At 37.8% G+C, this 72,089-nt stretch overlaps 4 protein-coding genes across 10 annotated transcripts in view; 2 read left to right on the top strand and 2 right to left on the bottom strand.

Moving 5' to 3' along the window:
- Positions 1-20,965: 20,965 nt before the first annotated feature.
- On the bottom strand, positions 20,966-36,033 carry tspan11 (tetraspanin 11). 3 transcript variants are annotated; one of them, XM_081363988.1, is made up of 9 exons: positions 35,955-36,033; positions 33,987-34,078; positions 31,035-31,226; positions 29,258-29,332; positions 28,951-29,055; positions 28,083-28,238; positions 27,360-27,446; positions 24,906-24,981; positions 20,966-22,329 (listed from the first exon to the last, which is right to left on the bottom strand). In XM_081363988.1, exons 2-8 carry the CDS (start codon positions 34,071-34,073, stop codon positions 24,925-24,927), a joined length of 759 nt encoding a protein of 252 aa, XP_081220114.1. In that variant the 5' UTR covers positions 34,074-34,078; positions 35,955-36,033; the 3' UTR covers positions 20,966-22,329; positions 24,906-24,924. The 3 variants fall into 3 exon arrangements, with proteins under 3 accessions (XP_081220114.1, XP_081220112.1, XP_081220113.1); XM_081363986.1 differs by having other exon boundaries at positions 24,906-25,030; positions 35,955-36,031; XM_081363987.1 differs by lacking the exon at positions 24,906-24,981 and having other exon boundaries at positions 35,955-36,032.
- Positions 36,034-40,291: 4,258 nt separating this feature from the next.
- prmt8b (protein arginine methyltransferase 8b) lies at positions 40,292-50,272 on the top strand (the record flags this gene model as incomplete). 5 transcript variants are annotated; one of them, XM_081363981.1, is made up of 10 exons in its annotated part: positions 40,292-40,897; positions 42,002-42,250; positions 43,320-43,475; positions 44,229-44,292; positions 45,251-45,393; positions 46,198-46,285; positions 46,690-46,805; positions 47,904-48,054; positions 48,138-48,259; positions 49,238-50,260. In XM_081363981.1, the coding sequence occupies 10 exons, from the start codon at positions 40,829-40,831 to the stop codon at positions 49,319-49,321; spliced, it is 1,242 nt and encodes a 413-aa protein (XP_081220107.1). In that variant the 3' UTR covers positions 49,322-50,260. The 5 variants fall into 5 exon arrangements, with proteins under 5 accessions (XP_081220107.1, XP_081220109.1, XP_081220106.1 ...); XM_081363983.1 differs by having other exon boundaries at positions 42,011-42,250; positions 49,238-50,249; XM_081363980.1 differs by having other exon boundaries at positions 40,301-40,897; positions 47,880-48,054.
- Positions 49,563-58,177, bottom strand: LOC308689891 (EF-hand calcium-binding domain-containing protein 4B-like; the record flags this gene model as incomplete). Its single annotated transcript, XM_081363984.1, has 16 exons — positions 49,563-50,730; positions 51,294-51,370; positions 51,488-51,704; positions 51,948-52,029; positions 52,948-53,086; positions 53,311-53,794; positions 53,887-53,978; positions 55,001-55,046; positions 55,118-55,189; positions 55,278-55,465; positions 55,570-55,665; positions 56,009-56,099; positions 56,596-56,742; positions 56,829-56,970; positions 57,096-57,207; positions 57,974-58,177. The coding sequence occupies 16 exons, from the start codon at positions 58,175-58,177 to the stop codon at positions 50,643-50,645; spliced, it is 2,277 nt and encodes a 758-aa protein (XP_081220110.1). The 3' UTR covers positions 49,563-50,642.
- A 3,201-nt stretch (positions 58,178-61,378) lies between these two features.
- The window catches only part of LOC308689068 (scavenger receptor cysteine-rich type 1 protein M130-like), a gene marked incomplete at its 3' end in the record, with an annotated part of 15,343 nt that continues 4,632 nt past the window's right edge, over positions 61,379-72,089 (top strand). The window contains exons 1-11 of the mRNA XM_081362620.1: positions 61,379-61,498; positions 61,884-62,192; positions 62,311-62,622; positions 62,722-63,036; positions 63,135-63,220; positions 64,031-64,268; positions 64,345-64,631; positions 65,140-65,170; positions 65,550-65,852; positions 66,085-66,162; positions 66,360-66,644. Coding sequence (XP_081218746.1) covers positions 61,441-61,498; positions 61,884-62,192; positions 62,311-62,622; positions 62,722-63,036; positions 63,135-63,220; positions 64,031-64,268; positions 64,345-64,631; positions 65,140-65,170; positions 65,550-65,852; positions 66,085-66,162; positions 66,360-66,644 — 2,302 coding nt within the window. The 5' untranslated portion in view covers positions 61,379-61,440. The remainder of the gene's footprint in view (positions 61,499-61,883; positions 62,193-62,310; positions 62,623-62,721; positions 63,037-63,134; positions 63,221-64,030; positions 64,269-64,344; positions 64,632-65,139; positions 65,171-65,549; positions 65,853-66,084; positions 66,163-66,359; positions 66,645-72,089) is intronic.

Raw genomic sequence — 72,089 nt, 5'->3', positions numbered from 1 at the left:
ACGGGGCCAGTTAAGTGTGAAGCCCAAATTAAGTGAAATCACATACGGTGTAACCAGAGTAGACCAATTCTATATCAAAGAAATCTATAGTGAGGTTTTTTAGTGATTCAAAAACATTTAACATACAAATTGTGAAATCAAACATATAATGTACAATCAGTGTAGTAGTCCGATTCCCAAACAAATTAGTCTAATCGATAGTCTAATTGAGTAAACATTTTTTTAAAGTAAATCAGACAGCATGACCAGTAAAGAATGACCATAAATCGTGACCAGTGTAGACCGATTCTCATCAAAAACATTTAAAAACCAACATAAAATTTAATTCTTTCTAAGTGAATTAAACATTTACAGCACAATCACAGTAGGAGTCAATTCGTTTTAAATGAATCCAAAACACACAGTATGACCAGTGTAGCCCGATTCTGGATTAAATGAATGTTTTAACTTCTTTTTAGTGATTAAAGTACTTAAAATGGAACCGCTAAGGAACAAGCATTATAAGAGGAATCAACAAGAACCACACCACAGAAATCAAGAGTAGAACAAGCTTAATTCTGTCAGCAGTATGCTAGTGAGTATGTCTGTTCAAATAAGGCAACTGAAGCTCTCCTTTAACAAGATACAATGTGAGACTATGTGCTGGAAATAGCAATCCTAGGCTAGAATGCTCTTTGGACTGTCCTTAGCTTGTCCTTAACTCATATGACCGTGATTTGTCGCCTGCCATTCTAACACAATAAAAGTTAAATGAGGCCACAGGGGCAGAAGTCGAGTCTTTTGGCATTGCATTTGCAGCGTTGACTCATGGCTTTGGATAAAACTGAGCCCTGAAGTGACCGCAAGGGGGCACGGCACAAGGGGTTTATCGTAACTCCATCCTCTGTCAAAATCAGACATCACGTCACAAAGAATAACATCCTTAATAGCACTTAAAATGACTGATCTACATCTCAGTAAGTGTTTTATCTGCCTGTCTAGATGAAAGCAGATTTAAGAGAAGTGGAGAAGAGAGCATCTTGGGGGTGGGGGTGGATCCGGGTGCACAAAGACAGGCCGAATTACAGCCTGTCACAAGAAAAACACAACTGTCTGAAATATGACAGATATTAATGAATGCTAATGAGAGGGAGAGAGACAGAGATAAGGCACAAGGAGAGATAAAGAAGAGATGAGGAATAGGATGAAGCCGTACAAGCGTTTGAGGCTTGGACACGCATACCTCCAAACCAGGTTCCCAAGGGAACTACCAGAAAAGAGATCTAAATATGGAGCTTGGGACTTAGGCGAGGTTAAAGTTCACAGGGTCATGGGGCCTACCGTCAGTCCACACGGTGACCTCACTCTCTACTAACGTCTTCATCAGATGTCCGGTTACATTATACCTTTTACAAGAACAGCTAGAGGCCCCGCTGTCCACAAACACTAATAACTGCACAAACAGAGCTTGATAAGAAGCCAGCTCTGACAGATGGACAGAGGTGCATAGACAGTGTTGGACCCCATTTAGGGTGATTCAGCACCCTTCTTTCACCTCAGAACCCTTAAAACTGTATTAATACATGTATAAAAACAATCTAATATTCAATACAAATATAAAATTAATTCCTAAAACTATATGTAAAGATTCAAAATGATTCATTTTTATACATTTTAAACACAAATAAAATAAAATACCCAATCCCAAAACTTAAAAGGAGGCCCTGTTAACTAATCATAAAATAAAATAAAAAATAAAATAAAGTAAAATTAAATTAAATCTTAGATCCCTTAAGAATATCTGTTTTTGAAATTATGTTGTCTCTTTTCATAAAATCAGAGGTATCAATTTATCGGTATCGGTCGATGCTGGATATTTAAATATGCATGCTCATTTTTAAATTGCCTTAGCTTATTACCTTATTTAAAAAATAATTGTATTCTAAAATTGGTCATTTAAAAGTTATCGGCCATAACATGAAAATATATCAGTTTATTTGTATAATAACTGTACATGAATTATTTTAAAAAGTTGTCTATCAAGCTAAATTCGAACTCATGACCTCTTACACTTACTTATTTTCTGTGAGCTACATCTACTCATGCTCACGTTGGGCTGAGAGTGAGACCCCCTAAGACTGAAATCATAGAACGTCCCCTGCTGAGGTGTCATTCACACACCCTATTCAGTGTCACAGCCCTAATGATTTTATATAGCCGGGTGCTGATGTGAGAGTAATGATTTATTAATAGAGCGAGATGTAAGTATAGTTGTCTGATTACTCTAGCAGAGGCTCAGTTTATGTGCGCTGAGATTTTCTCAACTCTTTCTGGGTGACGCGTGGAGACAGTCCGTAGACGGGGGTCCCCTTTCAAGCTTGCTTCGGATTCTTTCCCTGTTCATGTGACTCGACCCTTGGCCTTTGTCTCGCTGATTGCACACATCACAGTACATCACCATGGCGGCCCTCGAGGTCGCGACCCAGAGCGGAACACGGGGTGCACACGAGAATCATCCAGAGCACTGACATATACACCTGTACGGAGAAGTTCATCTGTCCTTCTCATGCGCTCTTACTTTGTTTATCCACTCACTTGATGCGTCCTTTAGCTTCACAATGCCATAGCATTTATAACATTATATATACAGTGAGAAACAAAGGTCTGAGACTGTTAATTAAAATCCTTCTTTTTTCTTTCTTTTTTTTTATTACAAATAATATTATTATAAAATAAATTCTTAAAATTGTAGGATTATTTTCAGGTTTAAATTTGATTTTAAAACCGGTCTCAGACTTTTGGACCCTACTGTACATGTACATTTAGACACACGCAAAAAAGAATAATAAAATAAAATTTCATGTTTGTCAACCTGCCCCGGTTGTCCTTTTGTTGTGGCAGAACTTCTCATTCCTTTCTGGGGTTTCACCTAGCAGGTGAGTTTGTCCTGTGATTTCACTTTCTCCCCCTCTCTCTCTTTCTCTCACTTCTGCCTCAAAGCGAGATCCCTTTATTACAGGAATCACACATTGCATTAGAACAGTCTGTAATTAAACATGTCCAGTGGCGGTCATTACCAAATACCAGCTCTAATTGCCCCTTATCTGGGGTAATTACTGCCTAGTAGGAGAAAATGACTCCATATCATGTGGAGAGAGGCTGATGTGGCACTGGTGTGTGTATGTGTGTGTGAAGTGGTGGATAATTGTGTTAAATTTATGTTGAGATGGAACGAGAGCTGTACGAGTCGGGGGAGGTGAGAACGGACTGTAATACAGAGGTGACGGCTTAGCAGGTGCATTAATGCTAAAAATACACACACACACACACACACACACACACACACACACACACACACAGAGAGGCATGTGAAATCTAAAGAAGGGATCAGTAAAGTTAATATGATAATATTATTATTGTAAATACTTTATAAATACTATTATTACCAATAATGAAAATGCTAAAAGTTATTTATTTAATATAATAATAACTTTGGTAACACTTTATTTTAGGGTTCAATTCTCGCTATTAATCAGTTGCTAATTATGCATTACAAGCATATTGGCTGTTTATTAGTACTTATAAAGCATTAAGTTAGGGGGTTTTGAGGCAAAATTCATAGTTAATAGTGAATATGTGTTGCCCATACTTAAGTGTTACCATCATTTTTAACATTTTATTATAATAAAATAATTTCTTCTTATATATTATAATAATTTAATAATATAACTTTTAGGCAGAGGCTAATTGCAAATAGCATTATATTTGCACTAAATGAAAATGGCAGTATAGTACTATAGTATATAAGTGTAAATAGTTGGTAGCTGCTATTTTTACCTCAGTGTATTGTAGTACATAATAAAACAGTAAGCAATAACAACATATTCAGTTTATATTATTGTTAAAATCATAAATGGATGCCGCTTTGTTGAGACATTGTCTCGTTCATGTCCGTAAAGCCCTCCCCTACACCTAAACCTCTGCCCTATACCAAAAAACACTTTATTCCCACTATTAAATACCTGTTTATTTCCACTTTTTTAATATTTTGTTCATTTTATTTAAAATAAATGCCTCAAACTGATATGCAATGGGAAAAGGGAGAATAATGAGTTAGGAAAAAGGCATATTCATACTCAAATGCTAGCGCCACCTGCCTTACTGCCACACCACTGCTCCAGTTATCAGATTGGTTTCTTTTGTTATTTTGTCTGGCTCAATCATACAATGGTGGGCGGAGTTAGTGTAAACAGCCTCTGCCAACAAGGCAGTCTATTTGCACTTGGTGTAAATAGACACTCTGTAACTTTTGGGACCGGGACATTAATTGACCCAGATTGTTGCTAGGTCCCACTGCTTATATTGGACAGTGAAGATTTAACAAAGAAGTGGGACAGAGAGAGGAATGGATCCAGAACATCAATTGACCCAAACTGGACCCAAGTCCCACTGCTACAGTTAGCTAAAAAAAATAATAGGTACTTTTCTCTGTACAATTTTACAGTGGTTGTGAGACACAAGCACAGTTAAAATCACAAAATGTGTCTACCTGACCTCCTCAGGGAAACCCGGTCCCATCCTAATAGGGCTTTCTTGTCACTGTGGCCGCCCTAGCAGCACTGCAGGTTTTGTGCGGGGCGTTGGCAGGCTGGAGACATGCTTCATTCCCTGCAGCGTGAAGCAATGTTTTATCCATACATGAGTGTGCACTCTCACTGTCTCAGCGATTTTGAGTCCTCTGCAGCTCTCAGCACATACCCCCAACCTCCGAGTATGTGTGTGTGTGTGTGTGTGTGTACTGAGGATCAGGGGTGTCACTACTGGATCGATGGCTCACTATGTCTGACACGACTGTGTCGATTCAGCACACTCTGTGAACAAAGACAAATCAGCACACACACATACAACTAAAAATTCTTGAATTCCATCACAAGGTCACTGCATTCAGCCGAGGGTCCCGAGGGACATGTGTTGAGCGCCCTGTCCTGGTCTAACAGCGCTGTCTAAATCTGAAGAGCATTGAGGTTACTCTACAGGAGAGGGTCCTACAAAGCAAATCTCAACGTGCCAACAATCTACACAATTTTTCCTAATTTGCCACTTACAAATTAGAAATCAATTTATTAATGAAAAAATAAATAGATGAATCACTTTAAAAAAACGAAGAAAAATAAATTAAACTAAATAAGTATATATATAAATAAATAAAATGTCTAAAAATAGATATAAAATGTATAATTAAGCCACATCTACTAAAACTCACATTGGGCTGAGACCACCTAATACTGAAATCATAGAATGTATCATAGAAAATAATAATTTTATCATTATTATTTATAATTAGACTTTATAAATAATGGGAATTCACTATAGGCCTATTTATTTAAAATTAAATGATAAAAAATAAAGCATATAATTGAATATGCCAAATAAATAAATAAATAATAATAATAATAAAAAAAATTCCTTTGGTAAGATAAAGTATTTATCCATTTTAATTTGCCATTTAAATAAACAAAAATAAAAAGTAATCAATTTATTCATTTAAAAATGAAAGCATTAAGACCTTTAAAAATAACAGAAAAGAGTTGTTTTATAAAATGTTTAATTATAAACATGATTTCATCATAATCATTTATAATTTGACAAATTTCATAATTAGTTTATTATTATTTTATTATTTATTTATTTTAAGCATTACTTAAATATGCATTTTTATATAATTTTATTACAATTTATAATGATAGAATTATTTATTTGTTATATAGTATATGGTTAGATATTCAAGTAAATGAATAATTTAAAATACAAGAAAATGGATAAATAATTTATTTATCATTCAATTGTATAATACCGTTTATTGTCTATTAATTTGTCAAATTTGCCAAATCATTCATTATATTTTATATCTTTCTTCATTTGATTAGCTTATAATTTATCTTTTCAGAATTGTTGGGTGCTTTTTTTTCTTTTGTATTTCTTTCTTACAGTTAGTAATTCAGTACGAGACTGCTAAATGAACAAACGTAATATATAAAATTAGGTCTGATATGCTAAATTTGAATTAGATGTGCAGAGAAAACAGCAACACTTAGAGCACATATCACATCTGTCATAAACAGCTCATATAATGGACTTCCATTGCAGAAGAGTGATTAAATAACAGTCTATGCAGCATATTTCCTGTCTGTGCACTACTAAGATTAAGTATACAGCAAAGAGTACAGTGCTTCAGGTACACAGTAACGTATACAGTTGCATCTTTGAAAGAACGTGTGTGTGTGTTAATGATTAAACTGTGTTGGCTCTCTGTTCATCTCTGATTGATAACTCGTATCCCTGTCTCCCCACGGGCCCATTAAGAATCTCTTGTCTGTGTTCCTGTCACAGCTCGTGCTTCAAAAGAGCACATCACACTTCCTCCCCGGCAAATGTCGAAATGGGATTAAACGATCGCCTGTCCCCGGTGAGCGCAAGTGAAACCAGAGAGCTGATCCGCTCCGGTGTGGTAAAAATCGCTCCACCTCAGCAAAACACTTGGCATTTCTCAGTATCAGCTTTCGTTTTCAGCATAACTTTTGGTTTCCAGACAACTGTGATCCATAAATCCTTTTCAGTGAAGGTTTTTCATAATGCTCATGCCATGCAACTGCATGCGATGCGCATCGAGAGATCTCACACAGAGGAAGTGGAGATGACGAGATGTTTCTCAGTCTCTTAAAAGATTTCAAGGTGATTTACAGCTAATCCTTTGTCCGTGAACTTCAAAAATCAAGGATTTATTAAACATGAAGATCATGGGAAAAAGGACACATGTTGGTGTGAAGAATTATAAGTGTAATTCTAAATGGTGCCACTGTAAAATTAATATGCCTCTAAGGGTATTTTCACGCCTGAGCTTTTGGAGCAGAAATGATTCAGTCTGACTTTAGAGTTCAGTTCATTTAGTTGGTGTGAAAATCAGAGAGAAAAAAAGTGTTCAAAAGATCGCTCTAAGCATAACTTAATACAATAATATATGAATTATCCATTTGTGAGGAGATTTAGAGGATATGACTAGTGAACCCAAGCCCTCTACTCATAAAATATAGATTCACAAAAACTGCTGAGCCAAAACCAAATCTCATCCTTGATCCATTAAAAATATCCAACATTCGATACCATGGATGGCTGACAGGAGTTCAGTCTTCTATCTAAAATTCATGGATTTTCTATGGAAAAGAGCCGGTCATACTCTCTAATTAAATTATAGCATGTAAAAATGAATCTCTTCATAGTGCCAAAGACAAAAGCCTCACTACAGTTACTACCAAACAGAATAACATTTGACCCAATCATCACTGCAAATTGCCAACTCGAACTCAGAAAAAAAAATCAATTGTAAAACATATCTATCCCAGCATTAAAAAAAACTATAACCTAGATGTAGATTGATCCCCTTGGTGCTCCGTTTGTTTGGACATCTTGACCAGGCCAGTAAAGCAACAATGGCTCAACCAATAGCATGAGTTTAGGGCAGGAAGGAACATCTGTTTGTTCAACCAATGAGAATGAGAGGAGTGTTCAGGAGACCTGTTTGGAACAGCTATTATTTTTTGCAATAGTGGTGTAAAAATGAAAAATCCAATAAAGTTAACTTCAGGATGACACTAGATAAGAAATTATCGAAAATGAACGAAATGCGATAAAAGTGTACGAAACTTCCTTTCGACTCCATGTGTCTCCATTTAGAACATGCACTCGTGTAAACAGCTGCATCAGTAATGACGATGAATAGCATCTCTCAGCGCTGTCTAGGGACATTGATCATGGACATTAAGGCCCGGAGGTCTGCGGTCTGGAAGAAAGCTGTTCACATGCTTAAATCTGTGACAAATCCATTCTAATTTGGCTCCTTCTCCTGATAACCTCCAATACTGGGCGCTTTGTAGAAACAAATGGCCTTTAACACTGTACGCCAACATCTATCTTCCAGAAAATGTGTCTTATAGAAAATGAGATTCATTTATATGCATTTTAATCATCTTTATTAAAGTGATAGTTACCCAAAAATGAAAATTCAGTCATAATTTACCTCATTTCGTTCAAAACCTGTTTGAATTTCTTTCTTCAGTGTAACACAAATGAAAAAGTCAAAGTATATGGGTCCAATGTTATTTAAACTCTGCAGCGTTCTTCAAAACTACTTCTTTTGGGTTTCACAGAAGAAATTCATACGTAAGCCATAAGTTTGTAAATGAGGGTAAATATAAGTGATGACTGGATTTTTATTTTTGGATGAACTATTCTTTTAAGTGAAAAAAACCTCCAATTGTTTCTGTCCAACAACAGAGAAGATAGTGGTTAAAGGAATAGTTCACCCAAAAATGAAAATTTTGCCATCATTTACTCACCCTCAAGATGATGAACACAAAAGAAGATGGAGTGAAGAATGTGGGTAACCAAACAGTTGATGGTATAGACTTCCATAGTAGGAATAAAAATACTAATAAGTCAATATCGTCAACTGTCTGATTACCAACATTCTTCAAAATATCTTCTTTTGTGTTCAACAGAAGAAAGAAACTCATGCAGCTTTGGAGCAACATGAGGGTGAGTAAATGACAGAATTTTCATTTTTGGGTGAACTATCCCTTTAAGTGTTTAGATTTGAAAGATAAATTGCTCAGTTAAGTTGCATTAACAGCTGGTTGGTCTTCAAGTTCCACAACGATGGTATTGATCAGATCCAATGGAAGAAAATCAAAGTGAATAGAAATCCAATGCAATTTTGAGTGCTTTCATCTTCCTCATCAAGTACGGATGAACCGTGTTGTTTCTCATAAATGTCAACTTACCCATTAAAGACATTAATCTCTATGAGGCCTCACTCAGTGACTTGATCTCGCGGAGTCTTCTGGCTTACGCCCCACCGGACCAGGGTTGGCAGGGTTTGAGGTAGTGTGTGTGCGGCCGTTTTTATTTGACCCGACTGCAGCAGCAGCAGGGGTACGAGTGGGAAAACAGGAAAGGGTTTTATGGTCGGATCTATAGCTGCCACTGGAATCAAAGACACACAGACAGAGGAAACATGGACACATGGATACAAAGGGCAGACGCGCATTGCTAGCTGAGAAAGCCCGATCAAGCAAATCTAGTCTCAGAGAGAGAGCGTTCGCGCATGGTAGCACACCAGTGTGATATAAATGGCAACCTACTGAGCCATTTGTGCTCCTACATTTGATATCTAATAAACAAGAACAAATGAGACTGTCCTTCACACTCGAGGAACGAAATCTGACATCAGCGCACAAACAGCCCATTGACAACTGGGCTCGACTGCAGCACAGAAGCACGCTAGGAACTGTGTGAAAAGGTTGATCTGATATCGAGGTCGAGATCATATCGGTTACGCACTAATGGGTTCTTGTTGTATTTTCCATTTCTTGAAGTTGGCCAACTATGCAAGAATTATCATTGCATATAGTTCCATCCTTGAGTTTGAGGTTTGAGTGACAAGGTTGACGACCAGTGACTTGTGCTTTGCTTGTGTCAAAATCTGATTGGCTGAAAGCACCAAGGGGACGAGTGTGACCCTTGGCCGAGAAACCATCAGATGCCAAGGTAATTTCCATTGCTGCTAAGTTTAAGTTTTAACTGGTTTACAGGTCTTTATTTTGAGCACACAGCTGAAGTAACAAAAGGCAACAGTGCTGGCGAACATAACAAGGTTTGTGATGCCATGAAAAAGAAATAGCCTAAAATGTATGCCTAGACACAGTGTGAGCCTAAAAAGGGCTCTCTACACATGAAACCCACCTCTGTATTCATGTTATATACACAGATCTATTCATAATGATAATTCAATTGGCAGCTAGATGAATCTGTACCTCTAGCACATCAATAAAGCTCTTAAAATTGCCATCACTTTTAAAGAAGGCAAATACAATGGGCAAATCATTCAGAAGCACTGTGTCCATAGCAACGGCAGAACCATCTAGCCTTCTAAACGAAACATTGACCCCGTACTTTCATTTTCTGTCACCAGAGGCAGTGAATGCTGGAGAATACAGTAAAAAAGCAAATCTCACAAAAACCTGTCAAGAACATTTCCATGTCATATTTTAACCCATGAAGAGAATTAATATGTTCAAGGTCATTAAGGTTTAATTTATATATATAGAGTGTGTGTGTGTGTGTGTGTGTGTGTGTTTCATTATTTTCATGACAACTATAAGCACTCCATTATATACAATTTATAAATACATTTTTATTTTGACAGTGACTGGAATTATTACACTGTTTCATTGAGTTGGTTGATTACAGCCACTCCCACTTGTTAACCATTTTCTACTGGTTGCAAATAGTTAAAATAATGCTTTTGTGGACAATGGATGTGTATCCTGAGGAAGGCTGTGTTAAGTCGAAACGCATTGATCAACAACTATGCTCAAATATTGTGAAATATCATTATAATTTAAAATACCTATTTAGTTTTTTAAAAGAACAGCATTTATTTAAAATAGAAATTCTGTGTAACATAATATTGCATCCTTGCTGAACAAAAGTAATATTTTTTAAATTGTACTGATGCCAAAGTTTTGAATGGTATATACTGCATATATATATATATATATATATATATATATACACTCACCTAAAGGATTATTAGGAACACCTGTTCAATTTCTCATTAATGCAATTATCTAAATCAACCAATCACATGGCAGTTGCTTCAATGCATTTAGGGGTGTGGTCCTGGTCAAGACAATCTCCTGAACTCCAAACTGAATGTCAGAATGGGAAAGAAAGGTGATTTAAGCCATTTTGAGCGTGGCATGGTTGTTGGTGCCAGACGGGCCGGTCTGAGTATTTCACAATCTGCTCAGTTACTGGGATTTTCACGCACAACCATTTCTACGGTTTACAAAGAATGGTGTGAAAAGGGAAAAACATCCAGTATGCGGCAGTCCTGTGGGCGAAAATGCCTTGTTGATGCTAGAGGTCAGAGGAGAATGGGCCGACTGATTCAAGCTGATAGAAGAGCAACTTTGACTGAAATAACCACTCGTTACAACCGAGGTATGCAGCAAAGCATTTGTGAAGCCACAACACGCACAACCTTGAGGCGGATGTGCTACAACAGCAGAAGACCCCACCGGGTACCACTCATCTCCACTACAAATAGGAAAAAGAGGCTACAATTTGCACAAGCTCACCAAAATTGGACAGTTGAAGACTGGAAAAATGTTGCCTGGTCTGATGAGTCTCAATTTCTGTTGAGACATTCAGATGGTAGAGTCAGAATTTGGCGCAAACAGAATGAGAACATGGATCCATCATGCCTTGTTACCACTGTGCAGGCTGGTGGTGGTGGTGTAATGGTGTGGGGGATGTTTTCTTGGCACACTTTAGGCCCCTTAGTGCCAACTGGGCATCGTTTAAATGTCACAGCCTACCTGAGCATTGTTTCTGACCATGTCCATCTCTTTATGACCACCATGTACCCATCCTCTGATGGCTACTTCCAGCAGCATAATGCACCATGTCACAAAGCTCGAATCATTTCAAAGTGGTTTCTTGAACATGACAATGAGTTCACTGTACTAAAATGGCCCCCACAGTCACCAGATCTCAACCCAATAGAGCATCTTTGGGATGTGGTGTAACGGGAGCTTCGTGCCCTGGATGTGCATCCCACAAATCTCCATCAACTGCAAGATGCTATCCTATCAATATGGGCCAACATTTCTAAAGAATGCTTTCAGCACCTTGTTGAATCAATGCCACGTAGAATTAAGGCAGTTCTGAAGGCGAAAGGGGGTCAAACACAGTATTAGTATGGTGTTCCTAATAATCCTTTAGGTGAGTGTGTGTATATATATATATATATATATATATATATATATATATATATATATATATATATATATATATATATATATATATATATATAAAACTTTTTTTTTTTTTTCAGTTATACTGATTACTGAAGACAATTGAAAAATGACAAAATGACAAAAAAATGACCACGAACTATGCAGGATGTACGAAACTGGCCACACTGTCATGAAATCAATGTCACAATGCCACAAAAAAAAAAAATGCTTCATAGTGATCGATTTTCATACAAATAGAAACTCTCATTTCATCATTTGCAGCTGATGAAATGCAGCCAGGACTGTTTTTGGAGCTTCACTCAGGACTGCTGGCGAGATTTGAATGGGAGGAATGGTGGGGTTTGAAACAAGAGAGGATATCAGCTCAGTGGATGTAATCTCTATGCTGACTTATCAGAAACACATTTGCTGAAATAAATCGGTAAAGCGCCTGCAACACAGAATGGGGCAAAGGACCAAAAAGCCCCTCTCAGACTGGATGAAGCATGTGATGTCAGCCTCTCTGGGTCTCCTTTCAACCTGGGACCCCCATCTCATTTTTATTCGCTTTTTCTTCACCTGTCCTTCTCAGCGTCTCTCTGTAGCCTCACAGAAAATAATAAGGCTTCCTCCCGCGTCCCTGAGGGCTGTGCTTGCGAGAGGGGTCAGAGCGGACCCCGCGCGCACAAAATGCAGCCTCTCTCTCCTTAGCGGGCTGTCAAGAATTTAAAAAATGGAGACAGGCTGAGAGAGGCTGAGGCAATTACTCATTTACAGTCTGTATAGACGTTACTGAAAGCTGCCTTCCCTCGGCTACGGAGCAGCAAATGTGTTTCCAATTAAAACTTATGTTTACATATTCTGCATTTTCTATTGTGTAATTGCAAGATTTATTGCAGGCCTCTTGTATTTCCTCTGGGGCGGCAAATATGGTCGTGAGGCGTTAATGTCACATGATTGGTGCCAAGCACAGAACTCTCTTAAAATTCGATCAGCGAGGCCGTGGAAGCAGGACGGAGCCGTCCGCATTGGGCCATATGGGATTTCTAGTCATAAGATATAAATGAGAGGTTTTGGACTGTGCGAGAAGCAGTCGGGTAACGCTGAACGTGATCCAGTTATGGACGTCCGTTGAGGTCCGCTGCACTGGCACCCCTAACACGCCGTACATATGGCCATACGTAACTTAGTGCACAACAAAACGACACATGGAAGGCATGCGATCTGGCCTTTGAAACGAACACCAACTCTAAATCTATTTAATGACACAAGAGATATGAAAAATTGCAATAATGTCCTAGCGGTTTCCGTCCGCCTCCGTCCCCCAGATCCCTCATGATGCATGCTGTTGTCCAAAACGAAGGCACGCTCATGGCTTAGATGTTTCGGAGCGGAACTTGGCAAGCGTCATTTGGATCCACGCACTTTAAGGCTTGTCGTCATGGTGATTTGTCTTAATGCCCATGCGACCTAGACCCCTGCATCTGTTTTCCTTTCTCTTCCCTCTCTCATAATCTGCTTAATTATTTAACGGTAACAATTTAGCATTCAGAACCGGCTTTGGGAATTTAACACTCTTTTGCTCTAATTTTCTTTTTTCTCAAAACAATCAGGACCATCTCACTTTAAATGCATAAAATAAAAAGTAACAATCCATAGGTACAAGAACGAACTTGTTAAGATTAAATAAACATAAATAGATAGTATTAAACATCCCTCAATTTAGAAAAAGAGAAACTCGCACAAAATTGGTTCTTGAATCCACTCCTGATGATTTTGGACTAACAGTGCCCTCTGCTGGACAGTGGGAGCATTACAATTGGCCCACCACTTGAGATCAGCCATTTTGTAGTTTTAACACGTGGCCACAACCACTAAAACTCACACTGACATTAAGCAGACTTTCCAAGAAGCAGATTATTCCGACCCCTGTACGACCACCGCCGTATCCCATACAGACACATGCAGCGAACGGTGAAGACGCCAGCCGTAATGTGAGGCATGTGTGTGTGAGACGGGTCTGAGGGTCTTGCAATGCTCGGCAAGACTGCGGTGCAGTGGGAAAAGGATCTGTGTGTGTTACGGTATGCAGATCTGTGAGTCAGCCAGAGTTCCACAGACACACACTCGCAAACAACTAACACGCACATACACACTTCTACTGTTCCCCAGAGAGAAAGAGAGTGATATGCCAACAAAACTTCACCACAGTTCTCAGTAAGGGGTGGAAAGACATATGACAGATCAAGTATGAGGATATGAAGCGGTTCACCTCTGTCTGCAGGCCTTTCTGTTGAAACTGCTCAAACAACTGATAGGACAAAACTGCTTAAAGGTGAAGTGTGTCGTTTCCGAGCGACTAACAGAATTGGGCAAAAATTATGATGGCTCCTTTGCATTGTAAAAAAAAAAAGTTGCTGCCTTACATTTTTAAGTACAATCAACAAGGATGTTTTAGTCATTTCAACTTAAACTTAGTTGAAACTTGTAAAACTTATATATTTTTTTTTTAAATTGCTTAACTTATTTTGATGGGTTCAAGCAATGTAAAAACATGCTGTCATAACTTATTGATCATATAATTTTTACAGTGTGTCAACTAGCTTTATCTACTGTAAAACAGAAATTCAACTTAAAGTAATGTTCTTTATACAAAAAAATAATGGTCTTGACTCATTCCTTGCTTTTTTTAACTAAACAAAAAAACAACTGAGGTTTGAAAACTACAATTGAGGTTACGGTAAAAACTACAATTGAGGTTACGGTAAGGCACTTACAACTGAAGATATTGACAAATGTGAATATTATAAGTTTATAAAAGCGCTTATATTAATTATCTTGGTAACATTTGATTAAAGTTAACTGTATTATTTGAGCTTTAAAGTTGTTCTTGTCATTTTTATGGTCGTTTTATGGTATCCAACACCTTATTGAATATATCTAATTGGATATAACGCAACAAAATTGGATATAACTTCACACAGAAAACCAAAAACACCCCTTTTACTTCCATTGGTCATTTTCGGGCCAGATTTCATAAAAAAACAACAATAAAAAGGTCAAGGTCACATTCAAACCAAGCACCTGTCTGTGAGTCAACAGGGCGAATTTGCTTGAACAACTGAATTCGATGCAAAGCACTCACACAGAATTCCTGATTGTGTGGATCACTATTATTCAAAGTCAAGAGGATTCCTATTGATATTCAATGCAAAATTAAGTTTGGTAGTAATCAACACCAAGCCACAAATGCTGTCAATTGAATTTAACTTGTAGAGAACCTTGAATATTGTAGACATTCACTCCACAACAATACTTGAAATATTAAAGGGTTAACACCTGCATATAACAACAAAAACATTTAAAAAAGACACTATGCAATAAAAAAATCTCAACACATCAGACTTCACATGATACTCGGTCTCCAACACCTAATTGGATATACCTAATTTGATATAGCTCAACAACATTGGATATAACTTTACACAGAAAAACAAGTGCTTCACTGTAGAGAAATTCCGGGCCAAATTTCGACAAAAGTCAAACAAAGGTCATGGCCTCACATCAGACTGCACATGATATACTTGGTTTAAACCTGAAGGGCCTCCAGTGAAAATACAACCATCCCACCTTTTCTGTATTTACATACTTTGGGTTGAATTGAGGCAGAGACAGAGAACTGTTATGTAACGCTCTATGGTGCTGTAAATAACATTTACACTTCACAGATGCCAAAGCGACTTACAAATAACCTAGATATAGTATAATATGATGTCATATATCCTCAGGTGCATGACATCCTAAACTTATTTTAATATATTTATGTTAATTAAAGCAATAGTTGTTCCGGCACCAGAAGTGTTACTCTCACAAACAGGCTCAAGTTTCCTTTGAACGGCGAACTGTTTAGCTCACAGAAAATGTGTTCCAGGTGTTCATGTCAATATAGATTTTCTGCAGTCTTGCTGTGTGCTGTTTGACACGAGAGATCACACAGCTTTGAGATGTTTGAATCTGAATAAGCTGAATTCCGTCATGTACTCTTTGACATATTACCGATGAATCTGTACTGTTTCTTTGTTTGTATGTCAAGCCAAACGAAATCTTGCATTTCCACTGCATTTTAAACTTATTTTTCAGTCAGGATACAAACCAGGATACAAACAACTGTCAAAATCGATCAAGTGATTCGAATGGAAAAACGGGATATATATATATAACATAATATCATCTGCAATTTGTAGCAGGTGATAAGGGTTAGGAAGGGGTTATGGCTGTTTCAATAAAAATGAATCTACTTTTGAAGTTGAAATGATTAATTTGGACCAATTGATTACCTGCATATTGAAAAAAAGTCCTTGGCTTTGCTTTTATAATCAGTCATAGAATAAGAGAAGTGCACTTTCTGATTATTTTCTTATGCAATCCAAATTTGGAGAGTGTGTTAAGGACATATACCTGACTGAACTGTGACATTTGAACTAATATTGATACAATATCTTCTAGCAGATGCAACATAAAGCATGAGCCACACCCATCTGTTTAAATGAAAAGTGGGGCCACACACACAACAAAGAAAATAATATAAAAAAAATATATATAGAAAGCATGTAAAGCATTGCCAATCTTTTTGCTTTCTCAAATACATAATTTAACAGTAACTTACCAAATCAGATGTGCTTTTATCCAGATGAATCAGCTGCTTAACCTGAAACAATAGAGACAGCTGAATGTATCAGTGTAGCCTAGTATCTCTAGTCATTGTACATTGTTCTCCTATTGCTTTTGTGCATACTAGACAAAGTATCAGATAAGATTTTCACACTTTAAATTATCTCTGGTTTAATGTAATCCTTGGTTACATACTGTAGTTCCACTTCTCACTTCTTAATCATACTTTACCATGAGTTAGTAGCCAAATTAATCCTCCAGATTTTACGCTTTCAAACTGTAGGCCTACGTTTGTGAACACTGGCCCGTTTACCGTTGTAATCTGCATTTTTAGGCGACTGTTTTACTGTAATAACAACAAAAATGTCGTCATGTAAATTCACTCTGGGTGTCTCGCAAACATTAAGTAAGGAATAATTGACGACAGGCCGTTGAATTATTAGAAAAATAATGCACACCCGAGGTGGTAATGCGGTCACGACGCGAAGCGGAGTGGCCGTTCACCTCGGGTGTGCATTATTTTTCTAATAATTCAACGGCCTGAAGTCAATTATTCCGCTTATACTACAGTTACCACACCTCGAAACATTGTTCAGATTATGTATTTCAAGACGTTTGTAAAGTTTTTGTCATTAAAACGCTCTTGTATGTAGGACTAATTTCTTACGCATCTAATCCACTGCCTCCGTTGCTAATTCCAAAACGTCATTTTAGAGTTAGTAACGGAGGTTTGAGCCACTGATAGCAGACTAATGCTGGGGACACACGACTAGCTGACACATTCTCTGACTGTTTTCATCGACTGCAGCAGATTTTAAACACCGACTTTGAACACAGACTGAACGCGCTGAACACGCGTTTGGGCATGATCAGTCATACGTATCAAATTACATTCATAACCGGCCTTAAAGTGTGTCCCCAGTTATTAATGCAGTTATTAGAGAGAGAGATGTTGCAATAATGAGACAAAAGCATGTGCGTCAATATTATAATTTATTTATTAATTCAATTCCTTTTAATTAATTCGAATTCATTCTTTTTTTTTTCTATTATTGACAGATGACAGACTAGCCAAATAAATGAAACACAAAGCCCTTTTAACAAGTAGGCCTATCAATAATTATTTGTTATATTATCTGCAATAATAATCCGTGCTGCAGGATTATCCATTTATTTAGCCTATATTCAGTTTAATTTTCTATTGATTATAGATAGGACTATATACTTTATTTATTCACATTAAACTGCATGTTTCCATTGATTGTGAAGCTAGACATTGAAAATTCCAGATCAAGCGCATGGGGCTAAATGTTTTTTCTTGTTATGAATTGTATCCTATTTTCCGTTATTACCGTTAACTACGCGAAGTGATATGGAACTGTAATGCGGTCAAGACCTGCCTGGAACTACTTTAGCCGTGCGTTTCCCTGAAAATAATGCACACCTTAGAACGTTCGTCAACCAATCAGATTCAAGCATTCAACGGCCCTGTAGTATAACTTGTCTTTATCACTCGAGTTAACGGTTTATCCGTCGTTGTTCGATTATTATTATTTTTTTTAAAATAAACAACACAGCGAGAGAAAGTTCCTCAGACTGTAGAACGCTCATGAATATTTAATGAGGTAATCGCTGAGGCTGATTATGGTTGGCTGGTAGTTGATTGGTTGCCATGTTAAATTTATACATTATAGGCTACAAGATATGAAACTAATTGAAATGTGTAGGCTACTGCAAAAAAACAATGTTTACAGTTGTGGGCATTTTACAATATGAACATTATGAGGTGTGTGATTGTTTTGTAAATACATTATATTATGTTTAGTTAGCTGTCTATTCTGTTTTGATCTTTCTGCATAATATATATTGTTGCCTGTTTCTGCTCAGAGTTTGTTCTGAAAGTTCTAACAACTCATCTAAACAATTGGAGAAGAGATTAATAAATTATGGTAAGGCATCACATCAAACATCAGAATTTTTCTCTCTCATTTCATTCCAATGCTGGAAAGGCCAAAATATTGAAATAAACAAAGCATTTGCTGATGGGTCTGTGTATAAGTATGCATCAATAATACGTTTAAGACTATGGCACGCACAAATTGCATTATGTATAGGCCAAGGGTCATGTTGAACAATTTGAGAACGTATGAGCAAATAATTTTACCATGCAAGTACAATAATCCACTCTAGCACCAAGCAGCATTAATGCTTGTCAATCACAATGACAAACTTATTTTCATTTAATTCATTCAGAACACTGAAGAACTGACAGATGTAAAACATTCAGTCATCTGACTTAACTTTGATTGAAAGCTCTTCTCCCTGGACGTCTGGAGGCCATCTTTCCAGGCTCCGATCCAAGAAGCAACATCTGGCACTATTCATCTCTTGCTGCGATTGCTTTGGTTCTGACACATGTCCGCATGCTGACAGGAACACAATCTACGGTTTCAGTTTGTGTGACGGGCCTCTGGTCCTGGTCCCGCTGACACTCACAGCTTTTGTTGTTTAAACGGCCATCTTATCCAAGCTTTGATCATGGCAATGAAACATTTCACCATGTTTACTGCAGAGAACAATGCCGTTTAAATATTCATGTCAGGTCAGAGAGAGAGAGAGAGAGAGAGAGAGAGAGAGAGAGAGAGAGAGAGAGAGAGATCAGATTAGATTAGATTATCACAAGGACTCCTACTACCTTTTATCATATATACACTTTATGATTCATCTTCATCCACATTGGTCTTCCTCATCCCATAATATGCCCACCTGATGTACATAAATATTTTTTTAATTGGAAACAGTTAATCTGACTCTCTAGACTCTTCCCATGCTTACTGACCTTGACTACAGAAAGAAGCATTATTCACAAGTTGTTTTCAGCAGCAGATTAAAACTTGAAACATGAGAGAGATAAACCCAAAAAAGAGATAAAAGGGGCAATATATCTGAGTCTTCTATCAAGAGTGATGGAAGTAGGGGACCTGTGCTCAGTAGTTATATGAGGCTGTGCATTTGAGTGCCTCAGATAACTTACAACATCCCATATTTAACAGTCATAATCTAAACCTTATACAGTTATGTAAGCCATAACCGGTGCAGGAACCTGCTTGAAACCTCCACTTCGTCCTAAATCTACATTCTTAAACAGTTCACATTCTCTAGAAGGAATTTAATAGGACTTTGTTCTCCTTCTCTAATCCCTCTGTCAAAAGCATCATGTATTGAGTAACAATAAATGTTGAGTCTCACTACATACCAAAAAATATTGATTTACACACGTATGTCAAAAACAAAATGTATCTTCCATGATTAAAAGTAACTCATGTAAGATTAACAAAATGAATCATGTGTAAGCAGTGGTATTGATTGAAATACACATAGGAAAATAATATTTCTCTTACAATACATAGACAGGTTTTCCATTTTCCATAAATCATTGATACAGTTAGCTGAAATTAACCAGCTCAGATAGGTGTGGCATTACTCAGATTTGAGCTCAATATGTGTGTGTGTGTGTGTGTGTGTGTGTGTGTGTGTGTGTGTGTGTGTGTGTGTGTGTGTGTGTGTGTGTGTGTGTGTGTGTGTGTGTGTGTGTGGAGTGTTGTGTATCACCAGCTGTCTTCCATTCACTCTCACTTGTTGGTAATGTTAAACAGGGGTGGGGTGGGGGGTGCTAAGCTCGCTCAAATGCTTTACTTGGTTATGGATGGCTTCCTGAGGAATCAACAGGAGCAGAGGAGGATTTTGGCCACAGTAATCCAATTTATGGATCTTGGAATGATCAGTTAGATGCTTGACAGTGTAACTGCATCTATGCATTGCAATTGCATTGCTCAAAGCACACTCACTGAGAAGTGGTTTGAAACACATTGTGCATGCGAGTGAGCTGAAAACATCTGTTTATTCAAGTAGCATAAGTCATCATTACTCCACCCTAAATGAATTTGTCAGTAACTTACTCATAATGGATGACAGAACAGTTAAAAATGCGTGCGGCTGCAATGCCAACACAAGATTAAAACTCTTAAATAGGCAGAAAAAAACAAGACAGCACCAATAACTCAAAGTCTTGCTTTAATACACGCAACTCCATTTAACAAGGACATTCTGTGGCAACATCACAAAAAGGCACCAGGAAATTAGCTTCCTCAGATTTGTTTGCAACGAGGGAAAAGCATTACAGATCAGATTTTTATCTGACAGAAACTGAAAACAGAGACAAATATATGTGGTCAAATGTAAGGACAATCTGGATATTATCCGGATATTAAAGTTACTATCCGGATATGAGTGGCTGCATGTCAATGGCTCTTTGCTAATAGAAAAGCACATGTGAGAACAGGGTGGATTTTCAATTTAAAGTTGAAGTCAAGTTCTTGTCCTTGAAGAAAGGTTATCCACTTGTGTTTGTCTCCATCTACTGGCTAAAGTGTGTCAGTACAAGCAGTCAATAAGAATATGTCAACAAAATACGTTTATTAGAAGTACATTTTAAAAAAACATTCAGTAAACATACAGCTGTTTCAGATAAAGCTCTACTGCCCACAAAAGGATGCAATAGTCTTAAGGCAAAGAATTTATGAGGTGAACCCATTGTTATCAAAACAAATGGTGATGTAACATTATGATTATTAAATATATTATCTCAACTAATGGGATGGTTAAATGCATATTTTAAATCACAGTCTACAGACTTTCTTGCAGCTCTGATGAAAGATTGCACTAATTTGCACAATGTTTTTAGCAACATTTTAAAATATGCATAATCTGTCATTAGCATAAAGCAATATGATTACATATGGTAATCAGTATAACAGAAAACAAGAATGTTACATTAAATCTTTTTCTTTTTCCAAACCATTTTTTTTCCCCAAATGACATTGAAATTCAAAAAGGCCGACGTTGCTGTGGCAACTACATTAAGAATTTGCAGCTGTGATTTGTATTGCAATGCAATGGAATAGAGCTCATTCTGGGAGTTCATCAATTCAGTGAAAGTAAAATCCAGTAAGCATAATATTCAGCCAAGGGATATCAAAAAGCTCCTTCATTTTTTTTTAACTGATAGCCTATCTAACATGAAGTGTAAAACAATTGGCAGAATTTGCTTTAAATGGTTTAGTATTTGCAAACTGATTTAGGAACAACTAATGAACAGATCCACAGATTTAAAATAAGACACTTGATTCCTGTTTGGCATGATATAAACATAATATAAAGACTACAGACATGCTTTCCGCTCCGTTTTATGATATGACACCATTTTTCCCCCAGAATATGAATACCAACACTACCTGAAACTTGCTAAACAGTGCTCTATCCACAAGCTACATATATTTTTTAGGAAAATATAATAATAAATGTTCTTCAACCCATTTTTGATGTTGGTCCAGTGTATTTTTGTGCCCATAAGCAGGTTCCCACACCTGTTGGAGTTCTAGCAGCACATTACACACATTTAATATGAGCAAATCAAAATATGTGGTTCATAAAAAAATATTTTGATATATGATATTATAATTTATTAAAGTGAAAAATAAATGTCATTTCTAACTGCCGCCTTGACATCTAAATGTCCACAGTGCAATCTTTTAAACTGTTAGGATCATAAGGAGGCAACAACAATGTGGCAAATGAAACGTAATAAAGCCCTCATGTTGATGTAAATGCATTTGGTCATGCAGTTTTAAATGGGCACAGTAGTAAGGCCGTGTATGTGTGTGTTGGAGCGTCAGGAAAGGCATATATACGTTTCCAAGCATCAATACGGGTCCAGTTTAATTCGCCTGTGCAGGCAACAGGTGAACACCATTCCACATATCTGAAACACACACAGACATAAATATGTGATCAAAGAAACATTAAAATTATGAGGTTTGGTCCTAGTTAAGATGTCCCTGAGTCTGGTGGACATCTGTCTGGTCAAATTCTCAAAATAATTGGAACAGAATGAGATACTGGCAGGCATCAAGCAGCAGAACATTTCATAAAAAGAGCCCCAACAATAATAGATGTTCAGTATTTCTTTTTTCAGTTGATTCAAGCACATATATGGTCCGAAATGGCCTTGTGGCAATTGTTGAAACTCTCTTTATAAAAGGCTTGAAGGAAGAGGGAAGAGGTGTACAGTTACTATGGAAACCGAGGTGTACGGCAGCCGGTAGCAGTGTTGTTGTAATTGGGTCAATTAGCATGAGTGGGAGTGTGTGTATGTGCACGTGTTTGTATGGAGGCTACAGTGTGTAGGCAGAATCAGAACAGTGGTAACTCTCATAATGAAGAGAGCAAACACATTCATTTTCACATTTGAGATTCACACGGGTGAGTTCTGGGAGACTGCGCATTCCTTGTTGTAAAGTTTGCTCTTCTAGATGTACACTAGTAATCCTGGGAAAAACAACATCTTTAGGAGATAAAAATATAAGGCTGCAATTCTATAAACTCAGTCTGCAAGTTACAAAACATAATCTAAAAATATTAAGCGTTTCAACATCTAGCCAGGCTTTTTTTTCTCCCCTATCTCTATGGAAAAAGCAAATCCGAAGACACATCGGAAGCCAGGTCCTGGGAGGGCTTGTGGTGGGCGATTATTTCTACAAAAATGATGGAGCCTCATCCTACCCACAAACACAGAAATAAACCAGAGCTGGAAGTGTAGCTCAACTCAAGTATTTCCTTCTCTTAATAATGTTCTACTTTTATAGGAAAAACCATAAACTTTAAATTGGTTAATGTGGCGTTAATTGTAGGGTAAATGAACATTCATGGCACATGAATCTCGGATCTCGGAGTCTGGTTTATGAGTGTTTTTTGAGGTTTCGAATCAACCTCTGGGAACTGTAATGTTGGTGTCAATGTGTGGTAGTTTATGGACTAATAATGGGGTACATTTATATGTTCGTTTATAACCAAAAATGACTCAAATATACCAAAGTTAAGATTTAGTAATATCAGTTTTCACCTCTTCTATTTAAACCCTACAATATACTATTGTATAATCGCTTAAAAATTATGTAATTTACTTAACCTAATCCTAAACCTATATACAAATTTTAAGAGTCTTTTGAAGATATTTCACAGAATGTCAAAGCTGCTCTTTTTCATTCAAAACTAATAGGGACTTTTATTTGTGCTTGGGGTCAATTAAAACAATTTAAAACATTGACGAAAGAACCAATGATGTTTGATGTCAACGGGGTCAAAATTTTATGTTTTATAATGCAAATGTTAAATTTTAAAAATACAACAAAAGAGACATTTTCAGCAAATAATGACTAGTGTTCAAAAGTTTGGGGTTGTTGTTTGTTTCCCATTTTTTTAAAGAAGTCTCTTATGCTCACCAAGGCTGCATTTATTTGGTCAAAATACAGTAAAAACAGTAATATTTAAGAAAGTTTTAAAGAACAGTATTTAGAAAGCTTTTGTAACGTTGTAAATGACTTTACTGTCACTTTTGATCAATTTAAGCATCCTTGCTGAATAAAAATTGAAATATGTTTCAGAAATCTGGTCCCAAACTTTTGAACATCTTTAAGCAAATGCTGTCATATGACATTAGCAAATGTAGAATATAGTGAACAAAATGTATAGACTATTTTATGGTGCTTTCATGCCTCTTGACATTTTTGACTCTTAACAGCATTAATGTGTGGAAAAGAGCAGCTTATAAAATCTACAAAATACCTTCCTTTGTGTCCATTTTTCATTTTCAGCTTTAACAAGTTTGGTCTTTCATGCATCTCTCCTCCATGTGATAAAGCACTGAGTGAGAAGCAGTATTACTGCTCTCTGCCAGCACTTCTAATGCTACTCTAGGGGAAAATAAAGCCGGATGAAAAGTGGGATTAACTGCACCGGAGAAAGGCACGACAGACAACAAACTGTGAGATGAGACTTCTATGCAATCAGCAGAACTATACAAAAAAACCAAGGGAAAAACAGTCTCTTTTTCTGAGCAGATATGTTGACACCTTTGAAACTTCTCCTTTCCAACAGTCTGTGTCCGCGGGGAGGGATACAATAGACAGGAAGAGAGAAGTCTGAAATAGATCGGACACACTGGGAGTCTCACAGCAGGTTTCAGGTAGAAGGTTATATCAGGTCTGCACAGTCCAAGGTGAAAGTTGCTGATTCACAAAAACGCATTTGTAACTGAATGTCTTCAAAAAAAACAACAACCTCAAAATACAAATGATTAATATAAAATGTTATTCAGTGCCATTAGTTTCGCTCCTTTTTGCCATGCAGCATTCAGCGTGTGTGGTTTAAGAGTGCTGGTGTCATGCCAAACACATAAGTCATACAGAAAGCATGAGGTGGACATGAGGTGACAGGCACATCGACATGAACACACACACACACACACACACACACACAGCATAAACTCAAACAGCCGACCTTCTCATCGCATAGCGGTTCAGGAGTCAAATATTGGCACTAGCCAATCAAACGTCAGAAAAGTCCTCTTCCTCTTCTTTATAAAGCAGATATATAAAGCAGGCAGTCAGTACTGCTCCTATTAACTACAGGACACACAAACACACACACACACACAGATAAATAGAGACAAAAAGAAAGAAACAGAGAGAAAGACAAACAAAACCAAGACAAAACAGACACACACTGTAATTTAAGACAAACATTACAAATCCCTGAAATACAGTGTTCGCTTCAGATGAAACAATGCACTGATTCTTTTTAACCCTGGCATGTTCTTTTCTTAAGTAAAATAATATGTTAAATGCTGCTTTATTCATTTTTTTAACTCAGTTACATAATTTATTGTGTTTTATTGGTTGTATTATTGCAAAATAAAGCTCAATTGAAGACTTTCACTCTAAATAAATACTCTAATTGATATAAATAGTATCATCTATTAGTTATACATTGATAGATATAGATTTATAAGATATTGCCCCCTTGATTTCAGTGCATTTTGCTTGTTAGTAACTTCTGTTAGCAGCTTGACTAGTTTACTACTATAGTATTACAAATGATGAGTAGCTTGTAGCTTGGCTAGCAACAGCTTTAAAGTATGTCTTCAACACGAACAATTTTTTATTTTTATTATGAAAGTGAACTCTAATGCTCCAGACCCCTGCGGAGCAGCACTGTTTACTGCCATAATGACAGTAATAATGAAAGATCATTGAAGAGGATCAATTTAATTAGCGCTCCCTATATAGAGCTGCTTCAAGCCACTTTGAGGCTTTTTGCAGTAAAATCATTACATTAAATTTAACACAGGACTTATTTTTAGTCCCCTAATCACTCCAGAGCTTCACATTTATTGGATGAAATGATCACATGACCAGCTGCTGAGACCTTGATGCTGAAAACGCTGCTCATAATGAAGTCCATACGGTTACAGTTTTAGGCATCCACTTAAAACTAGGGAATTTATTAAACAATTTTGACTTAATAAGTGAGACTAACATCCAGTATACTATGTAGCATGCGATACACAGTACAGACTGCATCCTGTTCACTACATCCCATACACTACGCATAGTACACAATGCACATGAATAGCTTTTTAGAAGAACACAGTGTTCTAACGGCTTGTTAGAACCAAAACTTAATGATATTAGATGAAATACATTGATTTTATCACTGATGTTATCACGTCTGGTTAGGGAACTTTAACACATATTATGCCGGTTGTTGAATTTCAGATCAATACATGTCTGACAGCAAACATTTCGATTCGTGTACATATAAAAAAATATATAAAAACATTTAAGCCATATACTACCCACTAAAAAGAGAAGGAGAGGGATAAACTTCTTAAAAACATAATCTATGGTCATTAAACATCACTCCCAGCTCCGAGAATCAATATGAGGTCTTAGCTGGAGTCACATTTCAGTGGTGTTTATATACAGAGTTTATTCAAAGGAAACAGATCAATGGCCCTCTGCACCCCTGTAGTGAATGCAGCACGCTCACTGTGAGATCTGCTCTTAAAGCTGAGAGCTCTTATCTCTCTTTCTTTCATTTTCTCAAGCCTGCATGCGGTCTCCACCTATTTTTACCCAGCGGGCAGTGCTCCGTGTTACTACCGTGCACATTACCGGACGAGGGCAAAAGCAGAGTCCATTAAACGATTGCCCTCTGGTCAGTGCATCAGCTATTTTAGTAAAGGCTTTCATGTTATTGATCCACATCAGAAGACCTCAATGATCCATTGATCCTACTGTTTCTCTGAGGTTATGCTTCACATTAATTGGACATAAACATCACTGTAAAGTATGCAAGTTCAAAATGTTTCGTGGTCAAAAATCTGTGGTCAGTAAATTCTCTTCTTTTTTTGAAAGAAAGAAATGACTTTTTATATGTAAGATCAAAAGAAATATTTAGAATATTAACAAAAGATTTCTATATCAAATAAATACTGCTCTTTTGAACTTTCTATTCATCAAAAAGCTAACAGTGTCAAAAAGTGTCACGATTTTCACAAAAATATTTGATAATAATAAGGAATGTTTCTTGAGCCCCAAATCAACCTATTGGGAAGATTAGAATGACACTGAAGACTGGAGTAATGGCTGCTGACAATATAGCTACTGTATGTCATCTTAGGAAATTATAATATTTCACAATATTACTGTTTGTACTGTATTTTTGATTAAATAAAAGGTTAGCTTAAGAGATTTCATTAAAAACATTAAAAACCAACCACACTTTTGAATGGTATTACACACACACACACACACACACACACACACACACACACACACACACACACACATATATATATATATATATATATGATAGTAAGTTGAATTTGACTTTTTGTGTGAACTATCCCTTTAATTGCACACCCCACCTGAGGGAGTGGGAGGGGCTTACCTGTAGACAGGCCACGCCTATCCCCACAGCTCCAATGATGAGCAAGTGATCCGCCAGGAACTGCTCCAGTTTCGTGATACAGCCGCCCTGTGAGAGACCACAGCATTATAAACTACTTCAGTTCATAAATGTACATATCATGTGCTTGTCTTTTCAGTGTCAACATGCATATGTGGATTTGTAAATCGATTTATTTTGCAGACTGATAAAGACTTACAGATGTATGGGTGATACTAGGGAGATATTGTTAATTGTGTGATTTACAAGACATTATTGTGAATACTGCCACAACATATCGCATATAGAATAAAACGAATGGCTCTCACTAGGCCTGTAAAACCAGTGTTGTAATGTATTATGTATCACACCGGAGGTCTGTTCCCAAAGAACACATGCAGAGAGCTTGGCAGCAGATCACTGTAGTGTTACCTCACACTTCACAAGCTCATATATGTTACCAGTCGCACCTGTCTCGCTCACAGCTGCGCTTTCATTGTCTAAATTACTCCCAAGGGGTGTGATGATATGGTTCATCACAGGCGCATTGTAGTTCCCACAGACAATGAGGAAGCATCTAAGCATGTGGCAGCTTTGCCTCAAACCTCAATACCACAACAGAACATTAATAGAGTTCTGTGTTTTGTAAAGGAAATTAAGTACAGATTATCATGTTGAATAAATGTTATGTGGGGGATGAGTTGATGTTAACAGTGTCAGACCCACCTCCACCTTGTAGATGTTGGAAGGGTGGTCTCTCTTTCCACACAGATGCGTCATGGTCTTACAGCAGCTGTCAGGGACCAACCTTTTCTCCGGAGACGTGATGATGTATGCGCTGTGCATCCAATCAAAAGAGTTGTTGCTCCCGCAGCACTTGAACTGCAAGGTGAAGGTGAGGGAGTTATGATTATTTTACAATTAGGATCAGTGCATAAAGTTGTCCAGTATTTAATGTATTTCTGCACTATTTTGTTCATAGTAGTGATTTTACATGACGTTTAGGGACAGTATATTGTGTAGCTCATTCAGTTAAAAAAAATAGAATATAATAATAATTAAAACTAATAAATAATTTAAAATAATAATTTAAAACAATATTAACTTTGTTTTATTTTTAACAAAAAATAATATAAACATTAAATTTACATACGTTTAATTCGTTAATTTTATGTATGTTATAACATAAAAAACAAAATAAACAAATGTAATAGAAAAAAATAAAGTAAAAACCTATTACATTAAAATAAAATAATGTTAAATAAAAACAAATTAAAAATATTAATATTATTGTTTTGACATTATTTTAAAAATATGAAATTAAAACTAAAGAATGTTAGATAAAAACATAAACATATAAAAAAAATGAAATATTAAATAAAAGCAAAATAAAATAAAATACTTAAAAAAAAGAAAAGCTACTGGCACTGAATTTTCTACTTCTAGAACTGATTAGGATCATTCACATTCTGTTACCATTTCACAAAAATTGCAAAAATGTAATTAAATATAAAATGTATTTGCCCAAGCCACATACTCTTGTCTTTAGTCTCTATTCTAACCAAATAAAAGGCTGTGATTTGGAGTTTCTCACATCTTGCTGTAGTCTGTCCACAGACTGAGTGATGCTCTCTTTTCCAGGTTGGGCATAGTTCTCTGTCATCGTCTTGCTCAAGTGCTGCTTCAGCTCTTCACTCAGCTGTGAGACACAATGAAAAGAGAACAAATGGAGAGAAATAAACACAAATAAACAGAGAGTGAGCAGAAGGCAGTGTCATCACTCAAATGTCTCATCTGTGCCAGTCGGGTACAGCCCAACAACTAGATCCATCATAAAAGCAATTGGGAGTTAGTTCTTTAGAGCTTTGTTTTATAGCAATACTGACTCAAATGTCACTCACCGCCTGGTAATAAACATAAGCCAGAACACCAGCCACCAGCTCAATGATGAAGATGAGAAGCAGACAGGAGAAGTACTGTAAGAAGACAGGAACCAGTGAGCAATACAAATACAGTTAATGCAAACAAAATGATCTTTATCAGAAAACAGGAACTCCAGTCATTGCCGCTCTAGATATACGATACAAATTATAAAATGCCAATGTCATAATAATCCATGGGAAGCACATATAAAATATCATAATTCCTATTTTTCTCATTATTTCAGAAAGTCATGAATGTCAAGGGGACGTTTGTGGTTCCACAACTAAAAAGCATATTCATTCATTGAAAAATGAACTGTAAAAATGTAAAAACAAATTAAATTAATTACATACTTAACAAAAAAGCATAATAGCATCAAAACAAAATGATGCAAGAGATTTTCAAATAAATAAATGTAAGCCATCTTGAATTTGTCTAATAAATGCTACAATATCACCTAGAAGCAACAAACTACAGATCTATGGTTCAGAAAATCTTCATTTGCCTTTTTCTTTTTTCAGTTTAAACGGCTTCTCTAAAAGAAACAGCACATCAACACTCAAAATGCTTCAAAATATAGCAATATTTGGACTGTCATGAGGATAAAGTAAATAAAATAGTTTTTTCAGAAATGTCTTTTTTAAAGCTGGCAGAGGTGGAGACGTCTGCCTGACAAATGAAAATAAAAGACAGAGGAAAATAAAATAAATGACTAAACCGAAGAAGCTGTCACAGTTTACAGTGGGGGGAGAGCGAGTGGGCGATAACAAACCCCAAATCTGTCACATAACATGTTTTCAGTGAAATATTTTTCATGGCATAATTAAAAACAAACCGACCAACAAACAAAACAATGTTTTCAAGATTATACATAACTCATACTCACCAAGCCTTTGTGCATACACTGATTTCTATTATAATTGCCAAGTGAGTACTGAAGTTGAACTGAACAGTCTGTTCAACTTTAGTTTCCATAACTAATAAGCAGCATTAAATGTAAGCAAAGAAAGAATAGAAATGTTCACATCAAATTATGCACAGAGGACTCAGTAGACCGAACCACAGACTGATTGATAAATTGCCTGTCAAGGTGGACGTGTGTGAGAGATGAATAAACTCACATACTATACACACTTTTCTTCTAGAGGTCGAAAGAAAGGACAGGAAGTCCAATGTAATTTATATAAACACCAACACGAGCACTGAAGCAAATGAAATGAACCTATTCAAGGTTATTCAAACAAATGAACAGCTGTTAACCTTACGCCAGCTGTCGCATGTTGACATTTATGCATATATGTTTTTTTTTTTTTAACAAAATGTAATGCATTCAGATCAGACCAGAAAGGCAGTATCCTCATTACTAATTCCAACTGAGGTTAGCGCTCCTCCGTAGATTCATATGTCGAAGCGAGAGTGGGCTATAAATAGCACTGCTGCAGTGGCAGTCACAACCTTGCTTGTCTCTTTCACTCCCTCGAACAAACACAAGGTACTATCTTTTTAAAAAAATGGCGAGAAAGCACATGCCTGTCAGCTCATTAGTCACGGCTGCCATGGAGCCAGTTCTACTTTGTCTGTGGACACTTGGTGCCGCCCACCTCAACTTACAGGCAACAATAACTGAGTGGGCCAAAAAAAGACTGGGATCTAAAGCAATTACATCTAATGAGTGAAGCACAATGGATAAATTGGCGCAACTGGGAAAATTACGACCTCACAGTGTGGTCTTTCACATTCATTTCTTCTTCTCACCGTGGACAGACAGCTCCTCTGCTCACGTATGACGGCACAGCAACCCAAGAACCCGGTGACCATCACCAGCCCCCCGGCCAGGATCAGGATGTAGGCGGACACGGCGAATGTGCTGGAGGCCAGCAGGCTCAGGTACTCTCCTTTATCCACCAGCGTCCAGATCCCAACACCCATCACCACCCCGCCGCCCATCTGAAAGAGAGAATAACACATCACGGGATATCATAGTGCTCCTGCTAATACACTAAGTTGAAAGGGGACAAATTAAATGAAATCAACCTTTTAGAACTCCCATTAACATTAATGTCTATAATCTAAAGTGCCTCTGTAATGTTTGTGAATCTAAAAGGTCTGGAAAGTTTCAAAGTTCACGATAAATGGAGTTATTGCCTCCCAAAAGAAAGAACCAATTATGAATTGTAATCTTACTTTCTGCAAATACCGGTTTGTAACAGATTTGCATAATGCCAGCCTATAGTCTTCATTGGCTGCCGACAAACAACGTCTACTTTGACCAGCCCTCAAACACTGTAGTTGAAGCTGAGGACTGGAAGAGTTTGGTTTGTGTTGTCGGCAGCACTGGTAACCTATCAATTCTTATTATAGGCACCTGGCACACAGGAAGTTCTGAGTTTCTGGGGTCATTAACTACGACTTTATTATTTTGAACTAATTTATTAAGGTTTTAGTACATTCTGATGGGCATATTGAGCCTGTGAGGATGTTCTACCACTGATTTGATACTACGCTGAAGGAAGGACAACCCTTCAGATGAGAAATTAAACCGAGGTTCTGACTTTCTGGGGTTCTGACCTCTTTAATTATTATTTTGAACTAATTTATTAAGGTTATAGTATATTCTGATGGGCATTCTAAACGAAGCTCCCTAAAGAATTTAAGGTGTGCGAAAGCAAATCCACTTTGCTTTCACTTCCAAAGGAATGAGGCTCAAATTTATACAGTAAAATACAGTACTACTATTCGTATCAATGTATATACACTGATGAAGCCTCTCAATTGAAATTCAGATATGGTAGGCCTAATGGCCATTTGGTTTCCTACACACGCTGTAAGTGGTCGACCAATCACAACAGACTGGGCCATCTGACCAATCAGAGCAGACTAGGCTCTCGGAAAGGAGGATTGAGAGAGACCGAATCCTTTATCGAACGTTTCAGACACAGTGAGAAAAGAGGTGATGCTGCAATGTATGTTATGAGAAAGTTAATGTGTTTTTGGACCTTGGATGCATGTAAACCTCTTGTAAGAGACCTCCAAAACTAAATTAGGCTTTTAAAATATTTGTAATAAACTTTTTGGCTGTTTTTTAACAATGTAGAAAGTGGAACTGAGGGGGAAAATTACATTAAAAAATATGATGTGATCCCTTGGATAAGCAATAATCACAGCAAAAACATTTTTTAAAGTCTTCAAATTAAAGACAAACAATTATGAAAACTCTAGGATTAGACAGATGGCTGAGGACAAACAACGGTGTCATAGTAGCTGGAGTGAGAAAATAATGGAGTTAATTACAGATATCAAGCTGAAACTCCTGTTTCAATTGATAAACAACTATTTCATGTTGTTTGACAGGCTTGTCACTATTTAACCAACTCAAATAATCATTCATTTACCCTGAGATTTCAGCACAGGTTAATTATCCATCTGTGTGGTGCTGCGCAAAGTAAACACTCCATTAATCTATGCACATACAAACTAATCCACACTATCCGCTTTTTCAGATTGGTCTTCCCTTCAACACTCCCAGCTCTTTCCTTGAGATTCTCCAGTGCCAAGCTCAAACAACAGATGTTCTAGACTCCCATTGTCTTTCACACCCCCTGAGCTGCTTGCATACCACACACAGTGAGGACTTTGTGTTTGAGAGAGAAACTGTGTCTTTACAAAAGTTCTGAATTGAAGGAATCACTAGAGTATATACTGAATATATTACAGAGGTTATGCTTTAAAGTTATAGTTCACCCGAAAATGAAAATGAGTCATTACTTACTCAACCATGTCGTTTTAAACCCATGTGACTCTTTTTTCCCATAGAGCACAAAAAGTGATATAATGAAAGTGTGTAAGATACAGACAGAAGTACGTATGGAGCCCTTTAATGGTGTTTTTTTAAACTCTGAAGTATTGTAATTGCATCATTTCTCTTTTTGTGTTTTACAGAAGAAAGCAAGCAATACAATTTGGGACAACACAAGGGATAGTAAATGAGGAAAGAATTTCTGAGGACAATGAGGAAAAAGGTGGATAAATGCACTGGATTGTGCATTCTGGTTGAAGGTGTGGTTTCTGACTCATTTCCTGAACTTCTCTTCTCGTCCAGGATTTATGAAAACCTATCTATTAATGCAGAGAAGTACCTACTGTACAAAGATCAATTCAATGAAAGAATACTTTTTACCAAGGGATGCTTTTTTTCAGACAAGTTTATTTTTCTCCATTCAGATTTACTCATGTTTTAAAGAAACAAATTCAACCCTAGAGGGCGCTGTACTTGTTGAGCTCAGGCACAGGTGGCTGGGAAGAGGAAATGAGAGGGGGAAGAGTACGAGAGAAGGAATGATGGGACAAAACTCAGATTTAAGTTATTATAAAATCATCTTCCCTGCACTTTTTCATTCACGTACACACTTCCATCGCCTTGTTATTCGTCTCTCGTCACATCTGATGTTTAATAAGAATGCTGCCTAAAACAGAACCTGGAAACATTCTCCTAACACCACTGTTTAATGCATGACAAAGTTGAAACAACAGCTTGGACTTTTTTTTCCCTCTGAACAACATGCATTATTCATTATAAGACCAGAAATGTGTATTGAGAAAGTACATTTTGATTTGATGTTGATGTTTCATGTTAAACGCAGCACATTTTGCACATTGCATGATAGTTATCCAAAGGGGTTTAAATACCAAAGCGGATCTCAGACTCACCCAGAACAGGAAGTTGAAAACAAAGAGGAGGTATTTGAGACACACTGTGACCCAATCGTCCTGCTCATCCTTATACATGCTGCCCATCTTTTCTGTTGGAGAGAAGAGAGAAGAAAAGAAATGGGACACAAAATGAATTCTCATGAAGTGGTGGATGTTCACTTTGTCAAAAGGACAATGAGGAGGAGGTGGGCAGGAGTGTAAAACAGGCTTTTGGAAAGACGGCAGTCAAACACTGTTCTTTTCCATGACATGTTAATTAACAGCTGTGGCCCATGGGTTTCTGCCACAGACAGACGACACGCTCCATCTCAGGGCCCAGTGTGGAGGCGTCGCATGTCAAAACAGCAGCCATGTATGGCCGATGAAATGAGGGTGTTTGGTTTGAAATGGTGGCAAGCACAACAAAACTACACACAATCCAACCCATTCGGCTGGTTTTAGAAATCCCGAATGCAGCACCTGATTGGAAAGGTGACTGACATGTTCTGTTCCAAAAACACAACATTTGACTGCAGACTTTGGTTTATAAAACAATCCCTGCTATAATGGGCTTTTTTGCCTTGATTTTCACTGTAGGACCCATCGATTTCTTTTGGATACAGAGGCATAAAGAAGTTGTTCAGAATGACTGTGGGGACATATTGATTTGTTGATCACGTGATGTAAATGTATGGAGAAAGCCCTCGCTGTGTGTCAGTAAAGTAATCACTTAAAGTGCTTTTGCTTAAAGTGTTATTTACCTGTATTGAGCGGTAAATACAGATGATTTATTATGCTGAAGGACTCCAAATGCATACATAAGTATACCACTAAATTGGAATTATGATAGTAGCAAATAATGTTTTATTCATTGCATTTGCATTTATTATTCACCTCATTGTGAAGCTCTGCCTGATAAAGACAAACTATCCTCTTATCCACTCTGTTGACAGACCAGTGGCTTTGGCTGGGATTTGAGACACATGCAGGCTTTGTGTTGTTATGGGTTACTACAAGTATTCAAAGAAGTGTTTCAAGAATTTTAAGTAAGCCTGGTCTTCTTATATACTCCATATACTGATTTAAAAAATATATATATATATTAGGCTATTAGCCTACTCGATTATGAAACCATACAATTTCACTTAAAAAGTTTAATTATTGAAAGATTTATTAGAGAAAACATAACATGAAAACATATTATCAAAAGTAATGTTTAATGCAGGGACTTCCTTTTATTATTTTGCAGCAAACTGTGAAGTGATATTTTTTATTTTGGTTTGCTGGTCTCTGGCTGGTTGTGGAAGGGGTTTCGGCAAGCAGGGTGCTGTCTTCTTGAATATAATGTAGACATTCACTATAGTAATAATACGCTTTATTTTAAAAAAAATGTAAACAGTTAATTACCAAAAACTAGGCCTACATTGTCCAATTAAACACAACATAGGCCTATTAGAGTAAGTATATTAGAGTAAGACAATATTTTTCAACACTAACATTTTGAAACATATAATCAGGTATATTTAAGGTGAAAGGAAGTTGAAAACCGGGAAGTTTCTTACAGGGGAGTTTGTTGTGGTTTCCTTTCCAACAACTGACACGCCAATCAAGCCACGGATGCGATGTGACTAAATACCGCATGAAATTACTCCTCTGCTCCTCCTTCAACACCCCACATACAATGAAAGCAATGGTGGTTGTCCCGAAAAAAAAAAAAGAGGACCGTGTTGATTCAATCCAGACGATTCTCTTTCTTTCCTCCCCCGTACATTGACCATAAAGCTACTTTCCGCAAAGCACATCGCGCGCTCATGAACATAAACAAATCAAAACTGCGTGGTGTCATGTAGCCTACGCTTTTTTTCTTTCTTCTTCTTGTTCTTCTTTTTTTTTCTCAATAAAACCTCCTGCTCTTATGCCGTGTTTGGGACTAACACCTAAGTCACTTTCCATTGCTTAAAAAGAAAACATCGTGTTTAAACTTACCGTAACAGCAGACTGCGGTTGTTTTCCCCAGCGAGGCTTGTTGCTCCGGACTCCAGAGGCGTGTTATGTGTCCAGTCGGAGCCGGAGGGTCAGCGCAGGATGTGAGGAGGAAATGCAACTACAGCCCGCCCCTTCATTTAATGAGATTAAATACAGCGAGCTGTTCATCTTCAAAGGCCGCCCGTGGACTGAATAACTGTTATTAGTGCTTTTAAGTAAGTTGTCTCCTTCTCTGGGGGAAAAAAAAATCAATAATTCTTCTCTCCTGGGGTTGAATTTGAACTGGACTGCAAATGCTGTTGAATAGGCTACTGTAAATAATCATAGTCGTTATAACAAAATTCTACAGTAAAAACCTGTTGACTCCAAAAATGTTTAGGCCTAAATTTAAGAATTAGCCTATAATTTGAATTGCGTTAATTTCCATTCATTTGGATTACTTGTTCTAACACAAACAAACTAAATTTGAATAATATTTTTCTTTCTTGTTTCATTTATGTATGATATGCATAAATAAACAGGTGAATATGCATCAGATTACGTTTATTAGTTTATGTTAAAACTGTTTCATAGAAATTGATGGAAAGTTTCATACTTTAAAAACAAATAGTAGCCTACATTTAGGTCTAAATATTTTTAAGTGTTATCTTTTAAATAAACAGGAGTAACACATACGTTATTTGAGTTACTTAATCAGATTACTTTTTTCAAGTAACAAGTAACGCTTTACTTTTATATTTACAACAAAATACTTGAGTTAGTTTTTCAAATAAATAACAGAAGTTTCTTGTTTTTCAATTTATTGACACTCCTGTCTCCATGTTGAGAGAAATCGGGAGAAAGTAGCCTACAGTGTTGTGCGCTATGTGAACATGATAGTTATTTACTAATCTCATGTGCACAAAAACAGATTCTGTATTCCTAAAAATACAAATAGTAATACAAATAATTAATGAAAAACCTGCAATAGTTAAAATATGTTGAATAAACTTTATGTAGCCTATTTAATCTCACTTTATTAACCAATGTATTTGCTGCTGACATTCTTCTGCAACTTAGCGTGGCATCACAACTGAAAGGTTTGTTTGAGCTGTGCCCTCTATTGTACCAGCGTGAATTTACATTTCCTTCAGCCGGAAGCTTATTCATTACACATTAAGTCTAAAGGGGCCTTTACATTTGCCAAAAATATAACTTATAAACAGAGGTGAACAGTAACAAAGTACATTTACTTGAGTACTAGACTACTACACTTTTTGAGTATCTGTACTTTACTTGAGTATTATTTTTTCTGGAAACTTTATACTTTAACTTCTCTCCACTTCATTTCTGTCAAGGTCCTTGAGTAGAAAGTAATAACGTCAGTCAGGGGATGATTTTGGTTGCGGGGGTTGCATTTTGGTTGGAAATGAAAGTCGGATTGACGTCAGAACCCGACGTCGGGTTGACGTCGACAGTAGAAAAGAAAAGAAAGTAGAAAAGAAAGTAGAAAAAAGAAAGTGGAAAGTATAAATGGGCTTATAATTTACATGGAGAAGTTGTAATAGTAAAAAGCAACTTATAACAATGGGCATTCCCAGAATTCCCTGCATGAACAATCACATTTGTTGCATGTTTATATTTTTGTAAACATTGAGAATCTTAACAAATTAAGATTTTTCGACGTTGTTCATGTTTATAACATTATTTTAGAGCCATGTGCAAAGTATAGATTTGTCATAAATCTTCTTTTAATTATTTTAAGTACATCTCTCAATTTCCCCCAGTTGTGATGAAAGCCAGGACAAGATCAGGGACAAAGTAAATGACGCTTCCCAATGCATCTCAATAATTCACTTTCACATAATCTTTCACGATATGGAAATGATACTGACAGTTTCTTGATGCATGCTGCTTGACTTTCAGTTGACTCTCCGTTCGAACTCTCTGCCCTTTTGCACACAGAAGTTCCTCTGTGCGCCTTTCTCTTTCCAACCTCAATCCCAGTAACCTAATAAAGTCAAAACCCCATTAGGAGAACACACGCCACCATAGGCAGCGGATATGAGCCGCAGTCACCTGCCAGTGACACAGTTTTCCAGCTGTAACAGCATTAGAGAGGAAAATGTTATCCATCATGTCTGAATTAATGGAAAGAGTATACTGAGAGAGCGACAAAGCCACTTAAAGTGAGAAATGTCATCGCTAATCTGTATTCTGGCTCTGTTGGGTCTCCTAATGGAAATGAACACAAACTCATTGAAAATGAGATTTGAGTTCTGCATCTTCTATCTCGATTTTTCCTGATAAAACGTCTGTTGATTGACAATTGACTGCAAAGGTTTCATTCAGGGAGTCAAATCTGAGCCAGATCAGATGGAAATCCAGGCACAAGCGGAGACATCAGGGACAACAAACACGCAAGCATGGGGAAGATGGCAAGAAAAGATGACATTAACAATGCAGCAGATGACAGAGGACTTTGAAAAGAAACTCAGCCTATTGAACTGTTTATCCTTTTGAATTTGACTCATTGTGATTCCCGCCTGGTTCTGTCTGGTTTTCTCTGCCGCTCCCCTGTTATTTTATTGTTGTGTCCTCTTATCGTCCTCAGTTCTGAGCTATAAATGGCACCTTCATGGTGGACGGCAAGAGTTTGTGTGTATATGTGCGAACAGGCGCATGAAAATGACTTACTGGATAGTGAAAAGGACCAAAAGAAGGACAAAAGAAACCCACTGACTCACAGATCATAAATGCACACGCATACACACAAACACACACACACACTTCCTCCATTAAGTCTCAGAAAAGTCTCTTTCATTTAGCAGACCGACAACAAGGCCAAGGACGATCCTACTGTTTTAGAAACGTTTCAACACACAGATAAAGACTTTCGACCAAAAAACAAACCATTTCTGTTTTTTCAGAAAAAAATATGTGCGATTGAAAGGATATTCACTTGACGCAAACCGTCTCAATGCCGCAGAAACAGTGCTGGGCTTATGGAAATTCAGAGAAGAATTCATGTTTTGCTGTCCGCTGCCCACATTTTCTCCTGGATATGTTTTAAGCCTGTGTGTGTGTGTGCGTGTGATTGACAGTGTATGGTGTTGTGGTGCCGAGTGTGTGGTATTACTCAGCATGCGTGGGCATCCGTCCTTCAGTGTTATACATGAGCAGCCCGTGTTGGAAGTCCTCTCAGCAGGATACAATAGAGCGTACCTTTATTTCGGTCTGGTAGATCACACCACGAGCTCCATTATGTGAGTGCTCTGATTGAGTTTGTTTATCTTGTTGACATTTCAGTGCTGGGAAAATATGATTTTCATTGATGACCCTTGCTAATTCCACATGTTTTCAAATATTTAGATGGATAGAGAGGATACTGGCCTTTAAACTCATACATGAGTGTGTGTGTGTGTGTGTGTGTGTGTGTGTGTGTGTGTGTGTGTGTGTGTGTGTGTGTGTGTGTGTGTGTGTGTGTGTGTGTGTGTGTTCTGGCCAGGACTGCCTCCCACATTAGCTCCAGGGATTACACAAGCAGATGAGTGGGTGGCATGTAAAAACAACGAGGGGGCTGTTGATCGACTCCAAAACTAGAATCCCACACATTACATGTGAACTCAAACCACATGTGAGCTTAGATTGGCACAGACAACAGCTGTTGGTAAAGTTTCGTCTGTGGTAACCGTATGAATAAAGATTTCCTGCTAAATTTAATGGGGCAAGGTATTGTGCTGCAAACATAAGACAAATGGCCATATATCAATGGATGTGTAATTATACATATGTGTATGTTACCAAAAAAGCACAATGTAGCAATATAATAAAGCAAATCCAATTAGGATAAAATGTTAAAATAATGTTTATCAGTTCTCACAAGATTAGCTTAAATCATGAAGTATCATAAACACTGTTATGACTACTTTGTGGCTTCATGAGAAATGGCTGAAATAATTGTGACAAGTTAAAAGTTCATTGCATTTAGTTGTTTTATATCTTGGGTCTTTGAAACCCCCAAATAAGTAATGCAATATATTTTGCATAAGGAACATTTAACAATAATCACGTTATCAAGTTTGAAATTTAAAATTTGTGTTGAAAACGAGGAATATTCATCAACCTGAATACTTGCTTTAGCAACGCCAAGGTCATTGGTTAAGATGTATACTTATGTAATGTAATAGCTTTGAATAAAAACACCTGTACAGTGCAAAAGAACATGTTTGTCAGAAAAATTACAGCCTTGAAATGAATTGAAAGCCTTGTGTCCTTTATTTGGAGAAAGTGGAGGTGCGATACTTATGTGGGAGGCACTAATTCAGCTATACTGATATCGCTCCAGTTCTGCACTCGCTGCGCTCGAGTTCAGTTAGCACAGTCTTTCAACTCCAACTTTCAGCGCGAACCAGACGCACTTGACTGACCTCAACGCGATTAAGTGGACAGCTAGGATTCGATGACTTATTGCGAACTGAGAAACAATGGATCATCGTGTTAAACTGAAATAAAAGATGCGTTCTGATCTGTCAGGCTATAGGTAACACGGCGATGCGCAGCGGCGGCAGGTGATGTGGATGCTGACGCGTCGTGGCTCAACTGGTCTCCAAGTGGCGCTTAGCACCTCTGGAAGAACTTTTGCGCGATGGGCTTTCAGTAGGAGTCGGAACCATGGAGTTAAGGGACTATCTAAGAAGTCTTTATGACATATTCCCTATTAGTTTTTATTTTAGCTATTTATTGTTTATTTAACACAACTGTGCACATTAACAAATGTGTCGTTTTAAAGCGCAAACCAAGTATTGCTTATTGCAGTACGTTTTAAAACTTTTATAGGACATTTAGTGCCAACACTTGCCCTTATCTAGTTAATCCGGATCCCGTTGGCTCGCATGGGACTGAGGCACTCATCGCGGTGCCTGCTCCTGCGGAGAAAGATGGCGGATGCGGAGAGCTCGGAGGTAAGTCAAAGATTCCTTAAGTTGTGCATAATACATCAATGCTCGTCCAAACATTCATATGCACACTTGTAAATCGCACGTGATTAATTCTAGTCGCTCATATGTGTGTTTAAGTGCATGCTCGCGTAAAATGACGCGCTGGTTTGGAGGTCATACAAATCAGTGCCCGGTGATGTGTGACTATGCAGGGTAAAGAACAGCGAAATTCAGAGCAGAACACGTCCAGTTCCCTCTTCCTAAAAGAATAGCGATCACACACCACTCCAAATGCTACATATATAGGTTTATAGGCTATCAAAATGTATGCTGCGCGTAGGTTGCATAAAGATTAAAGCGGATCGGATGCAAAATGCCTTTTAGAAACTCGAACACAATAAATTAGCCTAATGTTGTACCAATACGATAGTAAGGTAGTAGGCAAGTAAGACAGTAAAGTTAGTCGTGTGCGTGCTGAATAGCACTCAATTCCTCTTTTATATAGTCTATTGGGTCATCGCGAGACGACTGAGCGCTGTCCTTGGTGCTGCAGTATTTCGCCCCCCCCCCCCTCGGCTAATTAGCATATTCACCTTTGCATACCTGATTTAAACGTCGACGTTGATAATTAGTGCACTAAATATTAGAAGCCCTGAAAAGCAAGGTAAAAAAATCACACATTTATGTTCCTGAGTCCATCTACATGTAGCCTATTTTTACAAAACTGTTTTGACATGATTTATTTATCACATGAAAAAAAAGACATTGGATCATCAAATCAAACATAAAAAAGGTATTTACAAAAAATATCATAAGTCTTTACGATATTTAGTTTTATTTAATGAATTTTTTTTTCTGCAAATGTGTTTTTTCAAGGTGTTTTTTTCTTACTTTCAATAAATAAATGAATAAATTGTTCTTATAGCTCAAACCGTAGGACCTAGCAATATCAAGGTCATGGGTTTGATTCCTAAAGAGTGCATAAACTGATTAAATGTATACTTTGAACACATTATGAGTTGTTTTAGATAAAAACTGTCTACCAAACGCATATACACTCACTGAATCCAAAAAGTGGTTATGTAGGACACAGAGCATTGCAGATTATTTTACTGTTGACTTTACCAGCAGCGCCAGCAGCATCAGCAGCATCAGCAGCATATTTCCAGCGTTCCCTCGTCCCAGGCCTTGCAACCTTCTCTGCTACCAAAGCCAGTGACCTCCGTTCATCATGTTCCACATCCCCCACACACGCCACATGTCTCTGCACTGTCTGCATGTCCGGGACGAGGCAAAATGGCCAAGCTACTCAACCCAGAGGAGATGACTTCACGGGACTACTACTTTGACTCCTATGCCCACTTTGGAATTCATGAGGTAATCGAAGGTCCAGTTCGGATGGTTTTACCATTAGTATGGGAGTCTGTGAAGTATACTAGTCTAAGATGAAAATGTTATCTTGTTCACTATCAAGTACAGGAAATTGTTTCTGCTAAAGAACTTTTATCACTTGCAGCTGATGATAAGAACATACTTAAATTTGTCACTGAAACCCTTTTCTAACCGTATTGAAGAAGAAGTGAGAGAACACCTTTGATACCGGCACATTTAGAGCATGAGGGTCGAATTGGATCTGTCTGCAGATAAAAGAAAAGTTCTTGATAACACACAGAAGAAGAAGGACAAGAGTAAGATGGAGAAAGAGAGAAAGAAAAGGAAAGAGAATTGGAGCGGGGGGAGGGGGTGCTTGGGAAGATGTCTATCAGTTAATCCCAGCAGGCTAAATGGAGACCTGTCTCTATAAAAAGAATCCTGGAGACACTGCGCTTTGTGTCCTATATATTGTCCTCCATAGCACAGTCCAAGAGAAATGGTCCAGAAATGAGGGATAAAAGTCATGGACTCAAACTTTAAGGACATCTCACATGCAGCCAAATATGTGCAGCAATATACCGATCAAATGTTTGGGGTCAGTAAGATAAAAGATGAATACAGCAAGGATTGTCAAAGTAAAGACAATTATAATGTTATAAAATTCTATTTCTAATAAATACAGTTCTTTTTAAATTTCTATTTGGTAACGCTTTATTTTGATGGTCCCTTTTAGACATTCTGTTCACTATAAGTAATGTTGCACCTACATGTCAACTAACTCTCATTAGAGTATTAGACTGTATGCTTAACATTTGCTACCACATTATTTGAATGGTCTCCCAAAAGACATTCTACTGACTATAAGTAACTTTGCAAGTACATCAACTTATTCTACTAACGCGGACCCCTTATCTACTAACCCTACCCCTACAGTTTACTAACAATCTAATGAGAGTTAGTTGACATGTATGTGCAACGTTACTTAGAGTCAACAGAATGTCTAAAGGGGACCATCAAAATAATATATATATATATTTTCTACCGTTTATAACTTCTTTTTCTCTCTCAATAGGAAATGCTAAAGGATGAAGTGAGGACCCTGACTTATAGGAACTCCATGTACCACAACAAACACATCTTTAAGGATAAGATTGTTCTAGATGTGGGCAGCGGAACCGGAATCCTCTCCATGTTTGCTGCCAAGGCAGGAGCCAAGCATGTGTACGGGGTGAGGACTCAAATTACTCATTACAAGTGTGTTTACTGTCATATACAATAGGTTTTAGTAAGAGGGCAACATGCAGGCTTTACTTTACTGCAAATCTGACTCTTTTTTACACTCCCAAACTATATCTATGTATATCTGGAGAGAAAGAGAGGGAGAGTGTGCTGATAATATCAGTAGTGTTACTGTGCTTCTGGTCTGTATTAGATAACACTCCATTGATCCACCCACTAGGTCCAGTTCTAGTCGCTTATCTTTCATATACCACAATAAGCAAAAGAGGTTTCTGTTTCTGTACAGAGCACGGATACATATAAGTATCAAAGGATCACAGGTTTATAAACATTTAAAATGTGCATTTATGCATTAGGCAGATAACAGCAGTTTTATTCCTTTATGGATACGTTTTTGAGCGAATCGGTTGAATGAATGAATCATTGATTCACTCATTAAGGGAGTCACTTTTCACCACCTACTGGCAAAGCAATGTAACTGGTGACATTGGAACGGCCAAACAAAGACAAGCGGAGTCATAATGTACAAACAGGATATTTCACCAAAAATATATAACAATTACTATATAATTAGATTCTTCTTCTTTTTTTTTTTTATGAAATACAAACCCCATTCCAATAAAACTTGAAGTTATGCATAAAAAAGGGTTCTGTCTGGCTTGAGTCAGCTAGCATAACACTCTTATACAGTTCTTGTTAAATATGCTAATATAATTAAGCTAATTTTCATTTTGTTTTGTAGATTGAATGCTCCAGTATATCAGAGTATTCCGAAAAAATCATCAAATCAAATCACCTGGACAATGGTAAGACATTCTGCTGCTCATTCCTGTTTGGACACTACACAGTGTTTAGGTCTGATCTTCATTCTTGTGTGGAATAGAAGAGTCATACATTTTCCTCTAGGCAAGCGGAGTTCCATGACACAGGAAGTAGCATAGTCACTTCCTGTAGCTGACACTCTCCGCTTGTGGTGTGTGATGGCAGAAGTTGTTGCTTAGTTGTCCACAGTAGCTCTCATTAACACTGAAGAGCAGCGGGCGGGTGAGAAGCCTGAGTCAGTGTGAGAGAGGAGTCACACACACACACACACACACACACACACACACACACACACACACACACACACACACACACACACACACACACACACACACACACACACACACACACACACACACACACACACACACACACACACACACACACACACACACACACACACACAGGCATGGAAATTGGAGACTGGCAACCAGCTTTTTGCAAAATGGTAATAATGAGAGGATGAGATAAAAGAAGAAGAAGGAGAGAGAGAAAACCATGAAGGAACCCATCAATCAAATGTAACTTTATATTGTCATTCTTGTGACATTCTGATCATTCTTGTGTGTAAATGCTGGGTTCCTAACCCATTTGATTTCTGTAATCAGACATTTATGAATGAAATAAAAAAAGAAGTCAGGTGAGACTTGATTTTATCCATCAGGAATTGTAATATTTTTTATTTTATTGTTAAATTTATTGTTATAAATATATTCATTTAGAATAATATATATATATATATATATATATATATATATATATATATATATATATATATATATATATATATATATATATATATATGTATATATATGTATATATATATATATATATATATATATATATATATATATATATATAATTTAATTGTACATTGCATAGTATAAAATAAGCTAAATTGAAGCTTCACTGTCTCTTCTCTATTTGTTGTGCATCTTGCAGTTATTACCATCATTAAAGGGAAGGTGGAGGAGACTGAACTGCCCGTGGATCAGGTGGACATCATCATTTCAGAGTGGATGGGCTACTGTCTTTTCTATGAGTCTATGCTCAATACTGTCATCTACGCCAGGGACAAATGGCTGGTCAGTGTGTGTTTGTCTGTGTGTGTTGGCTATCCCAAGGCCAAGGTTATTTGACTAATTAGAATGTGAAGAGCGTATGTCCATGCTGAAAATTATCATTTATAATGGGAATGAGTGGCATGTCATTGGGCTGCTGATGAATGTCTACCACTGAATGACAATTTGGTCCAGAGGACAAGTGGCTTGTTAGGGATTTTTATAGAACCATTGTGTTGGTGCCAGTACATTGTTTCAGCCTAGAGTTATTTGTATGGTGCACTGAACGGGAAGGAAAAGAAAGAATGATGTGAAGTCACTGGAATAATAGGAATATAATCACGCAAATGCCAGGAATGCGTTTTTGTCAATTAAAATATATATATATATATATATATATATATATATATATATATATATATATATATATATATATATATATATATATATAAGATATATGAGGGTAGTTGAGTTTAAATTTCAAGCAGTTTCAGCAGTGTCTACTTTAGATAATAATTACATAAAATTTTTATTATATGAATAATTATTAAAACTATTATATTATTTTTAATGTTGCCTTTTGACCTGATTTGATTTATACTACTAATAAAAAAAAATTACAAGAGTATTTAAAATATTTGAGATAATTATATTATATTATAGTGGTTAATATTATTATGGTGTTTTATGACCTATTATGTATACTTGTACTATTAATAATAATATTTTAACTTTAACAAAAAAATAAATAAGTTGGGCATCCATCATCAACCCATTCATATTTTTCATAGGTGATTTGTGAATATTTTCTTTCCTGTCATTTTTCAGAAACCTGGCGGTTTCATGTTTCCAGACAGAGCGACATTGTATGTGGTCGCCATTGAGGATCGACAATACAAAGACTTCAAAATCCACTGTGAGCACACACACACACACACAACACAAACACACACTGACATGAGGCAACTACATGTCCTGTATTAAATGAACATTTAAACTGTATCTCTTTGGTTCCCTCACATTTATTTAGCTGAAAAAAAAAAATCCTGTTGAGCTCCATTACTCCCCCGCAGCAAACCGTTGGCTTTTTCTCCATCCCTTTCACTCCCTCCTTCATGTTTTGGATGAAAGTATGAGATTCTCCTCGGCCTAAGACTCATGTGATGGGAATGTAATCAAATGCTGCCAGACACAGAGGAGGCAGGAGTCTATTTTAGGGCCAAGCGAAGACTCCCAGACACAGCCACACAGATTTTCGACTTTTCAGACACATGTGACATTTAAAAATGTCTTAAAAATATATAATCTCTGTGCTTGCAGGGTGGGAAAACGTCTATGGTTTTGACATGACGTGCATTCGGAACGTTGCTATGATGGAGCCCCTGGTGGACATAGTAGATCCTAAACAAGTCGTGACCAACTCCTGCCTTGTTAAGGTATGAGTATGTGCTCATCTGTGTATGTATATGTGAGCAAGAACAGATTTGAATCATACTGATGGCCCATGCGATAGGCCACTATGGAACACATGTAGTGTGGGTGTTACATAACAGAATAATTCGCAGTAACGTGCCGTCTGATGACAATGTGTTAACGTGTGTTCAACTCAACACACAAACACAAATCATTCATTTAAATTGGCAGGGCAGAAATAAGTCCTCATGAAATATAATGCTAATAATATCATCATGTAGGTCATATGAAGCCTTGTTTATAAATATTTTGTTACCCCTTAATAAAAGTGTATTATCCCATACAGTAGGAAAGATTTTTTTAATACTGTTATATTGTTTCACCTAAACAGGAATGCGATTAAAATTGATAATATAATATAAGAATTATCAAAATTAGATATTAATTCTAAATATATTAACTCTCAAAGTATCTGAGCTATGCTATGCTTATCTATATTTCCATAGCCATACCGCTATAATCTTACTGTATTAAGATGACTGTATAAAGATGATACTTAAAGGTATAGCGGAGGATTTTATTAGAGGATTAGCGAAAGAAAGAAAGAAAGAAAGAAAGAAAGAAAGAAAGAAAGAAAGAAAGAAAGAAAGAAAGAAAGAAAGAAAGAAAGAAAGAAAGAAAGAAAGAAAGAAAGAAAGAAAGAAAGAAAGAGCTTTCAATGTGCCTCTGAATCACCTGCGTGATCAAACTCTTTGAATAGGAGAATGATTTCAGCCTCTTTGTGAGGATTATTAAATGAAAGGCTGAATTGAACAAATGAAAGGCTCAATGCTGCCACTGATCTGTTGTTCACACAAAGAGTAAGAAGATCTTTGTTCACCAAGGCTGTTACTTGTGTCAACTTCTCAGCAATAAAGCCCCAGCTAAACAATATAGTCTGAAACTGGATCTGTTGTGATGATGATGATGATGTATGGGTTAAGGCTATATGACATAAAGCACATCAAGCTTAGATCACAGATGGCAGATCATCAAAGGACTTTGTTAGTGCAAGTATGCGGGCCAATCGTAATCTCTATTTAAAAATGATCTCTAAGTGTGAGACGGGATATGGCTTTCAGGAGGTGGACATCTACACGGTGAAGCCGGAGGACCTGGCGTTCACCTCAGCCTTCTGCCTGCAGATTCAGAGGAACGACTATGTTCACGCTCTCATCACGTACTTCAACATCGAGTTCACCAAGTGTCACAAGAAGACAGGCTTTTCTACAGGTTCAGCCTTCACTTATTATGTACCTAATTATCTCTTACAAATAAATCCAGTACTGACCGAGCCATTGCACATTCCCTTCCAGCCCCTGACGCTCCCAGCACGCACTGGAAGCAAACAGTGTTTTATCTGGAGGATTACTTAACGGTGCGGAGAGGAGAGGAAATCCTGGGCAGCATCACCGTCAAGCCCAACGAGAATAACCAGGTGAGGCTGGAAGTGTGTGTGGGGGTGGGAAATGGAGAACAGTGGTTCTCAAAATTTTTGACTGCAAGACAATATTTGAAAGCCCACCCAATATATTTCTGGTAGGACTACTTCTGCTGTTATAACAAAGCTTCTCATTTCCAAACTTATTTACATAAACTAGCAGTAGCAATTAGTGCGTCAAATCTGTTAATCTCATCTCACTTAAAAGTTTGCTTTTATGTAATATATATGTGTGTGTATACAGTATATTTATATAATATATGTCTGTATGTATATATACACATCATATACACATATAAAAAAAAAATATATATATATATATATATAAATATATATATATATATATATATATATATATATATGTGTGTGTGTGTGTGTGTGTGTACACAGACATGACAATAAAATATAATATATACACACACACACACATATAATATGTAAACAAACTTTTATGTTAGATGCACTTTGACAGCACTAGTAGCAATATATTACAGCAAATAAAATAATTAAATTCCAGAATTCCTTCATTTTCAATAACTGAATGTTCTCCAGGGTTTTTCTTACCAGTAAATTTACATGACTTTTCTATTTTTGTTTTATTAAATTTTTTTAAATCAAAGTTTTCAAAATTATATTTTACTCACAAATAGCAATTTCTACCCAATAAAATATTTTAGCACTTGACATAACTAGAAAAATATATATATATTTATTACAAAATTTTCCACGACTTTTTTTTAACTTCCATGACTTTCTCAGGTCTAGAAATCACACTTTTAATTTCCCTCGTATAACAAATAAAAATACATTTGAGCTGTTTTAGCTTATTTTTAGATACTTACTTTAAATCATTTTAAGCCAGTGTGCCCTCTAGTGGTTCTCGCCCTCCTTGTTGAAAGCCACTGGTTTATAAACAAGTAGGAGGCAGATTTCAAAGAAATAAGATGACAAAAATAAGAACTTGCTTTCTTTCAGCGTGACTTGGACTTCACCTTCGAGCTGGATTTCAAAGGGCAGCTCTGTGACGCAGCCATCTCCCATGACTACAAGATGCGGTAAAACTGGAGCGGCATCTTGAGTCAGGGCGCCGTTTCCCAGGGAGATTCGGCAGAGAGATGGGCTCTGTCTCTCCTCTGCCTCTGTCTGGATAAGAGAGGCTGCCGAACCACAGGACCCTTCTGGGATGTCATCAGTGCGAGTCCAGCACTCAAGCAATAGTCACCGCGTGTCACGTTCTTAAATGCACGTAAAGAATAGACTGTGAAAACATCACTCTGAATGTAACCGTTAACGAGTCTGAGAATGTCAAAGTTTGTGTTTATTCAACCACATAAGATAGAAAAGTGTTAATGAACAGTATATGCCAATGTGAAATCATACAATGCCTCATAGAACAAAGGCTTCAGTTTGGATGCATAAATGAAGAGTTTTGCTTATGTTTAAGTGCATTTTATTGTGTTATATTTATTGGGTTAGTGTTAGTGTTGGGCATGTTTTCTGCCTTTGCTTTTATTTCAATTAATTCAGGTTTCACTAAGATTTTTTAAAGAACCTCTAAGAGCAGCTAAACTATATTAAATCATTCTTATCAAATACAAGATTTGTTATTTTAGAGTAACTTTAATGTGAGAGTTTTAACTTAAGATTTGAGTTCTTGTTTAAATGTCATATCCCTCTCACATACAACCTGTTTGAACCACCGGTTTACTCTTTTGTGTAAAACAAGACGGTCACAGAGCAGTTCAGATGAAGGCAAAGAAGAAAGCACGACATGTTCGACTCCAGCAAATGTTCTTCCCTCGATAACATCGAAGATTTTAGTGCTTATTGATGTTGTCATCAACTGAACTGAACTGCAAACGGTTGCTGAAAACACTTCTTGTTCTAGTAGAGAGGTTTTACTGGCCATTTTGAAATCTAGGTTTCATGATGCTAGTACTTCAGGTGGACTGAATGAGGCTATTGTAATGCTAAATAAATGGGAAGTAACAAACAATCACATTTTTTCCTAAATGACTTGTTCTTTCCTGGTTGAATGTGTTTAGTTGGATGTAGTGCCACTGCACTTCATTAAAAAAGAATGGGTTGCTATTGTTAACAAAATAGAATATGTACAAAGATCATTTTAAATGAGGTGTGACAAAGTATCCTGTGATATACGTAATCTACAGTTGGACACATATCAGATGAGCACAGAGATACAATGCTCTTTAACAACTGGACATAAACCTTTTTACACATTACGCTATTATTAGTGCTTGATTCAGGTATAAGTGAATTTGCAGCCAACATTAAATTATTTACATCGAGTGTAAGGTCTGATGATGATGATACATAAAGCACAGAGTGATTTCCCCCATAAGTGTGTATGTGTGTGTGGTCACTTGCAGCAGGATTTCTTCTTCAGTGGTTGATCCGCAAGACTGACCGTGTTCACCCATACTCTGTCCTCCTGTTCCCTCAGGACTCTGCAAAAACATCAGTGTTCTTATTTTATTTTATAAAATGGGAGCACAACCAAAAAAAACATTTTGAGAAAAGAATAATTTATATTTTACTGGATTCTGTAAATGCAACTTTGATATTTATTATCATTATTATTGTTATACAAGTATTTTAATGAACACTTAAGTAAATGCAATTTACATTCATTTCAATGTAACCATTTTTAATTAGTTCGACAGCTGAGTTAAGGGTTACCGAGTAGTATTTAGTAGTTACCGAGTAGTATTTAGTAGTATTGGGCTGGTCATGTGATCTCAAAATGCACACTTAGTGGGCCTTTCAAAGTAAATAAACTACATTAGGTTCACAAAAAAAAAAAAAAAACACTGATGTAGAGACAAGAGAATCACATTTTAAAGATAAAACACCCCACACACTTTCCGTTTGACATCTGATGTTGACAGCTAGCGGTCTCACAGTTTTATAAATGTCTCTTTTTTTGTGGGTTGCAGCCCCTGGGTGAGGTGTTCACAGCTAAACATAGTACGTTTGGTAAAGTTGCATTCATGTGTTTTTCAGTTCTTACCTGGCCAGATGTATCATGGCCTCCAACACATTAACTCCAGTATAAGCACTGCACTCGTAGAACATCAGGTTTGTTTCCTACCAAATATAACAAACATCTGTGCATAATGTGTTGGATATAGTGATGTAGACTCGTGAAAGCAAAGCATATGATGTAAATATTGTAGGATATACTGTGTGTGTGAGAGAGAGCACCTCTGCAAGCATTTCAGCCTCCTTTGTCTGCACTTCTCGCTCATTCTCCTGGTCAGATTTGTTTCCCAGGAGCATGACAGGGATAGGGTCGCCTACGGCCTCCTGTATGCTGGTCAGCCAGGGGCGGACTGATCTGAAACTGTCCTCCATTGTGATGTCGTAGATGACCACCACGCCATCTGCCTTGCGGAAAAACTGCTTGGTAATGCTGCGATACCTGCAGGGCACAGTGACATTGTGTTTTTTGACGCTGGATGTTTATCATCAGTGACAAGTGAGTTCATGTTTTGGTTGCGCAATAGATTACTCTAGACAACAAGCTTTTTAGAGATGCTTAAAAGGATTACAGCACAGTCTGGGGAACAAAAATGAAGCATTCAAACTGAAAGTGAATGTAAATGTCCTAAATAAGAAGATATAAATGCAAAACTCTATCGTGCATGTCGTATCAGTGCCTCACCTTTCTTGGCCTGCAGTGTCCCATAGCTGAAGAGCAACATGACTGTCCCCCAAATTCAGTGTCCGCACACTATAGTCAATGCCTGTACAGCACAACACAACTGAAGTTATATATAAATGTGCAGTACACACATAAAGTTAACTAAAAATATACACAACTAAATAAAGGCATAAAAAATATCATGAAATCATATTCCTTTATAAAAATCAAAACAGACAGCAAACCATTCCTGCAGTGAGGGATAATGGCCACTAGAGGTTACTGTTGAGTAATGTTTCTGTGTGGAATATACAGGCGTTTTGAACACTTTAGCCACATGCTAATGAATGTCATTGAATTATAAAGCAAAATATCGAACCAAGTAAAAATAACATTCACTAAAAAATTAACTTGGGACCAGCTGGTTGAAAGGAACTAATCTGGCTAAGAAAAGTCCAGCGTTAATAGCGTTAATTTTGGTTTACTTGTAACTGATACAATGAATTTAAGTGTCCAGGTTGTTTATGGGCCACTAGAGTCCAGGGGTGAAAGGCTAGAAACTTTGAATAAAGTGAACTGATGGTGTTTGACATAATCTGCTGAGCAATGTGTGGCAGGGTTTAAATGCAGGGAGTGTGACTTCCCAAGCTCTTTCATGTGATGTTGCCTGCTTTAAGAAATCCATTTGATATAGTAAAGAAGGCTTTCGCTAACACTCACACACATATTCAAACCCAATGCACTGAACACCTTTAAGGAGTAATACTATGTATGCACAATAATAATGCACAGAGTTGGTAAATCAGTTTCGAGAGCCATATAAATCATAACAAACAAAATAAATGTAATAATTAATCCTTCTGATTCAAGGTAAACTCCAGTAAAAGGGCAACCAATTTGCATTTACTGAAAATCCCTCATTGCAAAGTCTTCTGTTAAACCTACTTAAACTGACCTGTCCACTCACTAACTTGTGTGAAGTTAAATTGTAAATTGCACATGGAGCGGGAGAGCATCTTACCCACAGTGGCTGAGGTGGCAGAATGAAACTGTCCATCACAGAAGCGTCTCAGCAGTGCGGTTTTACCAACGCTGGAGTTTCCCACCAGAATGACCTTAAAGAGGCGTTGAGGAGATGCGGCAGCACCTTCTGCAGGACCCTGTAGCCAAAAATACACAGTGACATCTTTAAAGCTAACAGCTTGTGTTGAGTGCACATAGTAAAAAAACACTAAATAACATAATATATGGACTTCAAGACTATGGCCCATGTAAAGTGTATTAAAGTCTCTTGCACTTTGCACTTGTAATTATTTTGCAACTGTTCTTTAATATGTAAATGCATATGAAATGAGGTACTCTATGATATGTCCCCGTCACTGACCTGCTGGTGGGTCTCCTTCCCGACAGGCTGACCCCGTGCAGATGAGGGCATGTTTCCTCTGATCCATTTCTTCTTAGACGGCTTCTTCACCCTAACTGGTGGTGGAGAGTCAGCAGAGGCCAGAGACGCATTGGACGGGTAGAGGGAGCTCGTCTCTAGATCCCCCTGACCTTCTTCCTCTCTGGCGCGCTCCTCTTCTTCCTCACTGAGCTGATGCAGAAGAAGGTGAGGGTCTCCTTGTAACAGGTGGGGGAGGTGGTCCTCCTCGATGGATATGACTCTGCGTAGAGGCCAACCATCCGGTGGCGCATCCTCCACATCCCCCCTGTCATTTACACCGTCTGAGTCCCCAAACACCCTCTGAGATTGCACATCCACCTCCGGCTTCCCATCATCCCCTGCGCTGAAGGGTGAACGTTGACTGTTTGCTAAAGAGTTGGTCTTCCTGTTAGAGCGCTGAGTCACTTCCTCCTCGTCAACTTCTCTGAAGTGACAGTGAGAGGTGAGAGGAAATGTTTCCATGTTATTAAATCATGTACGTAGGTATTCACATGAGAATATGTGAAGATGTCTCACTTTTTGACAGATGGTTTCCTCTCAGTGTATTTTATTGAAGCTGCGCTCAGTCTGTGCTTGCGTGAGGATTTCTTCATGGAATTGCTGCGTTTCTGTTGTAAATTACAAGGAGATATTCTGTTTTTTCAATTGCTCTTATTAGTCAAAAGTTGTGACACACCCACTCATTTTCGATTATTAATATTTTCCACATTCTAGAAAAACAGTAAGTCATCAAAACAATGAAAACACACACACACACACACACAAATATGGGAATTATTATGTGACCAAAAAAATGCCCAAGCTGTCTTATTTGAGCTTTTTTAAACTAAACCAAAGTAAAACATTAAAATAAAATATAAACAATTAAATAAAATATTATACACACACACACACACACACACACACACACACACAAATTATTCAGTTTATTTCTAGTGTGTAAGCTTTAGGGAAAAATGATGAGAAACATAAATCATAAATCATCAAGGAAAGTTGTTGTCATCAACTAAAAATATTTTAAAAACATTTACATTAATTGAAATAAAATACATTTCTAGTGTCTAAGCTTTAGGGGAAAAAATTATGAGAAGCATAAATAATAAATTAAGGAAAGTTGTTGTCATCAAATAAAAATATATATATTTTAAAAACATTTACGTTCATTGAAATAAAATAAATGTTAACTGACACAAACTTACACACAAAAATAATTAAAATAAAATTTTCGTTTCATAGAGAATACATATATGTAGGCATAATTATATGTCTGCTAAATTAATTTAGAATGTCTAAGCTTTAGAACAAAATGTTTCTAAGATCATGAGAAGCATAAATAAGTGTTGTTATCATTAATTAAACTAAAAATATTTTGAAAAACATTTACGTTAATTGAAATAAAACAGAAGTTAAATTTAAAATGATTTTTAATGTGCTGCTATGGCAACATTCCTGTTAGTTACTAAAGTATTAAACTAAAACTAAACTAAAATTACTAAAAACTAAATATATATATAATTAATTTATATTTTCTAATAAAAATTACAAAAACGTACAACCAAATTACAAAAAAGTAACTAAAATTAAAATGTAAAAAAAAAAAAAATTTTGATTTAAAAATTGTTAAACTTACCAGAAAGCTAATGTCTCGCTCATCTCGTAGATGTTTATTCATTTCTCTAAAAGAACAACATTTAATTTTAGATTTTTGTTGTTTGTCTATGTATATGTGAGGATGTGCCAAGCTCACCTGAGTAGATCTAACTGCTTCATCAAGCTGTGTTTTTCTCTCTGCAAGCCTTCTGTGATTCTGTACATCTCCCTGTGAGGGTAAAAAGCATGTGTGTGTATGAGAGACACAAAGATACTGGTGGGATTTGTGTGTGTACGTAATAAACGCACAGACTGACATCTCTCTCTCCTGCTGTAGTCGAGAGGCCTGCTCCTGCAGAACGCCCAGCTGCTCCTGAGCCAACTCCAGCTCCTGACAGGTGTGCTCAAGTTCACGACACAACTCCTCATTGCTCATTTTCAGTTTAACATTCTCCAGTCGACTCTCCTGTTGTTCGCTGTGAAGGTCACGGCATTGGCGCTCTAACTGAAAAAAAAAATGATATCAAAAAGCTGTGAGTTGAAAAAGGCGTGAGTGCCACAAAAGTATAAGATTTTGTATGATTCTGCCTGTTCATTTGTGGCACTCACCCTCCTTTGTTTTTGGAAAAGCTGCTCCAAATCCTGTTCTTTACTACGGAGCCGCTGCTGGAGGTCCTGACTGCGCAACTGCAGATTTTCAGAGTCCTGGAAGAGAGTCAATTACAATTAGAAATAACTGAAATGTATGAAGCTGAATTGTCTTCAGAGTCACATGATCCTTCAGAAATCATTTTAATATGCTGATTTGCTGCTCAAGAAACATTTCTTATTATTATCAATGTTGAAAACAGTTGTGTTGCTTAATATTTTTGTGGAAACTGTGATACATTTTTTTTCTGAATTCTAGAAAGTTCAAATGTCTTTACTGACTGACATGTTTGATTAATTTAATGCATCCTTGCTGAATAAAAGTATTAATTTCTCTTTAAAAAAATCTTCAACTGTATAGTGTAAAAGCACATGCAACCGTTCAAAAGAGTGTTTTTACCTTCAGAATTGCTTGATCTTTTTCATTAATGATCTGTTGCTCCATTTCCTCATATAATCTGCGAATTTCGTTGTCATGTGTGGCTGCTTTCCTGTGCAATGACAATGGCGTTCAATGTTAAAACATGCATTTAGCCTAATACAATCAAAAGATAAAACACAAACAAGTCTTTCATATTATATAATTTTTTCCAAATTCTCACAGTATTTACATTCCAAAACACTAGCTCAGTCCTGCACATCCCGTTAGGTAATAATTAAAGGATCATAAGATTTAATGTGTATCTTTAAACAATGCATGTTGCAAATCACATCATTCTGACCTAGATTTGATCAAAATACATTTTATTCCCACCAGAAGTACTGTAAAAACCTGGGTAACTCCTCAGCTTGGTGGTCACTGGACTGGGATAAAACAGCATTCTATAGGGAATTACATTAAGCCTCTAAACGGGGATTATTCACAAGTAACATGGGAGGAAATTAAGAAAACAAAGCAGATTATTGGCTCTTAAACATGGACGACTTTAGATGGCACTGCTCTAAGTTCATTCTCATTTCATGTTGCTTAAAGAATCATCATGTCACCTTCTGAGGGTGCTCTCCATCTCCTTCCTCTCTTGTTGTGCCTCTTTGATTTGATATGTGACACGGGCCAGGAACTCTTCAAAGTTGGACAAGAGGTGAGGCTCATCCTTCCTGAGCTGAGTCCACAGGCAGCGAACCTCACTCGGGCTGAAGTGAAGAGAGAACTGTTACTGCTTGTAGCAATATAAAGCTAATGTTTTATAGCAATGCAGAGGCAAAACATCAGTACTGACTCCTCAAACACATTGCTAGCACCCAAGCTCTCCATCAACACGCTAAAATGTCTCTCTTCATCATCTTCATCCCCTGAGCTCTGAGAGGGTGTATTCATTAGTTCCTCAGTCTTGGAAACTCTTCGTCCATAAAGAAAGTTACCTGGGGAACAGTTACAGATACACCTTGTAAAAGTGTGTAATTTGCTGTGCTATAAATATGTACCAAATAACAAATGATTTTTGAATAGATCCTCTTGACTGGAAAGGAGATGATCATAAACTCACTGAATCCAGAGGAAAACTCTCCCATGGTCAGGTATCCATTTTTGTCAAGATCTAGTGAGTCAAAAACGTTCTCGAGTTCCTCAGCAGTGAGTGGCAATTCTTTGTGTAGCCTCTAAGATAGAGAGAATGATGGTATATGATTAAATACTCAAGAAACAGATGAAAAAATGACATCATTAACACTATTTTCAGCCATCTAGATATTCTGATAGCCTAACGGCCGAACCCTTTGTACTAATAGAACATTGTAAATAACAAATCCTTTTAAACAGGAGGGAAAATAATGCAACTGTTATGGTTATGTTCTGTTTGTGGACTCTTATGTTGTGTTTCCTTCCTGTGTTTAGCTCCTGTTTGCTTGTCCTTTGTTACTATGGTTACTCATTGGTTAATTGATTATGTTCACCTGTGTCTTGTTTGGTTCCTAATTTAGCCTGTGTATTTAAGCTCTCAGATTGTTTTAGTTCAATTGTCCTGTGTTGTCTTTGAGTAGAAGTGGAAACTGTTACATTTATCTATTCCTACAATTCCAGTGTTTTGGATTATCTTTGTTTTCATTTTTGTAAATAAAAGACTGCTAACATTTAGGTCCTCTTTCCTTGCCTGAACTGTAACAGAAACATATGCACCCTTAATATTTTAATAAAAAAATAATAATTGTGGCCACATAAAGCTAAAAAATACAAAAACATAATTTGAATACAGAGCTGTAGAGTTGTACCAAAGCCATGGCAGATGTAAACAAATTATATATATATATATATATATATATATATATATATATATATATATATATATATATATATATATATAATAATAATGAAAGAATTAAAATGTCAAGTGGTGAAGGTCAGTAAAGTTAAGGACCCCTACTTTACCCTCATATCAGTGCGTGTGATGAAGCCTTTTCCCTCGCTGTCACAGATCTGAAAGAAGTCCTCTATTTTGTCCAACATAGCAATGTGTCCCCATCCTGGGTTCTTCTTCACACTTTTCCTTGGCCGCGGTTTCGGCTGCTTCTCATCCTGGTCTGAGCCACTGCTGGTGACCCGTGTGTCTCTAACGTGTCCGATCTCTGACATGATGTCCTTCAACAGCTCAGGATCATGTACAATCCAAAGCTAGATCCAATACAGGGAATTATGCTGATTAATTCAGGAAACATCATTCATTGTCTTGTACTGAATGCCTGCTGTGAGTCCCAGCTGAAAGAAACAGAGAGAGTGCAACACATCAGCAATCCTTTTCGTCTTTAGGAATGTTAAGACTTTGAGAAGTGAAATGCAGATTAGTCTTAGTCCTCATCGCTGGCACTGCTGACGTTATTGGTGAGCAGAACTGTCACTTTACGTTGATGTCCCACCACCACAATGTCAAGGGGAACAGGAAGAGTGGTGAAATTTCCTGTTTGATCTCAACTCAAGTTGAACTTGCTAAGGTTTGAATGAGGGGGTATCAAGTAGTTACTGTATTTTTATTTGAGCAAGAACCAATTAAAATGAACTTTTACATGACTGACAGACAGATAAAGGTTGACACGTCCTGCTATTATTTACCTCCTCTGTGTTTACAGCTCTTACAAGTGTTACTCTTCCAGGTCTATACAAAAAAAAAAAAAAGTGTGGAGAGCGGATGTAGTGATAAATGTTTCCATTTCCATTTCTTCTAGAATGAACCATCATCATGTATATGCTAAACTCATATGAAAAGGCCAAATAATCAAGATTACAGGGCAAATTTAAAAGATTGTCAGTGAAAAACCTTATTAAACCTTAATCCCACTAAAGAGAGTGAATAGGCCTACATTCTGTCACTCTTGGGTCTAGGCTATAGGCTATTGAGCCATTCCACCGAATTAAAACTTCCACATTTATGTCCCCACGACATTATATGTGTAAAAATGCATGAAAATGAACTCTAAAATACATTTTATTATTAAGCAAAGTGTCCCGCACATTAAGCTAACTGCAAATTTAAAATGTATAATTAAAAGCATTCATAAAAACTACCTAGAGCACTACAATAAATAGCTTTTTCTTCACTTATATCAACATCTATAAGTAACTTGTTTCATGTAGTAGAGCTCATTTCACTGCACATTGATTTGACACTTTATCTGCTGTTGGGCCATTACACCGAATGGGTGACATTTGCTTGTTATAACTTCAAAATTAAACTTTATTTTTTAATATTTTTTCAACACTGAATCTAATACTACACATATTTAACTCAGGCAACTTTATTTTTAATAAATAAATAAAGTAATAAATAAATATTTTTTACAAGGTTTCTAAGCAGAAGATGGACGCATGTTTTCTCAGTCCTGTTACTGAAACTCATGTGCCATTTAAAAAGCATGTTTAAAAGCATGTCCGTTAATTCCTTTGTTTTCCACACAGTTAAGTGCTTATTTTAAAGAAATTGTTTGTTATATGTTCAAATAATTAATATTTGTGACAAGAACAAAAAAAAAACCACTATATGGGGTATTTAATTACAAAACACAAAGCCATTTTTTCATTTTAAAGAAGGCCGAAGCCTCAAGTTATCATTTTTTTAATAATTTAATTTATTAAACAATTGTATAAATGATGGACCAAACAAAACTGATAAAAAACAGTGGTTTACCTTTATTTTTTTTAGAAAAAAAATTGTAACAGCAATGAACACTTGGTAACAGGAATGAGTGTCCATATGTGTGTGCATGAGAGAGAGTGTACATGACTGTGTGTGCATGAGATTTCTGTGTTGAAGTGATGTACTATGTGCTAGCAGTACTTCACAGTGAAGGAGGTGGAAAGAGAAAGAAGATGAGTGAGGAGAAGAGAGAGCGAAGTTAAGATAAAAAAAAGTGTCAGACTGTCTCCCTGGAAGCATGATATTCACATTGTAAAACTAATACTAATGTCTACCATTTAAAAAATTGCAACCTTAAAACTAATTCAGGTGAATAGTATTATATATCAACTAATATTTACAATATGCAATTAACAAAACAGAGGACTCCTGTTACTTTAACTCACTCCTGTTATTTTTCACATGAGTAACAGGACTAAAAGTAACAGGATTGAGTTTTAAAGCAAAACAGTTATCAAATACATGACATATGGCAACACAGCATACATGCTAATAGCATGAGGACACTGAACAAATGTGACTAGTGACTTTCCAAATTAACATTTTTTTTTTATAAAATATACAGAAATTAAAATAAGAGGACTTATGCCTTCAGAAGATCCAGATGATGCAACTTCCTGTTGAAAATGTGTCTTGTGGAATGTTCCTGAACATCCTGAAGTTTTTCAGAGGGGGGGGAATGTGTTAGGGGTAACAGGACTGAGTGAAAACCTGTGGACACGACTAAAATGTGTATTTTATCTAAAATATTACATAAAATATTTTTTTTTCTCATAAAAAAAAACATTTTAAAGCATAGATTGGATATAAAGTCACACAAACATGCAACAACAACAAAAACGATTTCTGAAGGATTTTAATCATTATATTTCATGGTAAAGTTTAGAGATAGAGAGTGGGGACATGCAACAAATCCATTGATTCACTCTCCCTCATGTGCCACACTATAGTCTTTACAATAAGAGGTGTGTTGCTGCCATCTACTGGACAAATACAGCATTAAACGCACATTCATTGCTGTTCTTTTATTTTTTTTAAATAGGTTCACCTATTTATGTAGATAATATTTAATTTATTTAATAAAAACACGTCTGAATCGCTTAGCAACAATATAGTTGTAGTATGGTATTTTTAGAATAAAAGAACAAAGCAGTATATTCCACATTTAGTAATATTATGCATAATTTATCCAGAAACAATGAGATTAGAATTTTACATTTATTCAAATAATTCATGAAAAAAATATTTTCTACTAAGTTACAAGTGTTTGAAGTGATCAGACTTACAAAAATAGTCATCCGTCTTGTATCTCCTGTGTGCAGTGACAGGCTTTGATGCTGAATATAACCTGCAGTGTTTCTCTATCAATCTCCTGTAAGTTTAGTGTGACTTTATCTCCATCCTGACTTATGAAATATATTATTCTATCCTCTGTGAAGTGTCTTTTCATGCTGGAGGAGGAGTCCCGCTCATCAGCGCTCACACTTTATTGATATATATGGAGAAAATAAAAATGCTGCTGTGTGATTTGTCAGTGATTGTGTTTGATGATTTCCTCTGTTGTGTCTAATAAGGGAACAGTGAGTGTCATTGGCAGCTGTGAGAGTCTCTCTCTCTTTAGGGGACTGACAGGAGCCAGTTTCTTCAGTGTGTTTGAGGGAGCAGAGGAGAAACAGAGGCAAACAAACAGTGTGACGAGCAGAAGAAGATGGAGGGATTTCTGACACTCGTTTTACTCTCCTCTATAGTCACTATAACCACATCTGGTAAGTGCAAAATATACTGAAAAAATGTAAAATTTAACATTTTTAAATAAGCAGTTTGTCTATGATGGCCTCATATCACAGAAAACGGCGTAGAGGTCTGTGTAATAGAAATCGAGATTTTGAGACAATAGAATATTAAATATTATTAATATGTTATAATTTATTAAAGCATTTACAGTCGACCAGTGTATGATGAAAAGATGATTTGTCGAATCCTCTTGTTCAAAGGAGTGCTTAGCTTGTGCTCCAGCTTTATCTGTCCAGATTAGAATAATATTTTATGTTCTCAGAAACATATAGTATGTTAATCAAATTAGTAATATTCTACAGATGATTATAGACTGTTCTGATGCTACTGGATAAACCTTTCTCTTTTAATGTACAGATTTCAAGTCTATTAGGTTAGTTGGTGGTCACAGTCGCTGTGCTGGTAGAGTGGAGGTTCTTCATGATGGTCAGTGGGGAACAGTGTGTGATGATCGCTGGGATATGACTGATGCTGCAGTGGTGTGTAGAGAGATCGGAGAGGCTCTAGAGGCTGTGGGTAATGCTCGCTTTGGACCAGGATCAGGACCAATCTGGATGGATGATGTGGCCTGTAGTGGATCAGAGTCAACACTGAAGAACTGTGGGTCAGGAGGATGGGGTGTTAGTGACTGTGGTCATGGTGAAGATGCTGGAGTCAGATGCTCAGGTGAGCCTGTTCAATCTGCTTAATTGTAAGAAAAAGAAATGTAATGGAATTTATATTTATCTTAATAATTAAATAATTGAAATAATACATTGTTTATTTACATAATGTAAACACACAGGTCGCCTCCCTAGTCTCGTTAATGGATCTAATCTGTGTGCTGGAAGATTAGAGATACTTCAGGGAGACACCTGGTACACAATGTGTGACGCTGCCTTTGACCAGCAGGATGCAGAGGTTGTGTGTAGAGAGCTGGACTGTGGGGCTCCTGTACAGGTGCTGGGAGAAGATGCTTTTGGAAAAGGAGACGCTCAGATGTGGACACAAGAGATTCAGTGCAGAGGAAATGAATCATACTTTGTGTTCTGTCCTACATCCACATCTTCAAATACACAGTGTTTCCATGACAATGCTGTAGGAGTAATATGCTCTGGTTAATAATATTTTATACCTCTCTTTACATTATATTACACACATAAAGACATTCAGTAGCCTTAAACTGTGTTTTTTCCCCTCAATAACCTCTGCACAGGTTACACTGATCTCAGACTGGTAAACGGCTCAGACTCTTGTTCTGGAAGAGTGGAGCTTCGGTTTCTCAATGAATGGGGCTCAGTGTGTGATGCATGCTGGGATATGAGAGCTGCCAGTGTCCTCTGTAGACAGCTGAATTGTGGGATTGCTGTGTCTGTTGTGGGATCAGACTGGTTTGGAGAGGGAAGTGGTGAAATCTGGGCTGATGTGTTTGATTGTGACGGGAATGAAACAAAACTCTCAGAATGTTCCGTCTCTTCATGGAGTCGAGCTGAATGTTCTCATAGACGAGATGTTGGAGTCGTCTGCTCTAGTGAGGGGATTTTATTTTTTAAAAAAAGTTATAAATTACCCATATAAATCTTGCAATGACTAATTTGTTAATGATTAAATGCCACATCTTTCACTCAGGTTCTTCTCTGGCTGTTCATGACGGTCTGGTGCGGTTGTCTGGAGAGAGACAGTGTGAGGGGGAGCTGGAAGTTTCCATCCATCAGGGGCCTCATTTATAAAACTTTGCGTATGATTTGCGTCATAAGTGGCGTACGGATGAAACATAGGACGTGCGTACGCACAGAAATATTCGGATTTATAAAACCGTGCGCACGCACATCCTACGCAGTTTTCCCTTAATAAATCACAATCAATTCTAAATGTAGCGCAGCTTTTGCGGCTTCATGTCACGCCCATAGTTGCCCATAAATAGTCCGTGAAACGCCCACAAGTTAATATTCATCGATTGCGAAATCATGGCAAACACAGAGGAAAACCAAGAAACGTAACTTCACTCACGTCATTACGCATTGTGATGGCATCATGGCATTTTATTACCATCCATTTGATTGCATCTGACAAGCTACAGATGTGTTATGAGGATGAATTGCATAACATGCCAATATTATTGCAGAACATATTTCACTTTTCTTTTAGCAAATATGTGTTAATTTGCATTTCTGTTCTAATCTTCATTTGATTTTGTTTGTTTTACACTGCAGATCGATCAAACGGGTGTTCGTGTAGGCTGTTAATTGTAAGACTTGCTTTGTGAAGTCTTCATGTTATTTATGAGAGGCAGTATTGCCATTTATTTTACACAACGGTCACACACTTTCACGTGTTTCTTCCAACTGCCGACGGTGTCGCCATTTCTCATTTCACCCGTTTTTGTGCGTACGCCTGGGTCAGAGTGTGCGTGAAAGACCGCACATTTTCCCGTCAAGTTTGCTTTTTATAAATACCAATTATTGCGTAGAGAGCGGCGTACGCCTTCTTTTGTGCGTACGCAACGTTTATAAATGAGGCCCCAGGTCTGGAGGAGAGTTCTGCTGGACTCCTGGAGTCTCACTGAATCCTCTGTGGTCTGCAGACAGCTGGGCTGTGGCTCTGTGCTGAACTTCTCCGGCTCCTCTTCATCCAGTCCTGAACACAGTCATGAGTGTGTGACGGGCTTCCAGTGCTCTGGGAGTGAAGCTCATCTGGGGAACTGCAGCTCTCCACAAACTCTCAACTGCAGCTCCACACAACAGCTGTCAATCACCTGCCTTGGTGAGAACAACAACATCTGGGCAGATTCTTCAGTTGTTAGTGATCAATAATGTGTTTTTCTCTCTCTGAATATCAGGTCGCGGGTCCATCAGGCTGGTGGGTTCTGGGGGAGACTGTGCAGGGAGGCTGGAGGTTTTTCACAGCGGCTCATGGGGGACAGTGTGTGATGACTCCTGGGATATTAAAGATGCCCATGTGGTGTGCAGACAGCTGCAGTGTGGAGTGGCCCTCAGTAACCAGCAGGTACCAGCCTGGTTTGGTCCTGGTTCTGGACCCATATGGCTGGATGAGGTGGAGTGTGAGGGGAATGAGACGTCCCTGTGGAACTGCTCTTCTCCAGGCTGGGGGAAACATGACTGTCAACACTTACTTACTTTACTTTACTTTACTTTATTTATAAAGCACTTTACAACTGCACCTGCAGACCAAAGTGCTGTACAATCAGCAGCTTAAAAACAAACAACACATAAAGACAACATGCAACTTGAAAATACAGATACTAGAACAACCTCTCAAAAGCTAAAGATAAGAAATAATTTTTAACACTAACTTTAAATACATTCAAAGAACTGATCTCTCTTAGTTCAAGAGGCAGACTATTCCAGAGCCTTGGACCCGCAACAGCAAAAGCCTGATCACCTTTTGACTTTAAATGAGATCGAGGGACAGAAAGCAAGGACTTATTATTTGATCTTAAAGACCTCGGTGCTTGATGAAGAGCAATAAGCTCAGATACATAAGCAGGAGCTATCCCATGTACTGCTTTAAAAACATACAGAAGAGTTTTGTATTTTATCCTAAAATCCACTGGTAGCCACCTGAGAGAAGCTAAGATAGGAGAGATGTGATGACTTTTCTTAGCACCCACTAGCACAAGGATGATGTAGGAGTCGTGTGCTCAGGTGAACAGTAATGTGATTGATTTTTAAATATATAATTTCAAATGTTTAAAGGAATAATGTACAGGTGGTATTTTTTGCTAAATAAACACCCGGAAAATCAGGAGTGGATGGATCATATTTAACAACATATTTTCCATCTTACTGTATCGATGGTCTGATAGACAGCGCTGCCATGGATGCCGCTGCTTTTTAAATATTTTTTTATTAACCAAGCAGAATCAAGTAGTAAATAAGATTTATAATATATTATAAAAATATAATTAAGTATCTTTTTTCAGCAGTGTGCATTAGCCTTGTATTAACCAGTTATTTTGGTGATATTTTAGGTTTAGCACAACTTAAACTCCAATATTTTTAATGCACATCCTTTTCCATCTAGAGTTTAAAGAGATCAGGTTAACTGAGGGCTGTGAAGGGAATGTGGAGGTTTTCTACAATGGATCCTGGGGTAATGTGTGCTGGAACCAGATGGACAGAGACACAGCAAGTCTGATCTGTCAAGAGCTGAACTGTGGAAGATCTGGTGTTGTGTCTGATTCTACATCAAGACTGGAATCAGCTCGTAACTGGCTGGATAAAGTGAAATGTCGACCACATGATTCAAACCTGTGGCAGTGTCCATCTTCACCCTGGGGACAGAATGACTGTAATAATGATGAAGTGGCCAAAATCACCTGCTCAAGTGAGATTATGTTTAAATAATGTAAGATGGTCTCACTAGTTATGTTTCTTCAAACACAATGTTTGTATATAATGCAGTGAATAAACTGTTTCTGAAACACTAAACTAATTTGATGGACAGAGCCTAAAATTATTTATGAGGCTTAAATTATGTTTTCACATTGATATGTTTCACTGAGAGAAGTTATGATTTTTGTGTCCTAATGTTCAGTTCTCTTAATATTTAATCTCAGAGGAGGAAAGTCGTGAGTCTCCTCTCAGTCGTCTGACATGTTCTACCTCTCCATCTCCTCACCAGAGACAGTGTTCAAGTAAGATTTTTAATTTAAGACTGTTTTCCATTAAAATGTGCATTTAAAAAGAATTTATTTGCATTTAAAAATCATAATCAAATTCATAAATGTAATCCACTAATCATACATTTAAAGCCGTCTTAGTTAAGTTTCTGTGTGTTTTATTGTATATGGTGTCCTGAAGCTGGTCAGTGATGTTGCTGTGTGTGATTTAGATCATGTTCCTCTCAGACTGATTAGAGGTTTGGGCCGGTGCTCTGGGAGGCTGGAGGTGTATCATAACGCTGTGTGGGGTTCAGTCTGTGCTGATCTGTGGGACATCAGCGATGCTCAGGTGGTCTGCAGGCAGCTGGGTTGTGGAGCAGCACTGAGGGCTGATGGGAATTCAGTCTTTGGTGCTGGTGAAGGTGTTGTGTGGCTGAACAGAGTCGAGTGCAGAGGGAATGAGATTCACCTGTGGGACTGTCCTCTCTCCCTGAAGAACCACACTGACTGCTCCTGTAACGGGTCCCGGCCAGGGGTCCGCTAGCAGATGTATTTTGATACTTCTGGTCGAAGTGCTCTGGAAATGTTGCAAATATAACAAAGTTATAAGAGACGCGGGACAACTGTTGCTCTCTTTCCATTCAACCGGAATATGTTTTATTAACAACTTCATTTCAACTTTATATCTGCATTCAAGAATTATTACTGTTATCTTTTGTTGCTCTGTATTGAAACACAGGTGATATCCACAACTGGATAACATGAAGTCACATTCTCTTCAAAAGTACATTTCCCCATAAATGTATCTTCACATATTTCCACAACATACACTTATCACAGTTTTATCTTACCGTAAACACATTTTTTCTCTAACCATATTCTCTGGTATCTATCATTAACAGAGTATTTCTGTATTCATAATACCTTTTGTAAGTGTTCACTTAATATAACAGAATAAATCCCATTTGCAGTTTAGTTAAATTGTATTTACATTACATGAGGACAAACTTCTCATAACTGTCTCATAACTTTTACACTTAATTCCTATGAACCGAAATAAAATGATAGTCTAATATCACCACGTGCGTTTAATACTACCACGTGCGTTTCCCCCAAAGCTACATCTGTAAACTGCTATTTACTTATCTGTAAACGTCATTTATTACCCGTAATGCATAGTCTTCCACACACAGTTACTTTACACATACACAGTAATAAACTCGGAAATAGATAAAAGAAAACATTAGCGCGTGCGTCGGCCGCCATTTCCAACGTTATCATTGAACTTGATTATTTAACACACTTAGCTTATTAAACACACCACTGGGGATTCATATTAGCTTATAACCCTTTGCAAGTCATATAAAATATGTACAACAAACCTGGAAATGTTGCAAATATAACAAAGTTATAAGAGACGCGGGACAACTGTTGCTCTCTTTCCATTCAACCGGAATATGAGCTTCTCTTCCTGTGCGCCTCGCTAAGGGTCCCAGAGTGACGCGGCTGAAAGGTACTGCCACCTTGTGTCTGTTCTGTGAAACAGCGTGTCATAGCGCGCTTCTGTGCATTCTCTCAACAGTATTTAATTTGTAATAAAATAAAAGAAAACAAAAGGATAATAATTTCAACAAAACCTATTTTTGTGAGTGTCACATCCACCCCGACAAACAAAAATGGCTCCCGACATTTTCCCATGAAAACAAAACTAAAACTCATACTCTGTTTGGTTTAGTAAACTTGTGTAGTGACGGGCATGTAATATGTGTAAGGCATGTACATATGAGGTGTATAAGCAGTAGGTACAATGAACTGGCTATGCAGATGTGGCATGAAAGGTAGGGGGGGTGAGGTAGACTGTGAGGAAATGGACTCTACATGGTATTGTAAGGAAGGTTGGCCCAGTGACTCATAAGTGAATATTGGTTTAGGTCTTTTCTCTCTAACTGACCTCCTAACTTCTCCATGTGTCTCTCTTTCAGGCCAAGTCATAGTAGAGGGAGGACTCGGTCTTTCCACTTGTACTTGCTCCTCATGTCCATTTGTCTCATCTTCTTCAGGCTGAGATAGGTAAGTATCTTCAAGATGTTTACTTGTCTGTGCTTCTTCCACTACTTCCACTTCCCTGTCCCCTGCATTCAGTTCATCTTCTTCAGGCTGCGGTAGGTAAGTATCATCAGATGGTTCGCTGGTCTGTGATTCTTTTCCCACAACTCCTATTCCTCTATCCTCTGACTGTTGTTCTTCTACTTCGGGAAGGTGTACCTCTCGCCCCTTGGGTAAGTATGTGTCCATCGATACCGTTTTCCTCGTAGGTAATGTGCTTGAACAGTCTTTACGAATCATTGTCTGTTTCTTTGGAGTCTGATCAGGTGCTTTTGCAGGAGATAACTTTGACATTGGACTTTGCTCTCTCCTTGAGATCACTGATCTGTTATGTCCAGCTTGATCACTTTCCATCCTGACTACAGGTGTTCTCAGCCAATAACCTCCTGTCCACTCATCTTCATCATCAGTGTCTGATATTCCATCCTTGTCAGCAGAATTCACCCTCTGTTGAGGCTGCTTTTGCCTCTGATGGGGGGTTACAACAGAGTTAGCTGGCTGTACTGGGTTCTCAACTGGCAAGTCATTCACTAACAGCAGCAAGTTTCTGTGTATGGTTCTGTTCTTTGTATTTGAGTCTCCCTCAGGATGAATGACATACACCGGATTGTCTGAGATTTGCTCCTTCACCACATAGATTCTCTTCTCCCAGTATGAGCGTAGCTTACCAGGTCCACCTCGTTCACCCATGTTTCGAACCAGTACTCGGTCTCCTGGTTTGAGGACCACGCCCCTCACCTTCTGATCATAGTAGGACTTGTTCTTTGCACTTGATGACAGGCTGGATTTGTTTGCAATCTTGTATGCTTCCGTCATCCTTTTTGACCATTTCTCCACATACCCTTTGTGTGTCACTGATTCGGTGTTTTCCATTAATCCAAACAAAAGATCCACATCCACATCCACATCAAATCTGGTAAAATGGTCTATTACTACCAGAATGTACTCATAGCCTCCTTTGCTTTTCTCCAGGTGTAGGTAGTCTATGCAAACCAAATCGAGAGGGGAAGCAGAAGTCAGACCACCCATTGGCGCACGCACATGTGTGGTGGGTTTCTTTTGCTTTATACAACTGCATTTCCTGGTGACATAGTCCTCTATACACCTTTTCATGTGTGGCCAATAGAAACGCTCTCTGGCAAGATGGAGCACACGTTCGGTGCCAACGTGTCCCAGGTTGTCATGGAGATGCTTTAGGGCAACTGACCGGTACTTGGTGGGTAGGACTAACTGTTTCCTCTCTGGTGTTTGGCGGTACAGGACTCCATTCTCCAATTGTAGTTGACTCCACTCATGAAGGAGCTTGCGAGTGAGCCCACTCACTGACCTTCTGACCTCGTCAGTAAGAACCTTATTTGCCTCTTTCAGTCTCATTATTTCCCCTATTCCAGGGTCCTCTCGTTGGGCTTTGGCCAGCTCTTCGTGGCTTATCTTGGGCAACTGTGAATGAGGCCGTGGTATCACATCAGCAGAGGAGGTGTAAAGTGCAGCGATCCATGCTACATCTTTCTTCTGGGCTGCTCTACCCCCTTCCCAAGTCGCATGCAGCACATCCTGAGACAACTCCTCCGTGCATGTTGCCACATAGTTGTCAATATCGAGTGGGATGCGTGAAAGCGTGTCGGCGTCTATATTGCTTTTTCCAGGTCTGTATTTAATGTTGAAGTGGAACTCTGACAATTCTCCCACCCAGCGATGGCCAACTGCATTGAGTTTCGCAGTGCTCATGACATAAGTAAGTGGATTGTTGTCAGTGTAAATGGTGAAATATGGAGCATAGAAGAGATAGTCTCTAAATTTCTCACACACTGCCCACTTCAAAGCAAGGAACTCGAGTTTTCCGCTGTGGAGTCGGTAGTTCCTTTCAGCAGGTGTCAGAGTTCGTGATCCATATCCGATGACTCGCATTTTCCCACACTGTCGCTGATAGAGGATTGCGCCGAGCCCTTTCTCCGATGCATCCGTGTGTAGGACAAATGGCTCCTCGAAGTTGGGGTATGCAAGGACTGGGGGGTTGGTCAGCATACTGACAAGTCTTTCCAAGGTGCTTTGGTGATCAGGCTTCCATATGATGGGTGTTTTGGATGGGAGTTGTGGACCCTTGGACTTGCAGTGATTTGGAAGGGAGGACTTAACTTGGAGCAGCTCATACAATGGCTTTGCTATTTTGGCGAAGTCCTGTATGTAAGAACGATAGTAACTCAGGAAGCCGAGAACCCGTCGGAGGTCACCAACTGTTTGGGGTGTTTTGGTTTTTAAAGCCATCACTGCCTCAAGGTCTTTGGGGTCAATTCGAACTCCCTCGGCCGACACCAAGCGTCCAACATAGCGAACCTCCTTCTGAAACATCTCGCACTTTTCTGCCCGTAGCTTCACCCCATGATGTTGCAGTGCTTGGAGGACCTTGCGAATCACCCCCACGTGGTCACTGAAGGATCTGGAGTAGCAAAGTAGGTCATCCAGGTACGGGATGCAGTACTCATCTCTCAGAGAGCCTAACATCTCCTCCATGCTCCTTTGAAACGGCGCAGGTGCATTAGAAAGTCCAAATGGAATCCTTACCCATTCGTAAAGGCCCCAGGGGGTGATGAAGGCTGTGAGATGACGTGACCCTTCTGCCATGAACCCCTGGTGGTAAGCTTTACCTTGGTCCAGTATACTGAACATGGAATATCCTCCCAGTGTGTCTATCAAATCCCGTATTCGTGGCAGCGGATGCCTGTCGGGTACGGTCTTTTGATTCAGAAGACGATAGTCTATGCAAAGACGAAGCGTGCCGTCCTTCTTCCGTACACATACAACTGGTGCCGAATAGGCAGATTTAGATTTCACTATCCAACCCTTCACAAGAAGATCTTGTATGTACTCTTTCACTTCTTTAAACAATGGTTTGGGGATGGACGTGTATGCTCTTTGTACAGGGATATCGTCGTTGAGATTGATCACCATCTGCAGGTTCGGGATACAGCCGAGGTCGTTTCCGTCTCTTGCAAAGGCGTTTGACTCCTCGTGAAGCATCTTCCTAGCGGCCTCTTGCTGTTCTTCCTCCAGATGGTCGAGGTTTACAGGTGGGTCCCACAGAGCTGGATCTGAGTTGCTGACCTACTGACAGTCGCTGCAGGCTGTGATTTGTCCAGGATATCTGCCTCCACAACATTTTCAACACGCTGCAGGATCCCTAGAGCTGTTTTACGTGGTATTGTGATGTCATGATTGGTTTTATTACCAATTGGAATGGTGACATAGGGCTTTGTTGGGTTCTGGACTTCAAACAGACCTGGCCCAGTATCCCACTCTCCAGACGGTAGACTGTCTTCATCTGTCTCAAACAACACTAATCGGGTAGAGGCATCCATGTTTGACGGAACCCGACATCTCACCCACAACACTTGACCAGCAGAGAGAACTATCTCCTTGGCACCTGTTCTTAAGCGTCCTTGTCGTGTGACTGGCTTTGCTGTCTGAATAAAGTTGACAAGAGCTTCAGCTGTCTCTTTGGGAACAGATATGGCGTTGCTAAGCAAGTTAGCGAGTATTGGTACTAGTCTCTCTGGTTTGCCACAAATGAGTACTTCCAACACGTTAAAGCCAATCAATGGTTTATCCATGGGGTAGCTACTAATGAGGAATGGAACACTAATGGACAGGTTGGGGTCCAAGTTCCCTGGCAAGTTTATTGTAATAGCTACCCACCCATCATATGGAATGATACTGCCATTTGCCGCAATAACTTTCAGCTCCTCCTCTCCCAAGATCTCAGAGACTGAGTGGATACTGAGGTCAGGTAGGTACTCTTCTTTCCAGGCACGACTGACTATACTGACTTGTGACCCAGAGTCGAGCAAAGAAGTGAC

Source organism: Scardinius erythrophthalmus (assembly GCF_964197995.2).
Source record: "Scardinius erythrophthalmus genome assembly, chromosome: 4".
Classification (NCBI taxonomy): Eukaryota; Metazoa; Chordata; class Actinopteri; order Cypriniformes; family Leuciscidae; genus Scardinius; species Scardinius erythrophthalmus.
The sequence above is the reverse complement of the archived record's forward strand: the minus strand, read 5'-3'. Positions and strand labels throughout refer to the sequence as shown.

Coding starts and splice junctions, on each gene's coding strand:
- tspan11 (XM_081363986.1), bottom strand. CDS start 34,073: ATGGGCAGCATGTATAAGGATGAGCAGGACGATTGGGTCACAGTGTGT. Junction 29,056..29,257: donor CTTATGTTTATTACCAGGCG/GTGAGTGACATT, acceptor TGTGTCTCACAG/CTGAGTGAAGAGCTGAAGCA. Junction 28,239..28,950: donor TGGACAGACTACAGCAAGAT/GTGAGAAACTCC, acceptor TTCACCTTGCAG/TTCAAGTGCTGCGGGAGCAA.